The 71198-nt window shown below is 44.7% G+C and overlaps 4 protein-coding genes across 5 annotated transcripts; 1 reads left to right on the plus strand and 3 right to left on the minus strand.

Moving 5' to 3' along the window:
* Window positions 1–9269: 9269 nt before the first annotated feature.
* On the minus strand, window positions 9270–10838 carry LOC4345042 (WUSCHEL-related homeobox 10-like). Its single transcript, NM_001422508.1, has 3 exons — window positions 10002–10838; window positions 9642–9820; window positions 9270–9501 (listed from the first exon to the last, which is right to left on the minus strand). The coding sequence occupies exons 1-3, from the start codon at window positions 10657–10659 to the stop codon at window positions 9484–9486; spliced, it is 855 nt and encodes a 284-aa protein (NP_001409437.1). The 5' UTR covers window positions 10660–10838; the 3' UTR covers window positions 9270–9483.
* A 28183-nt stretch (window positions 10839–39021) lies between these two features.
* On the minus strand, window positions 39022–42957 carry LOC9271427 (ACT domain-containing protein DS12, chloroplastic). 2 transcript variants are annotated; one of them, NM_001424555.1, is made up of 10 exons: window positions 42581–42957; window positions 41372–41426; window positions 41175–41300; window positions 40979–41073; window positions 40728–40812; window positions 40581–40640; window positions 40307–40362; window positions 39828–39933; window positions 39678–39746; window positions 39022–39486 (listed from the first exon to the last, which is right to left on the minus strand). In NM_001424555.1, the coding sequence occupies exons 1-10, from the start codon at window positions 42715–42717 to the stop codon at window positions 39424–39426; spliced, it is 852 nt and encodes a 283-aa protein (NP_001411484.1). In that variant the 5' UTR covers window positions 42718–42957; the 3' UTR covers window positions 39022–39423. The 2 variants fall into 2 exon arrangements, with proteins under 2 accessions (NP_001411484.1, XP_015651084.1); XM_015795598.3 differs by having other exon boundaries at window positions 39025–39486; window positions 41175–41303.
* Window positions 42958–47954: 4997 nt separating this feature from the next.
* On the plus strand, window positions 47955–51532 carry LOC4345044 (RNA polymerase sigma factor sigF, chloroplastic). Its single transcript, XM_015795245.3, has 9 exons — window positions 47955–48333; window positions 48430–48611; window positions 48761–48876; window positions 49022–49174; window positions 49286–49565; window positions 49668–49898; window positions 49985–50125; window positions 50223–50420; window positions 50885–51532. The coding sequence occupies exons 1-9, from the start codon at window positions 48204–48206 to the stop codon at window positions 51170–51172; spliced, it is 1719 nt and encodes a 572-aa protein (XP_015650731.1). The 5' UTR covers window positions 47955–48203; the 3' UTR covers window positions 51173–51532.
* A 121-nt stretch (window positions 51533–51653) lies between these two features.
* Window positions 51654–56488, minus strand: LOC4345045 (uncharacterized). The gene is made up of 15 exons (XM_015795246.3): window positions 56431–56488; window positions 56285–56343; window positions 56018–56147; window positions 55496–55593; window positions 54034–54130; window positions 53870–53959; window positions 53674–53736; window positions 53516–53593; window positions 53352–53417; window positions 53183–53260; window positions 52819–52929; window positions 52566–52643; window positions 52327–52446; window positions 52136–52179; window positions 51654–52063 (listed from the first exon to the last, which is right to left on the minus strand). The coding sequence occupies exons 1-15, from the start codon at window positions 56458–56460 to the stop codon at window positions 52009–52011; spliced, it is 1197 nt and encodes a 398-aa protein (XP_015650732.1). The 5' UTR covers window positions 56461–56488; the 3' UTR covers window positions 51654–52008.
* Between the last annotated feature and the right edge of the window lie 14710 nt (window positions 56489–71198).

The following is a 71198-nucleotide window of genomic DNA, read 5'->3' on the forward strand; positions in this document are numbered from 1 at the left end:
CATGTTGTTTTTTTTAAATTACACAGTACAATGCAGCCACTCACAACGCACGTACACTCATTCCTATGAAAGTACATACGCAAACCCTATCCTAGGAGCATCTTCGAAGACTGGGCCGACAAATTCTGGAGATTGCGCCTCGCTGTCAACAGGTACGTCGCCTACCTCTGAAAGCACAATGCCGTTAAATCCTAGAAAATTCGCTCCCTTGAGGAGTCAAACTCAGGACCTAAGATGCTACGGAGGCTCTTGTAACCACTACGGTACAAGTCCTTTCGCTTACATAGAGGAAATTTTAGAAAACTACAATTATATATCTTTTCAAAACTATCGGTTTGCTATAGCTTTAGTTGGTAATTTTAGAAAAACTACAACAATAGTTGACAATTTTGTAAAAATATTATATATCTGGTCCCATGTCATACAAATATAAAGTACTCAAATTGTTACTAGTTGCGCCCACGTATTAAACACTCATATCAGTTCAGTTTTGTGATAAATTGTCACGTTGTTGTAGTTTTGTGAAATGTCCCCCAAAATATTTTTGCAAACACACCTCTATTTTTTATAGACTGACTAAAAGAATACCCAAGTGTTAAAAATATAGAAAGGTATCCAGCATACACTCAGTATGCAACAAAACCATTTCCACGTGCGAACCTCTTAAGAGGCCCACTTGCGAATTTTCATACTCGACCGGCTCCATCTATTTTTCTTCCTCCAATTAAGTATTTTTGCTCTCCTCCCTTCTCCCCATCTCCCCAGTCTTCTCCTCCCCGTCTCCTCTCCTCCATCGGCTCTCCTTGACGATCGGTGATGGGAGCGGCTAGTGGGCTGTGATGGGAAGGGTGGTCCGCCACTCGGAGGCCTATGGAGGAGCACGTGGTTGGTAGGCGCTGACGGGAGCCATTGCCACGATGGACGGATCTAACACCGCCAGCCCCTCGAGGGGCTGATCCGGCATGGACAGCGAAGGGGAGGGGAGGCGACGGCGACTTGGGAAACCAAGACTAGGGTGGCTAGGGCGACGGTGATGATGACGGAGGCCTCAAGAGCGGCGGATCAAGCGCCAAGGAGGGGCAGTCTCAGAATCGACAAGGTGTGCGGTGAGGGATCGGACGGCACCGGCGTCGGGAGCGGCGGGCCTTTGGCTGCGATGACGGTTGCAGAAGTGAAGGACTTGTAGGAACGAAAACGACGGCAGCTAGAAGCTAGGGTTTCGATTTTTGGTTTTTTTAAAAATCTTTTTTCGTGATTTGTGTTTCAGGTGGACAGACTAACTTGATTGCCCGTGAAACTTGAATTTCACGCATGGTTGTGCCGCCCACTTGACAAAATACCGATTTTTATAGATATCTCGGGGCAGGTGAGCCATCTAGCCATTTGTGAAAATGTGTTTTAATTTTGACCATTTGCAAAAATCATTTATGCAGTGGTACGCGTTACACTTTCATACGAAGATATTAGGGATAGAGTCATTGAAAATTCCTAATAATATCCTAGAGATGATATGGCTGCTCATGGGTGTGTCTAGTAGTACAACACACATATATACGGTGCTATATGAGGCTTGGCCTTCAATCTCTTTAGATGTGTACGTGTTAGCGCATACTACTTATGTAGTTATGTGTGCATGCGTGCTTGACATATGTACATGAAAAAAATAAATCGTAATATTCTGCATCCACTTGTATCTTCTCGTTTGTACTAAGTATCAAGATCGATCTATCCGCAAACGTTCAAAGGTGCTTTAATTTCCTAATGTTAAGTTGTAGCAATGCAAGTTGGTATTGAATTTGACCGAGATTTGATTGCGTGCGAACTGATTCAGCCCACGTAATAAACAAAGTAGGAGTAGATATGTAATGCTTTTCGATCGCGCTGGTAATATGGATACGGACGAAAATCGCCCAAACCAAATAGCACCTCAGATCGAGGTCGAAAGTTGGTGTGCATAACACTTTAACACTTTTTGTTGTGACATCTTAATCTTAATCTTAACTAATTAAAAGATTAATATTTTTCCGGTCGTCACAACACGGACGAACGCGCCTTCGCCCGTCGGCAGGGCGGCTTCGCAGCCCCCAAATCCCAATAGCTCTCAGAATCGGATGTAGAAAACACTTCCCAGAATCGCCACAACAAAACTCAACCACAATCATCATAAAACTTGACAAAAATATACATCGAAAAGAACAAGCCGCCGCCGCCGCCGTCACAGGTAGAAACCTCACGCGCCGAAAGCTTTTCATCTGATTCCTATTTCCACTACTATTGTTAGGGATCACCACCACCGCTACCCATGCATCCAAATCAAAAATCCAAGATACAATCCACAAATCCCCAAATCAAAGTCTGTTCACCCAAATCAAAATCCCCAAATCGCCAAATCACCGCGCACGCCTGTAACTCATCAACTTCCCCCACCCTATGAGCTCCGCGCCGAGGAAGCCGCGCCCTCAGCCACAGGCTTACGGCAGCTCCCCCACCTCCTCCAGCCGTGGCTGCAGCCGCCTCTCTGCCCCACCGTGGAGCCGGCGGGTAAAGAAGCTGAGAAGGAAGCCCTCCCGGCTGTCACCGGCCCTGGCGACGGCGGCGAGGTGACCACGGAGGAGTGGCCACGGTGGGGCACCTCCTCGCCCCTCCCGGTCACGGTGGCCGCCGTCGTCCGCGAGCTTCTCGAGAGGAGGAGGAGGTGCGTATGGACGGAGAGGAGGAGGGGAGGGAGACCTGATCTGGATCGAGAAGGGGGAGGAATATGCGAGACAGAGAAAGAGCGGTGGGGACAGGACAAGGTTATGCGAGCGGATGGGGTGGGAAGCGCGATGGGGACGGTGCCATGGGCCGTTTTTTTTCCTTTACTTTCTCCGTTTGACACCCGCGCTCCTCGCCTCCTCCACTGCCCACTACTGCATTGCCTACTTATATGGCTACGTGATGTATACCCTCCTATCTAAAAAAACACATAACACATTGGGATGAAACACCGAAAACTAAAATAATACACACATACGTACATGTATATATGTATATATCCGGATCTGCATATCTACAATTAAAATAATAATTCTATACCTAATTAAAAAAAATACATATATATGGTTTCCGGGATTTTTTTTCTTCCGTAACAAAATTTTCGTTCATCCGTGCGTCAGCGAGATCGCATCTAACTCCCATCACGTACGGGCAGGGTTTCCCAAACCGCCAGGGCCGGGGATACCACGCCTCGGCGGTTAGCACGGTCACTATGCGGTAACCGTGGCAAACCGTACGAAACTGTGTAAAATTTATTAAAATTTTAAATTATTTTTTAAGTTTATTTGAATTTAAGGAGGTTATCACGGATCCTTTTACCGTACCCCCGCGGTAATCGCGCGGTTACCGGCGGTTTTGCAAACCCTGCATACAGGAGTAAAGATCGTTGAACTAGAGATCAAATCCGATCCTATCCATCTCAGCCTAGAAACGAGAAAAACTGAATCACAAAATTACAAATCCACTAAATCATAAAATCACACCAATCCAACAACAACGAATCAAAATCATCCCAGAAAATTAAATCACAAAAACTAAATCACCGATGCCATTGCTCATTGCAGGCCAAACACGCCGCCGTCCCGAGTCTGTAGCGGCTTGGTGGGCGCGTCATCCTGAGCCGCAAGGAGGGTGTTGCTGCCGAGGCGCTGCCGTGAAGAGGTTGCCACCACTGTGCCAGAGAAGAGGATGATGCCGCTGAGAGGGCATCGCCCGCCAGGAAAGGGCGACGCTGACCAGGGGAGGGCGTTGTGTGAGGGCGTTGCTCGCCAGGAGAAGGGTGCCGTTGCCTAGGGGGAAGGCACCGTAGGAGGGTACCGTGGGTTGTGGCTGAGGGAGGTGAGGGCGACGCGCTCCGGCGGCGGCGGCGGCGAGCGTGGGTTATGGTGGCGGTAGGCGTAGGCTCCGATGGCAGCGAGGATCCGCTGGCGACAGCGACGGGAGGGGTGGATCCTGCTTCCACGCGCGTGGTCCGACGACGGCGGCGACGAGAGGGATGGATCCGAACTCGACGTGCCCCCTCCTCCTCCCGCACAGATCAGGGTTTGCAAAACCGCAGGGGTACAGTAAAAGGAAAACTGCAGTAACCTCCTTAAATTCAAATAAACTTAAAAAATAATTTGAAATTTTAATAAATTTTACACGGTTTCGTACGGTTTGCCACGGTTACTACGTGGTAACCGTGCTTACCGCCGGTGGTTTGGGAAACCCTGGCACAAATCCCGCCGCCTCTCCGCCTCCCATGCATGCAGCGGCGACGGGAGGGGCGGAGGATGGCGGCGGCAGCTGGCTAGGGTTAGGGTTCCATTTATTCTTTTTGGAATTCTTTTTGTGATTTTTCATTTTCTGTGCGGACGACTTAGGCGCCCGCAGGCGAAAATCGAAATTTTGCATGTGGATGCGCCACCGGCATGGAAAAATCGCTATTTTCGCAGACCTTTTCAGGCAGACGGTTGGTCAGACCGCACAGAAAAATCAGTTTTGACCATATGTAAAAATGTTTTTTTATTAGTGTGCTGGATTCTTTTCGCTCCAAGCATCCAACAATCGTCCTCCGCTCATAGCATCGGATCGGGACAGTGAGACAGAAGAAAGTGTGCATATTTTTGGTCATGTGCCCTGAACTAAGCTAAATCGTCGCATTGCGAGTGTCGATCACATGCGGACATGGTTGCCATGCCGCCATTGCCTGGAGGCTACAATAGTATAGACGAGGAGCCCGAAGTCACTAAAGAGAAGCGCAACACCACCCAGGAACCATGACCCGATGACAATGGCTAGGGGCCAGTAGTGGATTTGGCTGGCGACAACGGATAGGAGCAAGTGGTGAGAAGAAGCGAGGGAGAGAGAAAAAGAGAGAGCTAGAGGATAAGTGACATCATACTATTCTTTTAATTTGCTGAGATAAAAATCTTATGCTCTTCAATTTAAATATTTATCGAGATAAAAAACATCGAATGCGAAAAGAATATAAAGTTTCATAAAATAAAAATATGATACAAGATAATTAATGACCCTAACCTATAAAGAGAGAGAGTGTGTGTAGCACCCCTTACAAAGTTGTGTTGTTGTTCCAATTTACACCCATTAGGCTCTGTCGCGCAAATTCCCGTCTGTCGCCTTATGTGCAAAGGCAACCGCATCTTTTGTGCATCCATTACTCCCATGCTACAATCATCGGGCCCACATGTCAGAAGCATCATTCCCATGCCGCACATGCAGAGCAGACTAATTGTCTAAGAACAAATATGCCTTTGTGATCACATAACACATCATTGATGCTTATGATCAGGCTTAGTTGCTTCGATAAATTGTTGAGATGTGTGCATAACACTTTAACACTTTTGTTGTGACATTAAATACATATTTGTTGATAATAAGGTAGTATGTAATTAGCAAAATGATTTATCTCTGCTCTATTATATATTGGATTTCTTAGGAGGAGATAAATATTTATCTCTATTTCGGTATAGATTGACCCACAAAAAAAATATTTATCTTCTCAGGAGATAAACCTCCATAACACAAAATCCAGTTGGAACATTACTATGCTTCACCGAATCTGATCTAAAAAAAGGGGATACATTCACATCTATCCAGCTGGCAATGGGCAATCTGCCATCCCTCAACTTTACACAGAGTTTGTTTGATATCCCTTATCCTCAATACCAGAAATCTTCACCCCTAAACTATATAAAACCGTGCAATTTAGGTCCCAAAGCAGTATAGATCTCTGGTTTCGCTGACGTAGCATCCTAGTCAGCAAAATATAAATAAAAATAATATGTGAGTCCCACATGTAAGTAAAGCGAGAGGAAAATTTCAGAGGCCCACATTCTTTTCCTCTGTTTTTGGGTGCTCATTCGATTTCGCTAGTTCTCATTTGTGGATGCTGATGGTGTTTGTTGTTTGTGGATGCAGGAGCAGCGGTGTCGGCGGCAGGTCGGGGTGGTTCCGGAGATCCGTACGTCGGCGTCGGACCTAGCCCAGTTCCTCCGCGCGCATCGCATCAGCCACGTGTGCCTCCGTGCCATCATTGGCGTCCCCAACTACAAGCTCCTCGCCCTGGGCTCCTCCCTGGCAACCGCCTCCGCCTGGGTCGCCCGCCACGTCTTACCCTATGCCGGCGCCAACTCCAGCACCCCGGCCCATCACCGCCATCGCCGTCGGCGACGAGGTCCCCACCGCTCTCCCCTCCGCGCTCCCCATGCTCCTCCTGGGCTCCTGGCCATGCAGTCCTACTCCATGATGCAGAGCAATGGCGTGATCCCACTTGACAATGCGCTGTTCAAGACGCTCCCTCCGTCGTTGGAGATGGTTGACTTGCACACGCTGGCGCTACTCCACTACACCAACATGTTTGACGTGGTGCACGTCGCCGTGAAGAACCTCTACGTGAGCGGTGACCGCATCCCGATGCCGGTGCTGGTGATGGAAGTGAGGTGAGCCTCTCGGTGGAGCCTTCGCCTCCGCCTCCGCCCACCGCCGCCGCCGCCTTGCAAAAATAGGAGGGAAAGGGGGAGAGCAGAGGCAGCCGGTGGGAGATGGGGGAGGAGAGAGGCGCGGCGACGAAGAAGGTGAGGCGATGAGGGACGGATACTGCCTCGTCGACAAGGACCTGCTGGTGTCGGTCACCTCCAACGAGGAGCTCCCCCACATGCGCGATGAGTATGACCACCTCAGGGCGGCACGGCTGTCCACAAGCTTCTGGCTGCTCGTCTCCACCGTCATTGCCATCACCGGCGTCTAGTAGAGGTACCGCATGCAGGAGCTCGCCGCCCACCCCGCGGCCCCATCCCCCTTCGCCTCGCTGTCCCCATCCTCGTCGCCACGCCTCTCCCCTCCCCCATCTCTCGTCGGCTGCCTCCCCTCTCCCTCTTTCCCTCCTCCCGTCACGAGACGACGGTGGTGGCGGTGGAGGAGCCTCTTGAGGCGACGGAGTTTGCCGGCCGTGTCTCCCCTCTCTGCCATTGCTGAGGAGGAGAAGAGAAGAAGAAAAGAGAAGAGAGGAAATAAGAAAAGAGAAGTAAGATGAGACTTACATGTGGGTCCCACAATTTTTTTATTTTTTATTTTCTGACTAGGATGCCACATCAGCTAAATAGAGATCCATACTGCTATGAGACCAAAATTGTATGGTTTTGTATAGTTTAGACGTGAAGATTTTGATTTTAGGATTTAGGGATGTTATACAAACTCGACGTAAAGTTGAGGGAGGGCTGGTGAACTTATTCCATATGTAAAACGGGCAGGAATACTGATGTTGTCATGTTAGGCAACAAGTGGGCCCAACGCTGAATTGATTTAGTGAAAACAATGGGTGAATAGGATGCAAATGGATGAAAACAATGGGCCGTAAGGGCCCGAACGAACAGTGAGGCTGTGAGCCCAGTACCATAGGATGCAAATGGGTTAATGGGCTGAATTTTACTCGTGGGAGACTCGTCAGCCAATGAAAGTACACTTTGCCCCAGCCTAACGTTATTGTACAGATTTCAACCTCTGAAAAGGCCGGATTTTTGGAGTGCAAAATTTGATTGAAATTCCTATCCAATTTAAACCGCACTGAAAATTCCTATTAAAAGCAGAAATAGTGTAGCACAATTATGGGCACTAGAATTTAAGCCGTGGCACCACCACACCATTGTGATTTGCCGCTTTGTCAATTAGATTTGCTCGATACATGGACTTATAGAATTTTGGGATGCGTTGCGTTTACATTCCTCTGAAATATATAGGCAAATAATATCTAGGACAGAACTACACTCATAAGTATAAAGATTTTAGTCTATCCAATCCAAACTATACTTTGTTGCTTTAGCTTTGTCCTAAGTCCATATAATCTCTACTTTCAACATCGATTTTTAGAAATTCGTGTAGTTCAATAACTTGTACTCCATCCATTTCAAAATGTTTGACACCGTTGACTTTTTAAGTACATGTTTGACCATTCGTCTTATTCAAAAAATTTAAGTAATTATTTATTCTTTTCATATCATTTGATTCATTGTTAAATATACTTTCATGTACACATATAGTTTTACATATTTCACAATTTTTTTTAATAAGACGAACGGTCAAATATGTACTAAAAAGTTAACGGTGTCAAACATTTTAAAACGGAGGGAGTATATGAGAGTACTTCTCATGGTGAATCAAAAATATAAATCTTATAGTGTTAAACTATATGAATTTCTATAAATTGATAGTCAAAGATAAAAAATATTTGATTTAAGATAAACAAATAATTTGAAATGGAGGCAGGGATTACTGTCTATATTAGGGATGAAAGATGATTTTTTTTTCTAGAGTAATGCACGGGTATTAATAAAGTGAGTGAAATTAAATGAGGAATGATTGTGTTTGTTTATGAAGAGAAGGTATATAGAGAAATTAATGGGACCGATGGTTGGTTGAAGTGATGGAATAGGTGGAGAAATTGTGATATTTTGAACAAATTTTGAATGGTAGAAATTTCTTTATCCTGAGACTGAGGGAGTAAATTATAGAAATAACTTGTTCACTGATAATATGCAATACTGATATATTTTTTTAATTGGCCATGCATGCATACCAACAGATGAGAAGAGGAAGGCCACACAAATTAAGTACATATATACATCATTATATTATATTAAAGAGTAAATAAAGCTAAGTTAATACATATATTATGTTTGCAGAAATATAAAGAACTTTTGTTGGAAATAAACCTAGTTTTTTTTTGTAGATTCCAATTAGATAGTTTGATGTGTATATATTTTTCCATTTAATTTGTCGAACACATGTCTTGATTGTCTAATCAAACTAGGAATATAGACCACCAATATTGCCAAACAAGTGGCATAATATTAGTAGAGCAAAGAAGATTTTCTCCCAAAACACAAATTTAATTTCTAGAGAACAATATTATATTTGTCTAGGAACATGTACATAACATTTTTCTTTCGTTACTAAAGGAGGCTAAATTGATCGTCTGCATAAAATCTACTTTGTACTTAATGTTAACATAAATTTAGCAAGTAAATTAACAATCCATCCACAACTCCAGGAAATCAATAATAGAATATATATAAAGAGCACTTTGCGATTTGTAGTGTAAGGGTCGAAAATCAAATTAATGCACGCAGGTGTGAGATAAATGCATGGAAATTAACTCGATCATATCAATTTCTCCCTCTTTTTCTCTAAGTAATATATCAAGCTAATTAACATCTCTCCAACATTGAAATCAACTCTCAAGGGGACGATGCATCGAGATAATAATATACATCGATGGAGAGAAATCAACCACATTAGTACACACTGATATGATCCCTGGACAACCTAATTAACAACAATTCATGGAGCTGGGAATCAATCTCCCAATTAATCAATGAAGCAAATCCCGCATGCTTACAAGAGCATACATAAATCTTGCATCTTCTTCTCCACCTTCATCCATCCGATTAATCAGATCGATTTTGAAACCTACCGACAAAAATCAAGCAAGAAGAATACAAATTAAATCAACTCTGAAGTCTGAACTCAACAAAAGGAGATCATGAACATGTCACTACAACTTTAATTGAAATGAAGAGATTAATTAATTAATCAATTCACCAACTAACCAGGTAGTAGCACTCCCCCATCTGCAAGCTGTTGATGAGCACGCCGTGCTCGTCCACCGGAAGGACCTCGCCGGAGGAGTGCACCAGCATGGCGTCGCGGCCAAACGTGCCGGCCATGTCCAGCGCTCCGCCGCTCGGCACATCGTATGCGACGCCATTGATGAACACTTGGATCGTCCCTGCGAAACATATATATGTTTTACATATATCTTCATTAGTAATTAATCCATGAGTAAATTAAAATGCACATATATATAGCACATATGATCATCATCTTCAATGGCTAGCTTGCTTGAAATCCATGGTGAGCTGTGATGTTTTTTAGTACATGCAATGCACATTTGGTAGCTGCTCACTGACCGGTTGGTTGGTAGCTGAGCTGGGTGGCGTCGCTGTCCGCGTAGCTGCTGTAATGGTGGTCGCCGCCGCCGTGGCGAGCCATGAGGCCCATCTGCCGGGAGATGGCGAAGAGGTCGTCGTCGCCGCCGCCGTCGACCTCGTCCGCCAAGAAGTGGCCGGACGCCGCCACCGCTGGCGCCGCGGTCGTCGAAGTGACCACGCCGCCGCCGCCACCGCCGTGCATGAGGAAAGGAGAAGACGAAGGTTGGTGGTGGTGGTGATAGTAATCTCCTCCTCCTCCGGCTCCGGCGGCGGCGGCGGCGGAGGGGAGCTGATGGAGGGCGGCGCCGCAGGCTTGCTGGAGCTGGCGGGCGCGGCGGCGGGAGCGGGAGCGGCGGTTCTGGAACCAGTAGAAGACGTTGGCGTCGCGGACGGCGCCGAAGCGCTCGAGGAGGCGGCGGATGCGCGCCGTCTCGTCCTTGGCCGGGTTCACCATGCCGCTGTTGAAGATGGACTCCAGTATCAGGATCTGCTCCGGCTTCGGCGCCCACCGCGACCTCGCCGGCTCGCCGCCGCCGCTGCCACCATTATGGCTGGCCGGAGCTTGCATCATCAGCTGCTGCTGCTGCTCACCTCGCCGGCTCATGACCTCCCAGCTTGCAGTCGCAGTGCGGTCCATGGATGGATCGGCTAATTGGGTAGTAGCTAATTAATTAGGTTGGAAAGGTCAAAGGTGAAGGGGAGGATGAACAGTTTGATTTGTTGTGGAAGAAAGAGAGAAATTAAAGGATGTGAAAGGATCAATGGAAGGAGAGGGTGACACACATGCGCCCAAGGGAGCAGCAATTCAAGCTTAATGGAGGCTTACTGCAGCGGGTACCATCTACTTATAGGGCTCCGTGTGTTGTGCTTTCTAGAGAGAGAAGGGCTCTGTCTTTTAGTGTTGGGTAGATCAGGTGTGATTAATTGGGTGATTAAGCAGCAAGGAGTGATTAATTATAAAAAAAGCAGTTAGTAAGGACAGTCTGAGTGCAAACATCAAAGGTAGAAACTCTTTTCTTACCACTGTTAAACACAACAAAAGACTCTAACAACTAATTAATGCATCGAAATAAACATTTTTATTATCTTTATGTAGCTAAGTTTACTTTTATAAATGCTAAGAGTTGATGTTAAGCTATTGTCATTCATAGCAACGATGCTTTTCTTCCTTTTCCCATCTCTCTTCCATATCATAACGACGTTAGGTCATCATAGAAAAGTGTAGTTAGTGTGAGATGTGTGTTTTAGAGAGTAGCCATACATACCGTTATAGGGAAAATAAGAAGAGAAGCAATAAATTGGTGTGCATGCCTTATATTTTGAAACAAGACAAGAAAAAATGTGTGATTTATAAAAGAAGTGGGGGAGGGGGGGGGGGAGAGAGAGAGTATATATTTCTATTAACTGTAAAATAGTGCATTCACGTGTATGTTGCTATATATATTGTCGAACCTTAACAATTCAAAGTATTGGTATATGCCAAAGAGATGATGGAGCACTATCAGACTTGACAATTTTCCTATGGGTGATCCGATAATATATTTCCAAGGCCTTCCTCGGAGATCACGGGCTGACTTGGTTTAGTACTACTCTACTAAAATATTGGTAATACCAAAACCTTGATACTAAATTTTTAATGTGTTACCTCTAATTACCAATTTATTGGCAGGGCCGGCTCAAGGGCCTAGGCTGGTTGTGTGATCACCTAGGGCTCAGGTCTACCGGGGGCCATCAATAACCAATCCAGCCAGCAGGATGTCATCGTCCGTCCTCATGTGCGACTCCCACGCATCTCATCGTAATTAGGGTTTAGGATAAGGCTGGTCTTGTTATCTTCTAATTTTCCATTTGTTTAGTCCAAAAAATAAGCTAGGATTTTGTTTTATTCTTATTGTTTAATCCACTTCACAAGTTTTGGTGTATATCATGTTATAGTAATGTTTACTTGTGTCACTTTAGATGATATGTAGTTTATAAAGTATATGTTTGAAAATATATAGTTTATAATAAGGACCTATAACACCGAATTCGCGTAGGGCCCTCAAAAATATAGAACCGACCTTGTTTATTGACTTCAAATTAACCTACACATTTACTATTCAAACTAAAAAAAATTGTCACAACACGTTTTGACATCAATCCAAAACTTCCCTACAGGTGCCAGAGACATGTTTATGCCAATCCAGAATACCATGGTCGTCAGTCTATCATTGCTACACACACACACACACCACTTTTCGTCCGTCCTGGATACATGTACAGCAACATTCTGAGTAGTTTATTTGGTCAAATAAATACGCCTTACCGTGAACATGGGAGCACTTTAGCACCCTTTCTGCTGCAGGGATCAATCAAAAGGATTTCCATCTGCTCCTAGCAAAGGAAGCACAGATGTGTGCTAGCCACCCTACCTGGTGTGCAAGCCGGGAGCATGTATGCAGCTGAGCTGGGAGAGGAAGGAACACAATAACAGCTGGGGGCCATGAAAATTTGCAGCTAGCAGCAAGCTAGCTAGATCATCAGCTTGGCCACACTTTGGGGATCAGATTGTTGGGGGTGCATGCACTTTGGGTCTCTCTTTTGTTGGGACATGTGGGGCTCTTCATGTGAAAGACAAGGACAAATTTAATGGTTCTTAGTCTCTGGTCTTAATTCCTTGGATTGAATTGATTATTAAATATTGTTGCATGTGCGGGTTTGGAGGTATGTGGATTTTTTTTATGCCTGTGTAGAAGATGATGCTTCCTTTGATATAGTTTGATTTATATGCTTTTCAAACAACTTTAGGATTTAAAATATATGTAGCTAGCTAGATAGGTTCTCATAAGTTTAAAATAATTTTGGTACGTAGGTGGTAGGTTCTATACTGACCACTGATGACTCAGAGGGTTATGTTAGCGTGCACATTTTAATTAATTAGCGACTAACTATGTATTTTAGTCCACAAGTCGGTGTGTCGTCTTGTACTATACATGCATGCATGCTTCCGCTCTAACTTATCCCACTTTATTTTTTTTCCCTTTATACTTTGCATACGTGCATGTTCCCTGGTTCATGAAGTTGCCTCCACTAGAATGTGGTTTTTTGGGGAGGTTTTATGGTCGTCTGTATATATATGTACTTGCTCCGTCTTAAAAGACCTTATTTTTAAGTCAGTTATATATATATTGGTATAAATATGAAAAGATTAATATGATTTTCATAAATACTGTGGTTTCTCCTAGGCTTACTACATGCATGCTCATTAGACTTTTGACATATTCAAGTTATAATTAATAATGTTTACACTTGAATGATTGGAGGTCAGAAGCAGTCTAACTAAAGGAGAGAAACAATGATAATAAGGGCATGTATAACCGTGTGTAATAGCGGTCTCTATTTGTTGCCATGCAAGTAAATTTGATGATGTGGAAGAGAGAGAAAGAGGAGAGGAAAGAAAAGCATGGTTGCTATGCATGACAATAGCTCAGAGTCGACTCTTAACATTTATTAAAGGAAATTTTGTTGCATGAGGGTGGAGAAAAGAAAAGAAAGGTAGTAAAAAAATATTTTGGTGCATTAATGATTATTAAGAGTTCTTGTTGTCTCAACTATTGTAGCAGTATAATCTCTAAATAATATGTATTATAACTAAGAGACCATATCGAACTCTATTTTTGTACATGCCCTAAAAATGGGGCCAGTGAAAACCATGCCTAAAAATGTGGTCTTTGTGGAACAAATTCTTCAGTCTAAAAATAAGATCTTAGGTATGAAGGGAAAGCATGTGTTAGTGGTAGTCCAGGGTCATCGACTGTCTTTAATAAAAAAGATAACAATGTATAAAACCGCTTCTGATTATTTTTAATTAACATTAATTCGATGTTTGGCCCTGTGCCTAATGGTGCATATATCAAAAATATGCATGACATGAGCAATATTACTGGGAAAATATATAAATATATTCTCTATGGTATTTAAATAGATGTGTGGTTGTTGATTTTTTAACACACATTTAGCTATTCATCTTATTTTAAAACAATACATAATTATTATGTATGTTGTTGTGATTTAGTATATCATTAACAACATCACTTATACTTTTGATACTTAAAGAAACATAATAAGACAAATAATGATAAGATGAATAGTTAAATATATATTTAAAAGTTAACAGATGAATTATTAAAAATTAGGAGTATTATTTAAGCAATGAACAAAGCAATGGAGAGTATATATATACTCCAACCATATGCCGTGGGCATCAATATATGCTTACTCCAACCCTGGTGCCCAATATAATCTGTGTACTATAGCTGTATCTATCAATCTATCTATATCTATATGTAATGTACGTATATGCAACACTCATGATCCTCCTTTGCAGAGTACTCCCTCCATACTCGTAATATAAAGAAAGTCGTTTAGAATAATGTTTAAGTTAAACCTTGAGAATATATATCATGAATAACTCTCAAGTTGTTGAGTTTGAAAATATAAAAAAATATATTAATAGATTTGGATTGAAAAATACTTTCATAAAAGTATACATATAGTACTTTTCAATAAATATTTTTTATAGAAACCAGAAGTCAAATTTATGTTTTGGAGACCATACGTGTCGCTGTCCAAAACGACTTCCTTTACGAGTACGGAGGGAGTAATATTCTTCATCTCTTTCGTCGCTTTACCAACAGAGAGCCAGCCAGTACTAATTAATTTGGTACAGTTACATAGCAGGCATTCCAAGCATGTACATTATCAAACATCTGCAGGTGCATGCATGCATATATATGTATCATTATCATCATTATATATCTACCATTTTTGGAATCATGCGATGCATTGCTAGCTGCTTGATTCGGCGTGCAACTGGACAACCGCTTGTAAACACTGTTTCACTGTAAACACAAGCATGCATGCCTGCAAGCACTATGTATATAGTACACCTATAGAGTCAGACATTCAGGCTAGCTTACATCACGCACACGTATATTTTGTAGCCTGCAGGGGTTTCTTCATCATACAAGTACTATACATACTATTGCCTGATCCGTCCCATTCTATAACCTTCATTTCTTTTTTGTCACAAATAACACTTCATTTCGAAAAATACCCCTCATCTCCACAACCCATCCACCTTCCATCTACCCGGATAATTAGCGAAGCACAATCTTTTTTTTTCTTTTTACCTATCTCCTTTGCTACTAAACTTTAGCGCCGGTTGGGAATGGGAAATATATGCCGGTTCCTAACCGGCACTAAACTATGGGCACCGATGAGGGTGACAGATGAGTGTCAATCGCTGAACCGACACAAATGAGGTTGCATGGTTTAAAATAAAAATAGTTAGCTCAACTTGATTCGAGCCTATGCTTTGAAACAAAAAGATATATATTCTTTTGACAAATTGTACATCATCGATCAGAAAGCAATCACATGCCATCTTCATTTCGAAACAAACATTCATCGAGCAATCCAATAGATTTTCAACACGTTGAACGGAGAAATCGAGGCCACCCTACAGACAATCGCATGGTAGAGAGAGAGAGAGTGGCGGAGACAGTGTGGGGGCGGGGGGTCTTGAGATCCCACTACCCCCTAATGAACCATTAGAGCCCCCATAATACCCCCTAAAATTCTAATCCTCAGGGGGCTAAGATAGACTTTATCTGAGATTTTTAGAAGGCCCAAAAGGCTGAGAATGCCGAAAAAATCTCCACAACCCCACCCAACCCTAATCTCCTGCCTCCAGCCGCAGAGAGAGGATGCTCTTCCTTCTGCGTTCGCGTGTGGCAGTGGCAGATGAGCGTGACGCCGAAGGCTTCCGGTTCCAGGCGGGTCGACCGGAGACGTGACGCGCCGCGGCGGCGCGCCGGCACTGCAACAGCTAGGGCCGCGGCGCGCCGGCTGCTGGCTGCTGGCGGGCGGCAGCAAGGCACAAGGCAGGGCGCAGCCATGCGGCGCAGGCGGACTGGCGGGGGGATGCGGCAGCGTGGCGCGGCAGGCCGGCAGCAAGGCACAAGGTATTGGCCACTTTTGGTTTTAGCCCCCACAATAATTTTATCCTGGCACCGCCACTGAAGAGAGAGATGAGGGCAGAAGGTGGAGGACGACGGGGAGAGAGGTGGGGAGAAGGGCAATGAGCCGATGATGTGGGAGGACATTGTCCTTGGACAATAGGCGAGGATGGCTTTCTAGATCCGACGGTGCGATGATAGGGAACAAGTGATGACAGAACAGATCTTGGGGCTCTTGAGCTCGCGGTCACCTCTGTTGTCACCATTGCTGCTCCTGCCTCCTTCCCATTGTCATATGGCATTTGTCTGCGACGGCCACATCTACGAGCACTGTAGGCATCTGAGCTACAACATTCTTACATCTTCACTTGGGCCAGGTAGATCCACTGACATGGAAGACGAGGTCGGCACTAGATCCGGTGTCCCTGGCCTCCTCGTTGTCAGATGCAACGGCGGCGGCATATTGGCTAGAGTAGGAGAAGGGAGAGGAGGAGAATCACGTGCTCGCAGCTTGGTGGAGGAGAGGGGAAGGGCCAGGGAATCGCGTGACCAAGTGCCACCGATCAGTTTAGGAGCATTTGGCACTTAGATTTGTACTGCATTCGATCTAACTGGTTCGCTTTCTGCTGATTTACCTCAAAAACCGCCACTAATATTTATTTTCCATGCCATTTCATTTAAAAAAAAGTGTATATGACCCCACATCAGTATGTGTTGGGTTTTTCTCTCCCAAGATGCACACAGGTTCAGAGGGTGAGGAATCACATGTCAATGCCGGCCGGTTTTTAGCCAATCGGCCGGCACTGATGAGTAGGGCTGTCAAAAAAGCTCGAGGCTCGCGAGCAGCTCGAGCTTGGCTCGTCCTAGGCTCGATTCGAGCTCGGCTCGAGCTCCAAACGAGCCGAACTCGAGCCCGAGTAAAAGCTCGCGAGCTTTACCGAGCCGAGCTTGAGCTTCTACCGAGCCTGACCGAGCTTGGCTGTGTATAGTCTATATTGCATGTTCACCTTATTAATATAATAAACTAATAGATAAATATATATATTTGTATCTATTTACACAATAAATTAGCATGTGTTAGCACAATATATTTATTTTAATCATTTTCTACTCTTTTATTAGTGTGATTAACTAGAAAATAATTATACTTATTAAGAGATTATTATTAAAATATATATTATATTACTTATGGCCGAGCTCGGCACCGAGCTCGAGCTCGAACGAGCTCGAACCGAGCTTGCCTAAAAGCTCGAAGGTGCAATAGGCTCGGCTCGAGCTCGGCTCGAGCTTGTGTCGAGCTCGAGCTTAGGCAGACGAGCTCGCTCGAGCTCGGCTCGTTGACAGCCCTACTGATGGGTAGTGCTAGACTGGGTGAAAAGTTTTTTTTTTTTGGGGAGTCTTGGTGAAAAGCTTTATAAGTAGTTATTTATGATAGGGGGAGTACCATATATTATTAACCAATTGGACATACGTGTAATTGTTTGTTGCAGTACACTGACACAACTGAAAAGCTACTACAGCTTCTTCATACTATGAACAATATATGCAGCTAGCTAGCGCAGCAGTCATCACACAGCAGTATATAGCACTACTGTGCCCTGCTAGCTAGCTGCCGACATGTTAAACGAGAGCAAGGAAGCATACGGGGTTGGCCCAAGGATCGGCTAAGTTTGTGCCCTTCCTACTACCCATGCATATGCATGCGATCACGATGCAGAAATATACTCTCTCTGCACGAAATGTTCTCTCTGACGACGACGCAGATCACGCATGATTATCATATACTCCATATCTGATCGATGAAAGGGGATCGATGTGACACATGCATGAATGTTCAGTACTATACTGCAGGTATGGCATTACATGCGCATGCACGCATAAATGCATTGCAAAGCGACACACACTGATCGACGTGTAGTGCATATATATGTAGCCCCTTTAATTTGTTTGTGTCCATATCTCATCGCTTGCATGCATGCATTTTAGCTAGATTCCCTCTCTATCTCGATCCCCAATTATGCATGCATGCGCACAGCATGTGAAATCGATCAGAATTCAGAAACGTGGCTAGCTTGCCAACGAACTGTACATGGCCCGATCTAATTGATTATGTATAAGATGTGTTTAATTTGAAGCAGGAAATAGATAATTGAATTGAGTGGTTTTCTCACTTGCTATAAGTTTCAATGAGAGCTTATACAGACCAAGAATTATTACAGTTACAATGACGTGTTGCTATTATAACTTTCAATACATTTTTTTTGCAAATCCATGATATATATAGTATATATTCCGTACATTGTATGGATTATATGTCCAACTTTGTCGATTTTCCTGCTCAACTTGCATATATGGAGCTAGATTTTTAAAAGAATTGGATTTGATAAAGAACTCCTATTTAGCCTTTTTCTCCCCATAAATAGATATTGTATTTGTGTGTACAATTAAAAAGGTCAAATTGGACTTGACATATAACATTTAGTACATTATATGTGTATTTTGTATACATCTATATATATATCGATCAAATACAATATTACTCTATTCGTTTCATATTATAAGACTTTTTGGACTTACCTAGATTCATCCATTGATCACTATATATGTTTTGTATATGTGTCTAAATTCATTAGCATCTATATGAATTCGGGTAATGCTAGAAAGTCTTACATTGTGGAACAGATAAAGTATATATTATCTAAGCCACCAATGGTCCATCACAATGGTGTGGTCCACCACAATATAAACCTTATTTTATCGATGATTTCTACACCAACGAAACAGAGGTGGTGGCTATTTTACAACCTCTCTAAATAATAGACTCAAACAAGCCATGACATGCTACCTCAGGGGTGTGAGTATGTCATAGTACATGTATGCCAGTGTAATTTGGTGAGGCAATTGTGTCAGGATACCTTAATTATTTGGATGTGTCCTTTTTTTAGAAGAGGGGGACAGCTGACTATTGCCTTGAATTTTGCTAGCTGACTGCAAAATAGTTCAGAACCCATCAGCTCTACTGTTGATCAATCCATTTTACAAAATCCATAATACATATAGTCCATGCGCAAGATGCAAACTTGCATGGTTGGTTGGTACCAACATATCTATATATGCTACCTATAATTAGCTAGGCTACTCCTACCGGATGGCTAGAAAAACATAAATAATGATTCACTGTTTTTTCTCAACCAAAAACGTCTGAGCTAGCTATGGCAATCTTCTTATCTGACAGTTAGATATATGCATGGTTTGTTAGACAAAATTGTTTGTATATATAATCTTTTCAGATGAGGCATTCAGATGCAGAAAACTCATATAACACATGCCGTCCATTTAGTTAGTTGCAACAGATTTGTATAATTACCTTTTTTGTGAGATAGGTTGATTATATATTTCTTCTCTACTACTTAAAAAATAAGAGATGTTTCCTTCATCTGTCAAAACAAAATAAATAACGAAAAAAATAATAAAAAAAAAGTCGACTCCCGTCAAAACAAAATAAATGGCGAAAAAATAAAAAAAAAAGTTCGACTCCCTCTCAGAAACGAAAAAAAAAGTCCGACTCTAAATCCGATTCCCCCTTAAAAATAGAAAATAAAACACACCACTCCTCTCGGTCTCGGTTTGAGTCCGAGATCCCAGGCACACTCCTTTCAGTTTCAATCTATACCGTGATATCCTATATATCTTGGTGAGAAAAATTGATGTGCCGAATTGAAGATCTGTTTACAAAAACGGAACCTACCGGTCGAGAGCATTCCATTTTTATATGATTTTAATTTTTGGGTTTGTACTTTTCTATTTGAGTCCCTATAATTTTATATTTACATTTGAGTCCCTATAATCTTGCAATGAGATACTTGAGGTCGTTTTTTTAGGAAAAAATAATTAAAGGGAGAGAACAAGGGTATAAAGGTGCATAAAAAGAAAAAGAAAAACTGCAAAAAAAAGAAAAAAAGGGAAAAAAAGAAAAACAACAACAATAAAATTTTGTTTCCCCTAAGTGGGAAAAAAACTGTAGATCCAATTCCTATAAATGGCAAAAAAAGTGGTGAAAAATAAAGGCTAGATCCGATTCCTTTAAAAACGGAAAAATAAAGTCTAATTCCTATAAAGGCGAAAAAATCTGAAAAAACATCTAAAAAAGTCGTCTGATTCACTAAGAAAGTGGCGAAAAAAATAGTTTGTAAAAAATAAAAAGCTGGTTCGTACAAAATAAAAAATGCACGCGACAAAAAAATGGAAAGGGCGAAACAAATTCCGATTTCTAATCAGTATATATCTCTTCTCTATCTCTAATCTAATCTAACTATTTAAAAAGGGAAAATGCACGAGAAAAATAAAAACGGTTCAAAAAAATACGTGAGAAAAAAGCGCAAAAAAATGCTAAAAAGGTTTTCCATCTTCTATAAAAAAACTTACGAGAAATATTATTTCCATCGTCGGTAATTTTTTTAAAAAAACATGCAAGGAAAAAACTATAAGAAAAAAATACGCCATTACTAAAAAATGATTTGAAAAAACAGTGCATGAAAAATACACCGTCTATTAAAAAACAAATCGCTCTGAAAAAACTGTCAGAAAAAAACGCTAAATTGATGGATGCTTGAGTCAGATAGGATCCATCCATTTTTTGCCATCTATTACACGACTTTTATTTCGTCATATATTCTCCTGTATTGGAAAAAAAGCAAAAAAAGAACATTAAAAAAACAAGAAAAAAACGCGTGAGAAAAGAAAAGCAAAAAAGGGAGAAAAATATGGTTTTCGCCGTCAGTAAAAAAATAAAAAAAACAATGTAGGAAGAAACTGTTAGAAAGAAATGCGTCATTTCTGAAAAATGGTTTGAGAAAATCACACAAGAAAAAATACACCGTTTATAAAAAAACAAGCCGCTCATTAAAATACAAACATTATTTGACATGATTATGCATGAAAAACGTATATTATTATTAGAATTTATTCACCCGTTATAACACACGGGTATTTTTACTAGTGTTAAAAAAGATAATAAATGATAACCCTGTTGTTACAGTCAAGAGAAACAAAAGATCAATAAGAATCGAGAGGTCCCACATCTTATAGAATATCGTAAGATACGTGACCAGACAATCGCGGCCACCACTACCCTAACAAACTTTGGCACGGGCAAGAATAAAACAAGCATCGGTCATCATTTTCATTATATTATTCCTCTAACAAATCATCAAACCGATCGACCCATTGAATAAATCAATGACCCGATACCTAGAGGCGCCGATACCACCAGGCAGCAAGACCCTCTTGAAGATGCAGGCAAACTTCGCCTTCCGAGTCTTATTACTCCATCCATTTTATAATGTAAGACTTTCTAGGATTGATGTTAATGAATCTAGACACACATATATATTTAGATTTATTAACATCGATATAAATGTAGGCAATGCTAGAATGACTTACATTATGAAATGTAAACGGAGGAAGTAGTAGCCTACAATTTTCCTTAGATCTATATATATAATTAGTGGTTTAATTCTATGGATAACATATGTGTAATGTTTTTTTAGAAATGTCATTGACGGTGTTTTCTTTTTCATATCTCTGGTCTTCCTGTTAATAACCTCTACAATAGAGTAAATTTTAATTTGACAGTTGGCACCAAATTAGTTTTTTTTGTTTTTAATGATAAGCGACGTACCCGTTAACAACGAGGTGCCGTGACTTCGTCAATCTCAACATATGCCGGTCCGGCCAGTATTCCGAAGATGTTCATAGGGGTAGAGTGTGCATGTGTGCATTTATAGAGATGAGTGTGCGTGTGTTGTGAACGCATGTAATTGTATGTTTCTAAAAAGAATAGTTTTTTTTAATTAAAAAAATCGACCAGGTGTGCGACAGGGCACACGAGTTTCCCTCCGTGTGTGTCCCCCGGTATGGCCTACAAGTCGCACGGAAGCAAACACTCCCTTTTTTAGAAAGTACGAGTATATATAGGACGAGTTTAATTACTGTGTGAGAGTGAGTGAGAAGTGTGCATGAGGATTAAACTAATGCTACTTGCCCATGTACTCGTGATTTAATTACCTACACTAATCTTTCTCACCAACACACTGTGTGTGTGTATATATATATATATATGTATATATATATATATGTATGTACATACATACATATGTATGTACATACATATATATACATACATACATATATATATATACATACATATATATAGGACACTCATATGGGGCACCATGGTGCCCAGGCACCATGGTATCTAATGCACAAAATCACTCAAATTTTTCAAAATTTTCAAATTGTGAGTATATACCTAGTTATAATAATTTGATTCATACCTATACTTATCAACAAAACAACTCAAATTTAACTTTATTTCACAATCCAAACATAACTAATTATATGTATGGATGCTGTATACCTAGAATCAAAATCTAACAAAAACAAGTTCAAATTCAGTTCAAACTTGCTTTAAACTAGTTAGTAAAGTAATTAATGTTAATACCTAAGTAATTGAAAAAGTTTCATACTCATTTGAATTGAGTATATACTCAATTTCAACAATGGTGCCCGGGCACCATGGAGCACCAAACAAATTTACTATATATATATATATATATATATATATATATATATATATATATATATATATATATATATATATATATATATATATATGGTTCTGTTTGGCACAGCTCTAGCTCCCAACTCTAACTTACCTGAAGCTGGAGTTATGCGAAACGGTACAGATTCTTCATTTTTAGAGCGGAGTTAGCAGAGCTGCTCCACAAATTTATACTACGGGGGTGGAGCTAGGTTTTCGCTGCTCCACAGCTCCACTCCACCTCAAAGACCCAGTACCCTTTACTTTTTAGTGTATTCATGTAAAAATGCCACTGAACTACCCTCTCTTCCCATTCTCTCTCCGCTCCATCTTCCTCCCCATCCTCCTCTGACGGCCAAATGTGGCGGCGTCTGCGGTGGCGGTAGGCGCGGGCGGCAGCGACAGGGCGGTCGAAGCAGGCGATACGCGGTGGTGTCAGCGGCGGTGTGTGGCATCGGCAAGCGGTGTGCAGGTGGCGGCATCGACCGGCGACAGTCTAGGCGGCGTCGATAAGCGGCGGCGGAGATGCACGGGCTACCTAGAGGCAACAAAGGCAGGGTGGCACCTACAAGGTGTTCGACGAAATAACGACGAGGGATGTGGTGGCGTGGAGCTGAGTAATCTAGCTAAACACTTTCTATACCCACCCAGCTTCTATAGGAGTCATTTCTCTTTGGAGTTAGAGTTTAGAGTTGAGAATTGAAATTTGAAGCTCTACCAAACGGGGTCCATGTATGTATACTTCCACAGACAATCACTGGTGGAGAAAGCCTTTTTACTTCCAGTTGGTAACCCCTCTATAGTCCTGGTTTTTCAACCGGGAGTACGAATCCGGGACTAAAGATCGCTATCTTTAGTCCCGGTTCAAATACCCGGGACTAAATATTGATCTTTAGTCCCGGTTGGTGTTACCAACCGGGAAAAAAGAGAGGAATCTTTAGTCCCGGTTGATAACACCAACCAGGACTAAAGAGATAGTAGCGCTTTTTTTTTCTTTTGCCCAGATTTACTCTCTATATTTTCTCCCGAATCTAGTGCCATGTATATCCCTAAATCAATCCCCAAATCCCCAATTCAAAGTAACATCCCAAATTTTAAGTTACTTATAAACATAAATCAAATACATCACAAATCCTAAAAAAAATACACTCAAATCAAATACATCACAAATCCTAAAAAATACACACAAATCAAATATATCACAGATTATACATCTCATATCCATGAAATTTGCATGAATCACAAAATTACACATCTCAATCAATCACAAATTATAAAAAAAAAAAGAAAAAAGGCCGACCGGCAGTCGTGAGGGCACAGCCGCCACCGGGCACGCCCCCGCCGGCCGCCGCCGCACACGGCAACTCCGGCCGCCCGCGGCGGCGGCCACCGGGAGCGCCGCCGCTGGCCGCCGCCGGGCGCAGCACCGCCGCCCACCATGGCCGCCGCCCCGCGCGGCACCGCCGCCGCCCGCCACGGCCGCCGGGCCGCCACCGCTGGCCACCGGATGGGATGGGAAGTGAGGAGGGGAGGAGAGGGGAGGAGGAAGGAGAGAAGGGGCGGATGGGAAGTGAGGAGGGGAGGAGGAATTAGATCTGTGAAGAGGGAGGGGAACGGATTTGTGAAGTGTAGGAGAGGATAAGGGATAAGGATTATATACTGCGTATTAAATTTTAGTCTCGGTTGGTAATACTAACTGGGACTAAAGATCAATATAATTTTTAGTTCCGGTTAGTATTATCAACCGGGACTATAAAGATGATCAGATCCTCGCCCCCCTGACAAACTACTGACACGGGATAAACCGGGAGTAAAGATGATTTTTAATCCCGGTGTGTAACACCAACCGGGACTAAAGATCATAAAATAGCTGTGGTGTTTTTAACCGGGACTAAAGATCATTTTTAGTACTGGTTTTTATTGTAACCGGGACTATTGTGGATTTTGGCCGACTGACCAAAGATGGTTTCTCCACCAGCGAATGTACTATATATATGCCGGGGTATATATACTAGCAAAGTGGTTTTGCTTTGTAATTAATGGCCAAAACTTAGTCATATATACACCGTCATCACATTTGAAGCATCGTAGATTGGCTCACTTTAACCCTTAAACAATATAAATTTAGGAGACAACGACCATGCCAGTGTTAAGCCTCCATTGTCTCAACCGTTGGTACCATGATCGAACGGATTATATGTGATAGTGATAAAACAGATACCATCACTATGATCTTTTAAATAAGTATATATAGATATATATTTGCGCTTCTGTATGGCTAGCTGCCTAGCTCCACTAAAAAAAATATACTTCCTCCATTCTATAATATAAGGCACAATAACTTTTCTTAGGACATGTACAAAGGTAGAGACTAGTAGGGGCTCTCATATATTCCGCGTCAACAAAAAAACATCACCCCTACAAAGATTCATCTCTTGAGTTGACTCTACATTAATACATGCTAATTGATATATTTAATCTGAAGTTGCGTATCTTCATGAAGATGGATTGTACAACGCCGTCTCTCTTCTTGTCTCCTCGTTCTTTTCGCTGGATGAGCCGTTGTTGCGCCGTTGTCACATGAAGCATCGATGTTACCCTGCTCTCATTTCTCTATCATCCACGTAAGCAAAATTGCTTAATTGAAATCAAAGAGAGACGGTTAACAATGGCCTTTGTACATGCTCTCATGATATAAGACATGCATGTAAGCATGCAATTAATTACGACATTTTCTCCATTAAATTATTACTTTTTAAAATCCTTCACTCTCATGTTATCTAATCCTATTGGATGCATACATTATATTTATTAGGATGATTTAAACTACAAGATAATAATTGTTATTTTTTGGTTTTTGTGTTAAGAGTGGTTGTGCATTATATTTTAGAATGGGGGAGTATATAACTATTGGTCAAAATTAGATGTGGTCAAAACAGACCATCGTGATTGTAGAATATAACTTGTGGTCAAAATTAGATGTGGTAATTTAGTTAATTAAAGAATGTCTCAAAAGGATGCCAGCTTGTATAAAAAGAAATCAATTAACTATTACAGGAGTGAGCTTTTGTTTAAAGCAATGTATAGTACGGAAGAATCTGAATTCGATAGCGGTCATCGTACGAAAAGTGGATAAAGTGAGACCGTTTGGAGTTTGGATGACACCTGTAGTACATGGTTTGTACTTTAAAATTTCAACTTAGCACGGTCTCCCATATATATACTGTATGCTTGGACAATCACCAGGCTCAGGTGCATTCCAGTCGATGCATGGCCATGCATTACCATCGGGAGAAGAACTTTGATTACTGTCATATTTGGATTGTCTAAGCATGTACACCAGGCGTCCAAAACTAGGGAAATTTTAGCTGTTTGCCACTTTTAGATTTAACAATTATCCAAATGCCCTTCTTATATTTGCTCTGATTTTTTTGCCCCTCTAAGATGATGGCGTTTTAACTATTTGTCACTTTTGCCCACATTGCAATACATAGGAAAAACATTGTGGGACCCACTAGTCAGCCTCTTCGCTGCCCTTATCTCTCTCACCGTCCCCGTCAGCGTTGAAGGCGACAGTGGCGCCCTAGCCACAACCATCCCGGTGGCCTCGCACAGGAATAGCAACGACGTTGACGCATCACCTTTCTCCCTCTTCCCGACATGCGCATCGTCTGCACGTGCAAAGGTGAGCGCGTGGTCCCGACCTTGATGGCACCCGCTGAACCAAGCGGATGTCAGCAACCTCCTCCTCCCGTCGCATGGCCAATTAACATGGCGGCGGCATCAGGCATGCATGGCGGGAAAGCCGCTGCGAACTCCGGCAAGACCATCCTAGTGACGATACTGACGCGCCGCCTGTCGAAATTAGCAACCGGTAATATTGAAAGGGGTAGTGCACAAGAACTAGAGTAGATGGGTTGAAAGACAAAGAGTTTAGACATGTTCAGTTCCTCTCGATGAGAGGTAATACCTTACTATTGTTTGGGGATTTGAATCGTGTTGTAATGATCTTGATCTTGGATGTGGTTATACCCTCGAGGGGGCTTCCTGCCCACCTTATATAGATCATGGGGTAGGATTATAGGTAAAAACCTGACCGAATATAATATCTATTTTACAATATTTCCGAACTAAGACTTTAAGCCGTTTACTTAATACTTAAGGAAACGTAATACCCAAGTCAGAATCTATTACATATTCTAGAGATATAAACTATCCCCTATAACTAGTCAGATAAGCCGATCGTGTGGGTATATGGTACTCATAATCTCCACACCACCCATCTTCCCTTCCCTGGTGGCTTGGTCGTGACAGCAAGGTGCTAGAGGAGGAGATTGAACTCCAGAAGATGGCGAACGAAGCGTGAATTGGAGATCTGAGCGGGCCGAGCCCGATGTGGACGGAAAAGGTGAAGGGATGGAGCAAGTCATTGGGGCAGTACAAGAGACGGAGGGTCGGGCCGGAGGAAAATGAGGTGGAGTGGTCGAAGTGGAGATCCCTGGCATCACCGCTGGTCGAGAAATCGGAGAGGAATGGTAGCCCGAGCACACCGACCAACACCTATGCCTTCATGGCAGAGGACTCCATCATCGTCGCTACCTAGCTAGCTACATGGCTCCTGCGACAACGATAGCGCGCACTGCCAATGCCCACCACGCCCTCCTGACAGGCGTCGCCACTGCGCCTCCTCACCAACGCGAGATGATTGGAGAGGAGGGCCATGACACAACAGGGACACATCGGACCGGAGAGAGATAAGGGAAGCGGAGATGCTGACTAGTGGGTTCCACACCGTTTTTTACCCTAGGTTGCCATGTTGGCATGCCACGTAGGCAAAAGTGGCAAATAGTTAAGAAGCCATCATCTTAGAGGGGCAAAAAAAATAAGAGCAAATATATAAAGGGTATTTGGATAATTGCCAAACTAAAAAATGAGAAATAGTTAAATTCCCTCCAAAACTATGGCATTGAATTTGAACAGCCATAGTTTGATTTTTTTTTATGGAGGGTGTACTCCCTCCTATGGTCCTACCCAAAATAAACTTACGGAGTATGAACAACTCCTTCCACCCCAAAAAAAATAAACCTGTATCGGATGTGACATATGCTAGTACTAGCACTATTATGGAAAGTTGATTATACCAGTTAGGAATCGACAATAGTTGCCGGATTTCTCAGCTGACACCCGTAGGTGATACCTTTGAGGAGAACTCATAGGTGCTGGTTTAGAAACCGAAACCTTTGAGATATATAAAAAAAATCGACTTGATGCATCAAGCAACTCCCCTCAACAAACATAACAAGCACACTAGAACACAAGAACGGACGCCGCCGCTCACCGTTATCAGTGTTGAGGGACCGAGAAGCTGGAGACTACTCGGGGACAAGCGACAGGGCCTAGATCTGGTGGCCCCCCGAGCTCGGGCCTAGCAAATCTGGTGTCAGTGTAGTCGCCACCATTGTTGCTGTTCACGGATGGGGAAAGCGTCACCGGATCTCATGGGTAGGGAGGGCGTCACCGCTTGTGGGTGGGAGGGCGCGGCTCGTGGGGTGGAGAGGCACTGTTCGCGAGAGAGAGGAGGACGAGAGCCCCTCGCGGGAGAGAGGGAGAGAGGATGATGAGAGAGAATGCCGCTCGCTCACCTTATCAGCTCGTGAGTGGATAAGGACGAAGGCCCAGCTCGGCTCGGTTTTTACGGTACCATTTTTTAGAAAAAAAAACACCTATAATATATTATAGGTGTTTGTTTTCTAATTAACTGGCACCTATAATAAATTAAAGGTGTCAGTTTTTTAAAAAAATCTGATGCCTATAGTATTGGTGTCAGTTTTTCTCTAGAACCAGTACCTATACTTTTACTCAAAGGTGTTGGTTATATATTTTTTTCAACCCACGGAGGGGGTAAAGTCTATAGGTACCGGTTTTAGCATTTCCGGTACCTATCGTGTCAACTTTTTTGTGATGTTTGATAGTACTGTACGAATATGGATAACTTCCTATCTAGATTCGTAATAGGATATATCATATTCCATACTAGTTTATTTTTTATGAAACGAAGAGGGTAAGCCGTAACTAAGAACGTGAGAATCAGGTGTGAAACTTAACACCTTATATTTAGGAAATATTATTAAAAAAGTAGATTGCCTAAATGGTGGTGGTTTCCTCGGCATGAATACAGTGATTCAATTTTCCTAATAAAGCGAAAAAATAGAATCTTTATTGACTAAGATAGGTGTGTTCGTAGTATCGTATAAACTCTATAATTATCATCAAACGCTTTAGCAAAGCCAAATGAAACAAAATCATTCTTTCTCTTTAAGAAACATACGATATGCGCTCACAACATGCGCATTCACCCCTAAGAATATACATGTACACCTTACCTTTATAAGTATCTCCAAAATACTGGACGATGCATCTAAGATCGACAGTCACCACGGGCATCTCGGTGTCAACGAGTACATCACCTACCACTAGAAGAATAATTAGCCATAAATACAAGCACATGTGTCAAGTCTAGGATTTAAAAGGGGATGAATATGTTTTACCGCAAGAAATCCAACCCAGTTAAGCTACACTCACAAGAAACAAACTCATTCTAGCTAAATTAGTAGAGTATAAGAAGAATAGTTTTTGAAAAATAAAATGAGAGATCTAAAGGCATGTTAGAGCGCATTGGTTTGAATTGAAACATGAAAATTGTGAGGATCATATATAATTTTTAGAAACCCTTGGGGTCCCTCACTTCCTACCCTGACAATAGACGGTCGGGGCCTGATCGATGGTACTACTATTACATCAATACTAGGTGATTCTCCGTGCTTTGCTGCGGAAATTACTAAGTAATTTTTAATATTTTTTAATAAACGAGTTAAAAGTAAAAATTATATTAGTTACTAACAACAAATAAAACCGGTTTGTCTAATTATGTTAAGAGAGAAATATATTTAGTAGACTCTATATGAGATTGTAGATGAAATATGATATCCCACACTTTGATTATCTGGATGAATATATGTTAAGTATTATAAAAATAATGGATATATATGTTAAAAATATTGTGAAAAATAATGTGAAGGAAGATGATTGGATGTTGATTTGTAGAATTCAATGAATTATAGATGATGTTGCATGCTTACGTAAGTTCTGTATGTAATTATTGCTAGTGGATGATGAGATGACATGTTTGTATGTTGAGCTTTATAGTAAGAGATAGGATAACTAGTAGCTCACAGAAAAAAAATTGATGCAATAACGATAAGTAAATTTGAAACAGATGAAGTTTCTAATTTCTATAAACGGAGTTCATGAACATACTACAATCTTTGTGCATTAATTAATTCCCAACAGCCAGCTCTCTCCCCGTGTGCAGAGATATATTATAATCATCGTGAACGATCGAGAAATTAGTCAAAATATATCGTACACATGCAGCTATCATGGACACACAGATTCATATTTATACATGGAGACCAAACCTAATTTGAAGGAGAACTCGTAGCTAATCAGCAATGATTAGCTAGTCAATTAGCCAGTCTGGACTTCAACCAGACAGGCCGAGGAAAGATGTGTGATCGAATCCATCCAAGCTTCTCCTTGAATAAACAGGATTTGCACGGCTCGATTTTATTTAATTAAGTAATTAGTCTCTGGCTAATCACAATGTTTAGGCTTAGATTGTGTCTTAAATTTTTTGGAGATCTGGCCGGCCGGACTGCGCGGCGATGAGTGGCGCTGTCGAGGGACAAACCGTCCAAAGAGAAGAACAGCACGATCATCCTGTACCTACTGATCTACCTGTCGTCGTGTCTATTGTATCCCAAAAAAAATAATGTAAAAATTAAACGACATATATTAATAGATATAACACACACCTAAAAATATTATAAAATTATTCTACAAATAAAAAACTCCCCAAGTAGTTAGTGATAATTTATATATCCTGATGGCAGTTGAATTTAGTCAGACGCAGAGACGACAATCATGGAAATTATGCACACTAACTGGGTGCAAAAAAAATGAGTAAATTTCTCTAAAAGAAGAGAGAACAAGTCTCAATTAATTAAGCTGAAATTAAGTAGATTGCACAAGCAAAAACTAAATTTTATTTTTTTATTACATCGAAGACGTGAAAGAGACCACAAAGTCAAGTTGCAGTTTTCCGACAAAATTACATGATATTTTAATAATAATTTTGTTAAAATTGTTTAGCTAAAGTTAATATTCACCAATAATTTTAATAGATATGATTTTAAGCATAGTGCCCTATTGCATCAAAAATTCAAAATGACGAAAATCGAATCATAACTACATTAAACATCAAGGACGACATTAATTATTTTCTCCCTCTTTTAACCCACATACGGCTGTGGAAAAATTAATTATAAATGACATTATATTTTCCATGATTAAACAGGAAATATGCCTATCAATTTAATCAATGACCTTAGCTAGGTTTTTTTTTTAAATCAACACCACTCCAACTGTACAAATTAGTAATTAAATTTGTAATGTTGTGCCTAATTACACCTGTGATGCTAGCATACATAATTAATAATAGCCAGTTTTATTATGTTTGGTAGTTGTCGTGTGCAGTAGCAGCATGTGTGATCGCTTTTGGAGTGACACGGAGCCGTCGTTATCATCTCTCTTTAATCCCTGTTTGATGCATGTCAATTAGCCACGATAGCTAGCTTAATTAGCTGCTTCCAAAAGCTACTGTTGTCGGTAAGTAGAACATGCACGAGGGGGTATAGCTAAGCTACATATAGAGAGAGATAAAAACTATATTAATTATGTGTAGACAAATTGATTACTACTATATATTAATTCAATCGAGCCAAGTGAAAACTTTATAGCTGAAAGTGTAACTAATTTGATTTTCTTTTTCCTATACATAAAATAATCCAACTTTCAGTGTTTAGTTGGTGGAGATGTACGTGGAAAGGATCGATTAAGCTCATCATGAATGCTGTCCATGCATGCAGCAAAGAGTTGCTTCTGTGTCTGTTTCCCACAATAATCTTTTGATTGTGTTTAGGACACCTGTTTATTCGATCTTGTCCCTTCCTTTGAAGATTAGCTAGGGACATGTTCTTGCAGCAGATCACACGAGGGCACGCATGCAAGAGAGCTGCTAAGTACAATTAACCTAATTAAAATAACAAGATAAATTAAGGCTAAATGGCAGCCTAGATCGATTTATATTTATTTATTTATTTTTATTACCATCGATCAGTTTGTAGCTTTTTATTTCAAGAAATGCAAAAGGTGGATCCATGCATTATGATCACTTAATCCTTTAAAAAGAAAAGAAAAGACGATTAATTATCTCATGGTAGGAATATTGTCGAGTCAAACTAAACAGGAAAATGTTTTGATATGATCTTTTTTTAAAAAAGAAACATAGTTGATCAATCATTAACGCTAACAACGGGCGCACACTTATTCCTACAAACTCACATATGCAGATCCTGTGTCAAATCTACAATTTAAATCTAGGTGGATAGATTCCACTAAGAAAACCTAACATAAGTTTAGTTACGCTCACTTCACAATATTTTGGTATTATTTACCACGCAGGTTTCCCAACCTCCATAATTTGTTTTACACCAAATGGTGGAGACCCTATCAAGTGTACCTGAAATTTCGGAAATATTGTACAACTGAGTATGCTAATTAAGCTTTGAAATGAGCCTGAAATCTGGCGGAGTATATACTCGATCAGTGGTCGCAATTCGGCCTGTCAGCAGGCGTGATTTTGGGCCACTTAACGTGCACTATTTCGGCCCTTCAGTCGGTGCAATTTGTGTCCATAAATTTGCACAATTTCACTTCATAACCTGGCGCAGTTTGGCCTAGAGATGGCAACAAGTGTACACCCGTCGGGTTTCCTCACCCTTTACCCACACCCATCAAAATTAAATATGCCCATTACAACACCCACACCTGCGGTCGGGTACAAAATTTTCCCATACCCATACCCATATATAGTGCACACGGGTGGTGGGTTTCCAACGGGTACCTGTACTCGTAACTTGCGAGACAACTTCCAGCCTCTACGCCTACAGCGGCCACCGTGGCGAGCAACGACCTCAGGAGTGGCGGTGTCGTCGAGCAGAGGCCAATGGGGGCTAGACGATAGTGGTGGCGGCCTTGGTGAGCGGAGGCTGGAGGTGGCTAGACGACGGTGATGGCCACGACAAGCAGAGGTCAGAGGGGGCTAGACAACGACGGCCTTGGCAAGCGGAGACCGGTGAGGGCAATGAGGGCCTAGACGAGTGGCGGTCTCAACGAGCAACGGCCTCAGCAACTGCGTGTGCGTGCGGCAATGCAGGCCACGGCCGCAAGCTTGAGTGCATGATGCGGGGCCCTTCTAATGGGCGATCGATCGCCAGCGATCGCGCTGGGCGATCAGTTCGCCCCCCCCCCCCCTCTCCCCTCTTCTCCCTCCTTTCTCCTCCCCTTCTTCTCTTCCTATTACAGTACACCACACAAAATTTTTTTAAAAAACAAAAAGTTAGAAAAATTTATGTATAGAAATACTATATATAAAAAATTTGAATTCAAATTTGAATCGGGTATGTAAACGTTTGACTTATAAACTTTGGGTCTATAAACTTTAGGTGTATAAACTTTTAGTTGTATAGAAATACTATATATAGAAAATATTTGAATTTAAATTTGAATTTGAATTCAAATTCAAATTTGAATCGGGTATATAAACTTTTGACTTATAAACTTTAGGTCTATAAACTTTAGGTCTATAAACTTTAGATGTATAGAAATAATATATATAAAAAAAATATTTGAATTCAAATTCAAATTTGAATCGGATATATAAACTTTTAACTTATAAACTTTTGGTCTCTAAACTTTAGATGTGTAAACTTGAAGTGTATAAATTTACTAAAATAGGAAAGTAATGCGGTGCCAAAAAAGGAAACCATGTGGGGGGTGGAGGGAGGGAGGGGGAGGGGATCGATCGCTACCCCATCCCCATAGCGATCGATCGCCCATCAGCATTCCCGCATGATGCGTGCGGCGGCAATACGGAGGGGAGAAGTTAGTCTTGGCACTGAGGGGGCTTTGATGGTTGTGATCCTTGGGCCATCAATTTATTAACCCATGGGTTAACGTGTTCGGGTGCCAAGGAAACGTAACCGCACCCGATATACCCGATGGGTGAAGGTTTCGGCTGTTAAAGATCCACGGGTATGATATTTGGACAGTATCTACCTCCTAATATAGTAAAAATCGAATGGGTTTCAGGTCACAGGTCCCCATTGGCATCTCTATTTTGGCCATAGTTGATCGTGATTTTAGCCCATAGATGCGTAAATGCGTGTGAATTCAGCCCGTGAGTGAAAATGAATTCGGCCCATAGATGTGCGCTAATTCAGCCCGTCAGTGCTCGTGAACTCTGCCCATTGGTGCACGTGAATTAAGCCCACAGCTGAGCGCGATTTCGGCCCATTAATGAGCATGATTTCAGCCCATCTCGTCTTTCATTTGAAATCATGCTCATTAGGAAAAAGTATACTATGACTCCTTCAACTATTGCCCGAGTATGATTCATGTCCTCCAACCACAAAACCGGGTATATCGACTCCAACTATCAAAACCGGTGCAAACAATGCCCCTGGTGGTTTTGGAGGTGGTTTTGGATGACGTGGTGGTCTTGACTGAGTCTTTGTGGCATTAGAATAAAAACAAAAAACGAAAAGAAATATGTGGAGCCCATATGTCATTCACACAAATAAAGTATTGTAGGACCCACATGTCATCCTCCATCTCCTTCCCTTTATCCTCCTCCCTCCATCTCTCTCCCTTATCTCTCTCTCCCCCGGCCTTTCTCTTCACCTTGGCCGGAGCGGAGGTGGGGAGCGGCGGCCATCCTGCCGTCGTCGCCGCCGCAGGCGCTCCCCGTTGTCATCCGGCGCCGTGTTGCTGTCAGGCCGAGAAGAAAAAGAGGAGAGAGAGAGAGAGGAGGATGGGGGAGAGAGGTAGAGGAAGAAGATGACAGGTGGACCTCTACTTTATTTTTTTAATCTATTTGATGACTAGGATGCCACGTCAGTGAAACCGTTCCCCAAAACCGCCAAAGGAGTAAAATTATCCTGATTTTAATAGTTGGAGAGTCAAAATATCCGGTATTATGGTTTAGGGATACGAATAAGATTCGGGCACTAGTTAAAAGAGTCAAAGTGGACTTATTCCATGTATATTCGGCCGATGAGTACACAAATTTCGGCCTAAATTCTACTCCCCCAGACGTCAATAGCCAATCTGAACACATTTGTCCCTTGCAGAGATGCAATATACACTGTACTATAATTTGCACATTTTGAAAGATTGTACAGCTTTGACGAATTCTAGTGTCGAAACACTTAGTATTAATGTACCGTGGACAGAAAGTTGGATTTTTACATATAACTAGGAAGGTAGCCCGCGCATTCGCGCAGGCATGTATCATACATAGGATAAATTTGAGAAACTTATAAGGGCGATATACGAGCGAAATAATATTTTCAACGTTTCAAAATTGTGCTTTTTTCATGAATTTTCTTTGTTAGTATTGCATGACGAATTTATTTTTTATATATATAATTACCTACTGGAGGGTTGGTAACTTATGGTACCTCAAACATATGACTCTTAAAGTTCTATAGGGAAAGAGAGAAAACTTAAGGTATAAAACATAACATATACAACGATATATAATTAATGGCTCTACCGTTTTATGTAGAAAAAATGATAATTAATTTATTATTTGATTGCAGACATCAATTGATCATAGCTACGGATAATTCCTCATAGTAAATTATGAATATGTTTCCAATAAAGGGATAAAAATTAGAGAAAATAGTTGAAATTATGACGAAAAAATAAAATAGTTGATTTAGATTTTGTGTGATGAACACATTGGTGGTTTGCTGTTGATATTTTGGAGATTTATAGACAATTGGTTTTGTGAAGAGATTAAGTTCGGTTGACCCTTGGCGGTTAGACCATTGGGTTGGCTAGTCTGACCGCCGCAATACCTGCAGTCTGACCGGCGGCACCCAGCCGGTCTGACCACCAAGGGTCAACCGAACACCCTTGATTTTTACTTGATTTGGTAGACCAATATTTCTAACCATTGGATATTCATATGATCTAACATATTATGCACAGTCCAACTAACCAAATTATTCGTCTTCCCTACCACGGACGGTGAACATGTTAATTTGTGCCTCAGGTGGCATGCTCACATCATCATACCATGAAGAAAAAAAGTGCCCTACATCTACATGTATATGTATAATACATGTAACTATCTCATGCCTCTCTTTTTATCTGAGAAAAAGAAATCTATACCCAGCATGCATGCACAACGGGATACACCGGCTAGCCCTCCAATTTGTTCACTCAATGCACAATATGTTCTTTTGTTCTAGTGATTAGATAATTTAATAAGTACAAATAAGCCCTCTTTTTATATGAGAAAAAGAAATCTATACCCAACATGCATGCACAGTGGGATACACCGGCTAGCCCTCCAATTTGTTCACTCCATGGACAGTATGTTCCTTTTTTCTAGTGTTAGATAATTTAATAAGTACAAATAAGTAATATCCGTAAGGACAGCTGTTGATGCAAAAAAAAACACACACACACTGGCCTGAGAGATTTGCTTTACTCTAATGCAGGTCCTAATCCAAATCTGCTTCGTCTTTGACTCCAAATCCAATCTATAATTTACCAAATTTGGTCGTTAACAACAGCTCTACAGAACCCCTCTCTCCTTCTTTTCGTGGTGTATTAGTTTGATTTGAGCAACGTGAGATATCATTCCCAATGATAATTCTGTGATATAGGTATTTTGGATGGATATAATTAAGTTGGTTGAGAGTCAATAGGTCCATTGATACTATAATGAAGGTTACCGGTTTATAGGTATGGTCCATTGATCTTATTAAAAAAAATAAGGTGGATATTTTGATTTTTTTTTTTAATGAGAACTTTTAGGATTTTTTCTATAGATGTGGGTCCAAAATATAATAATTTTATTAGCTATTAAATATAGTTGGTATAGATCTTAAACTATTGATTTTATTAAAAAAATACAATGATTCAAACCCATCATAAATTGGAATATAATTTAAAATTTACAACAATTGAAGATTCTTTATATATTTATAGAACATACCAAGATCAATATGTATGAGGGATATTATCTATGTCTATATTTGTAAGTGCATGCAGTCTTTGGAGTACGATGAAATTAAGTTACTAATATATAAGATATTAGATACCCTTAAGCCTTAACTTAATTACCTTAGAGAAAAAAAATTACCTTAGAGAAAAAAGGGAGGCGAGCAAGGAAAAAGCACGCAGACTCTTCTCATGTGTGTGGATGGAAGCACGTACGTGTGTTGGGCAGACTCGTACCGCCAGATTGATCTTAAGTTTTTTTCTAAACATAAATCTCACGGTATATGGTGGTAAAAAATATTAGATCCACCAGATTAAATAAAACCAATGGCTAGATGTTCTCATTTTTATATAGATTTTCTAGGAATTAATTAGAGCGTCCTGTGTCATCTTAGTGTGTCGTCTTAGTAGTGTTTCTAGGAATCTCACGTGGCAATTTAGGAGTGCTTTTGGGATGTTTAATGAGATTTTAGTATATAATAGATAGATATATCTATGTAGGTGTGTGAAATTTACTCTATAATATATATTGTCATTTTTAATGTTTTGTTCTTATTTGGATGTCATGCGAAGATGGTATATGTTCAAAGTTAGGAAAATGTTTTTCTTATATATAGATTTGATGGGCACAACGGTTTAAACCATCTATACACTTAAATTTGATGGATTTTAATGTTTGTTCATAATTGGTTTTCATGCAAAGCACAATGGTCTATGGTAAAATTTAGGGAAGTGTTTTTCTTACATATGGGTTAACCGGTTCAAATAATCGTTAAAATATCTTTTCAGGGACAATGGTTAAAATAATTGATTCACCGATTTAAGTGAAAAGCTAAGGTTAGATGTTTTATTTTTCATAATATTTTTTCACATTAAAATTTTCAGCTAGAACATATGAAGATGGAGGATTGGAGGAGGGCAGAAAGCGTGGCATTGTACGTACATAACGTAAGTAGTGAAGAGATGAAAGGGTGGGCCGTTGGGAGAAGGGGTGAGTTGTGGGATATATTTTTTATAATGATAAATATAATAGTTGAAAATAGTGGATTTAGCGATTTATTAAACAAACAGTAGGTCCACCGGTTTATTAGAATGCCACGTTGCAGTTTAGGAGCGTTTGTATAATGACGCATGGTAATTTAGTAGTGTTTATAGGAAATTTAGTATAAAATAGAAGATTTTGCTTTCTAACTAACAAAGCAGAAAAATATGAGAAGGAAGAGTTAATCTAGGAAGAGGGGGTGTAATATGAATCAAATATGATAAGTATGTAAGTACCTATGAGATTAGGACAGAGGGATTAGTTACTTTAATAAATCTATAATGATTAAAAATAATAGGTTCAACGATTTAAGGGTAAATTGTTGGTGTGATTTTTTTGAATTTTTTTTATCTCAAATTACGGTAGAGATTAGCAGTGAAGGATTAGTTAGTTTAATAAATCTAACCTAATCGTCGAAAATAATAGATTCAACGTTTTAAGTGTAAATCAATGATATGATATTTGGCATTTCACTTGAAACTATTTGGATTTTATTGATCTTACATTATTTGTTTAATTATAAATTAAATCATGACAATTTAGCTCATAATGTTTACCTTGAATTGCTAGCTAAAAGTAGAAAGTAGAGAGGAGAGACACTTGATATATATGTGTGTGTTACGGGTAGCATATCACAACAACAATAATAATAATATATGAGATATATTATTTTTTTCATATATTATAGTTAGTTGTACGTGACATATACCTACGTACGTACATATGTTTGTACATGCTGGGTGGGGCCAACATTGGGTAGTTAATTTTTTTCTTAAAGATAAATCTAATGGTTGTGAGTAATGGGTCCACCAAATTTAATGAAAATCAGCAGATATTTAGTAGAGTGCCATGTGACGGTTTAAGAGTGTTTCTAGGATGCCACATAGTGACTTAGAAGCGTTTGTAGGAAGTTTAATAGACTTTTAGTATATAATAGATAGATTTCAAAAGACAATATTCATTCAAAATACGTCTCCACTACAGTTATTTCAAAAATAAAAAAATCGGTGCACTATCACATAATTGCACACAAATAAATTCGAAAAATACACAACTTGGCCACTTCAAATATTTCAAAAATCTCACAATTTGATCTCAGAAACAGAATGGTTTTGTTTAAAGTTCAGTTAGGAACCGAGCAAAATTTTGCACCATGCTTTCAGATAAATTGTCAAATCTTTCACCACATTTATTTATTGGTAATCTTTATTAATCAGATAATGGAGAGAACAATACAGCTACATTTCACCAGAACAGTTGATGCATGGCCCCCCAACTTGCTTTCTTATTTACCATCAAACATGCATCCTAAATACCAAAATTATCAAGTGTCACATGCTTGAGAATCGCACTAGCATGTAATCTTGGAAGGCTTCTGCAGTTAATACAGCAGATGTCCTACCTTCAAATGGGAACAGCTTAAATTTGTATAAGCCATAAGATCAAGTATACCTCCAAGCTTTTGATAAATTGTTTGCATATTTCAAGAATAATTTTGATGATGGTATCAAATCCATGTATCACAAAGTATCTGAAGGTGGGGGGCTTCCTGTATTTATCTGCCTAGTAACTGCCCTCCTCTGTCGTCGGCCTCCTCAAGAAATAGCGCAAGCTATTAGCAAGAACCTGAAGAAACAAGATATATCAGATAGAAATTATACCAAATTACATACTGCTAAGTGCTAACCTTGTAAGAAATTTCATCGATATTTAGATTTTTTTTTCTTGGGAAGAATAAAGGCTATGCTCCATCAATATACATGGTTTCACGAGAATTAGATAGCACAGCGAAAATACAGCGGTATGATAAGCTTTACCTGCTGCAAGGCTTTGATCAATGGTTTACCCCTATAACTGACATGGAATTTTGCTTTAGCCAGTAGGCCCTATAAGAGATGCAATGTTTAGCACTCTGGGGAGAAACAGGTTCCCTTTTATGAAAGGCGGCCTCAAATGATTAGTGTTACCTCAGTGTCAAATTCTCCAGATTGGACGGTGATGTTGATGTCATCAATGATCTTAACAAGGTCAACCAACAAACCTGGTCGGTCAGCTGTTTCCACTACAAGTAAGCTGAAATGGAACAAATATATGAAACAAATGAATGAAATTTTACTGGCATCACAAATACAGTAATCCAGCATCCCATTGACCATCTTAATTAAGTAGATCTAAGAAAAAAAAAACATCATTGGCATTTAGGCACTGTATTTTGTTACTCAAAAATCTTCAAAGAAAAAATTGGCATAGTTCCCCAGTAATAAACACATTAATCGACAGCTAAATCCTGCCCCCTGGGTCAGCTACCCTTTTTATGACATAAGCCTTAACCAGAGAGGAGCAGTCTATCTTCCAATCTAATAGCATGTTGTTCTGATGGTAAAAAAAAATGTGAATTTTCCTAACAATTTGAGGAATAAAGCATAAGGCAAGACACAAGTCATACCTTCTGTCAGGGCCATCATCATATATGTCTATGTGGGTTGCTATGTCCACATCAACCTGACAATTCACATGCAGAAAATATTTATGTATAGGAAAGGATTACAAGCCTAAAGTTCGCCAATAAGAATACATACGCACGAATAAGATGGTTTCGTAATGCATATGCACAATAAGATGGTTTCAGGACCTCCATAGATATATTAAGTGATTTTTTGGTCCTTCTAGATCATAAAAGATGTGTAATTTGTTATATATGAATGAGTTTAAGCTAGTACCAGTTCTGTAGGGGGCTCTGGACCAAAAGTTGCACCCAGAGCCAATTGGCTGCTAGCTTCCTGATGTCAAACAAATTTCCAGCAGGTTGCATTTAGTAAACATTTTCATAATGATGCAGGTTGATAAGAAATAAATAAGGAACTTACTGGGTGGTACTGAATCATGTTGTTTATAATTGTCAGCCGTACTGCTTCTAACAACTCTGGTTCACCAATTTTGCGACCAGTCGACCTGTACAGTATTCCTGTCACTCTAGGCAAGAACTGATATGTGCAGAAAAGTACAATGAAGAAAGATGTCACATTCTGTTGTAAGTAGAAGATCAAACTTTTATGGTATATATTCCTCATGTCAAGATTTACGTATCTGAAATATTTAGAAAAGAACATTCACTTACAATTTTGTTATAGCTAACTTAATATGCTTGCCAGTAGAATCGAGGCAGACGCTAGCTTTCACAACATTTAGCCCTAAATTCTTCAGGGCATTCATCTTCACGACAGAAAAATAAATAATCAGCACAATGAAAATGATAATTAGATTTATTGCTATTGAATTGTGAAATTATTTGTGAGGCCAGCGCAAATGCATACGGTATCAAGAAGATCACCGAGACGGTCACCCAAAGTTATCTCTACAATGGTCGCATCCGGATCTGAGTCTTGATCTATTATAACTTTCGGGGTAGGAACTGTGTCAGTGTTGCTAGAGCTCCCATCCTGCTAACCAAAGTATATGCAGTTGAACATGGAAGTTCATCCAATGTTTTTCTGTAAGCTATGCTATCTACCTCGACAGCCGCAGAGGAAGCAGCTCTAGGAACCCTGACAGCAGGAGAGGACAGCCTACACAAAGACAGACAAATTGTTAACACTACACAATTAAAGATAGATATATATCAGAGAAGCTATAAATATAACATTATTAATTTATTGTTACGCAGGATAAATAATAAATGCAATCTGCAGCAACAAAATCCAAAAAAAATAATCATAGCAGTTTTAACTTGTCTTCTTGCACAAGAAGAAAACAAATCAGCTTGCCGAAAAGCAAGTATAGAGCATCCATTTGGGCTTGTCCGCTGGTGACAGCATGTGTCCCGTACTCAAGACACAATTAGGAAACTAATCCTAGTACTTATCATGTTTAAAAGGCCTACAATCACTCCAATCTGATTTCATGGTTAAAACAAGAATTTCTCCTAAAGCTTCACAAGAGCTCACAGATCTAGGAAGACTAAGAGCGAAACATTTTCCCAACTAAGATATATCTACCAAATCTAGTGCAACCCATCCCCACAATAATTCCTCTGGTTTTATTACCCATGTTTTCAGCTAAGCTTGTTGCAACAAAAACATATCACTGGCTTCAAAAAGAAAAGGAACACAAGCACATGATATTTATATTTCAACTAGGGAGCGCTGAATCAGCCGATATCATTTTTCACACCATCTCACGGGAGAAACTGTGAAATATTCTGAGTAGACATTCCATTATGGATACGCCATAGAACTTATTATCCCGTTCAGTTAATCTATCTAATAATATAAATGCATATGTGGGTTCACAAATTAGAACCAGAAATCATCAATATCATACCAGGCACCAGCAACAAGAACTTCGGTAATAAAAAAAAAAAATCTCACCCTCTCTGATCCTTTCTGAGCATACTAATAACTTGTATATCATGCCACTCAAACAGAATATACGAATCTAAGAATCAGAGGATTAATATCTTCGATAATGTCAATTACTAGCACTTTAAAGTACATACTTCCAGCTGATAAAAACGAAATTTTTGTAAGCTGCACGGGATACTAAAACGCGCTCATGTCTAAACCCAATCACGGCATACACTACCATTTCATAGAAAAAAAAACGTGACAATAATAATAACATAATGAAACAGAAAAAGGTGTTATCAGAGTGGGAAAAAAAAGACAAGAATTATTTGGACAAAAAAAAAGAAGAAATCTTGGATCTTGGCCAATCTCCTCACCTCAGCCCAGCGTGCGGCGGCGGCGGCGCGAGAGCCCGCCACGCGGCGGGGCGGCGGCGGCGGTGGCTGGTCCCGGACACCGCCGGCGAGACGCCGGAGCAGGGCCGGAGGGCGGCGGTGACTGCCATTTCGGCCATGGCAAGAAACGGAGCCGAGGAAGGGAGGGGGGGGGGATCCCAATCCCAAGAAGAAGAAAAGGAAGCAGCTTTTGGTTGGGTCTCAGCTGCACGGAGGAGGTGGAGATGGAGGTGGTGCTACAAAGGCGAAGGCGAAGGCGAGGACGGGATCATGACGACGATATCTATGGCTGTCGCGGCGGCTCTATCCATAGGATAGCGAGATGCGAATGGGAGGTGGGCAGCTTGTGCTTCACCCTCAGCTCTCCCCTTTTCTCCTCTCCTCTCATATATACCTCCACTCCACTCTCTCTCTCTCTCTCTCTCTACTCTTCTCTCTGGTGAGGAGAGATCAGATCAGAGATTTATTTGACCCTTCTTCTGGTGGAGAGGAGGAGGATTAGCTTGTCTGAAAATTGACAGGATTCTGGTGTAGGAACAAGGGACAGATGCAGGTAAGATTGGTTGGTGAGCTGGCTGGCCACCTGGGGGGGCTTTCTTGGTGATGATAATGTCAGTGGTAAACAGGTTTGAAGCTGGTCACTGGTCACTGGTACTCCTGCAGGCTGCATGGATAAAAAGATTGGAATGCTCTGGATTTGAATTTATGATTTGAAATTGTATTCAGAAATTTGTTGAGTTAGGGTGTGTTTAGTTGGGGAAAAGGAAATTTTTAAGTGTCACGTCGAACGTTTGATCGGATGTCGGAAGGGGTTTTCGGACACGAATGAAAAACTAATTTCAGAACTCGCCTGGAAACCGCGAGACGAATTTTTGAGACTAATTAAGCCGTCATTAGCACATGTGGGTTACTGTAGCACTTATGGCTAATCACGGACTAATTAGGCTTAAAAAATTCGTCTCGCGATTTCCTCCATAACTATGCAATTAATTTTTCTTTTTATCTATATTTAATGCTTCATGCATGTATCTAAAGATTCGGTGTGATGTTTTTGGAAAAAAAAATTGGAGGAACTAAACGGGCCCTTAGTAGCTGCAGGACAGTGGAGGAACTATGGCTACGGATTGTTGAGTACTTCTTTTATACACTGCATGAGATAAAAAAATATTCCCTCCGTATTTGAATGTATGACGCTGTTAATTTTTTGAGATACATTTAACCATTCGTCTTATTTAAAAAAGTTATGTAATTATTATTTATTTTATTGTAACTTGATTATAATCAAATGTTCCTTAAGCACGATTTAAATATTTTTATATTTACACAAAAATTTTGAATAAGACGAATGGTCAAACGTTAATAAAAAAGAGAACGGTGTCCTATATTAAAAAACGAAGGTAGGCATGTTTGTCTAGGAAGTCGTAGGCCCGCAACTAGTTTTGAAACTTAATTTTAGAATTGATTTAGGGGTTGTTTTTTAAGCTTTGCCTTTTATACTAGAGTGGATATATAAAATCTTATGCTAAAATTATATTCCATTGCTTTGGTCGTATGTCTTCAATTTGTAAGTTACAGCCAACAAAACACCTTCTATGCACGACTAATGACCGTACAAAAATATATGGAATTCTCGAAGATGTATTGTCAATATTCCCAGCATTGTAAGGTTTTGTCTATTCAACTTTTCTTGTGATCATATAGAAAGCTACTTATGGCGTTTATAGTGTCACATGGCTACAGTCTTCTCGTAATATATTAGTTTTATAATTCTTTATGACAGGTACATGTCAGTTTCCAAATTAAACGTACAATTTGGAGTATTATTTTGAGAAGGATTGCTCAATAACCAATAGTGTTTTGTCCATAGCTTGCCTATGTAGTTTCTGATTTTTTTTTAGTCATGTGGGTAAGTTTTGGTTTAGTTAAGCCTTACATGAAGAATCCATAGCGTGTAGATAGAGTCATATGTACATGATTCTGATTCTGTGTGTAGAGCTCAATTTAATTCTTAGTGCCCACAAATATTTCGTACTACATTCCTTTTAAAAAATAAATATTTCGTACATGCTGATGCGGTTTTTAAGAGGAATTTAGTGATATATGTCAGCCGATAACTACTACTGTGCAATTGTTCATTGTTAATTATTTATCCGATATTAACAAAGAAATAATATAAATGGAATATATGGATATTCGGATGGTAGCGTGGCCATATGTGTATCATTGACTCAAAATGGCTCCCTTAAAATGAAGCAAAACGATTTTTCGGATTGTGCGTGTAACTGACAAATGCAATGATCAACTTTTCAGGAGAACTTTTGAATTTGCCCCCAACTAAAACAAAATTAGAACTAATTAAGTGCATCCACCTTCCTAGCACGCAGGCCAAAGAAGAAAAGAGAACGATTATAAAGGTCTTGAAACAATTGACAAGCTTTTTAAACTGATTTTCATACTCACCTGGTTCATCAAATGTTCATAATATGCTACTCATATCTCACTTATATGAGGGTATTATTGGCTCAGATAAGATCCCCATGAGTGGCATTGGCTGAAAATCATTTTCAGATTTATCCACCATGTACACTGATTTTGACACGAGAATATTCTTGCAGAAAACAGCCATAATGATTGGACTTCTTTTCTGCTATTTAGTTGAAGTTGTTGAAAGATATGCATAATCTTTTTAGAATATGTTAGGGCCCTACCATCTGGTCTTAATGGATAAGATTTTTTTTTTCGTCATTTACCAATGCAAATTTCATAAATTACTTATTATATATGAACGCAAACTAAAAAAAAAAATAGGTCTGTAATTTACACCCGGTTTCATGTTTTATCCAATCAAATAGGGGTGTATTGCTAACATGAATTTGAAAAGGTACAGACTTTCTAATCTAATTTCTGAGGCTTAGAGTACAAGTATTCTTGTAATATTTGGGTGGTGTGTATGTCTACCTAGATCAGATTTTTATCCATTAATTATCTAAAAAAATTCACACACATCACAAATTAATCAGGGAAATGTTAATATGAAGTTTTTATTCCAGTTTTAGCCGATTACTTTGGGGTAGGTTGATTGATAATACAGGTACTGACCAAGACTACTCAAGGTTCATCGGTCACTCTTTTTTTTCTTCCTTGCTCGCTTTTTGCATTTTGGTGGCTTTGGTTGAACCAACGTTTAAGAAAGAAATTGATGTAGATTCGTTGATGGACGGCCGAGATCCAGACTTATTTAATATCCCCGACCTGTATTTCGTATACTGATTAAGACACAAGAAAAATGGATGGTCAGAAATGTGTAATGCAGTTAGCTGTCAATTTAGCTAATAATCAAATGATGCGTGTGATGTGTTAGTACAAATGGCTCTGTTCATGTCCGAAAAGCCATCGTGTGATTAACCGTGTCTCCAGCTATGTTGACAACTGACAAGATACGCATGCTAGTTTATGTTAATAATAAAATAATAGCACAAACTAAAATTTGCAAGAAAAATAAGACATGAATACCTTCTACCATTAAAAGTAGATTGTAGAATCATTCATCCTAGCAACGATCAGAACAATACTTCATTTCGAGAAAAAAAAATGATAAGAACAATACTATGAAAGAAATGCACTTTTTCTTTCTTCTTGCCGATGTCCACAAATCTGTTTGCTGGCCCAGGCCAGGGCCCAATATCTTATATCACGGAGGGATAGGTTCACTTTAAGTCCCTCATTTTGATGCAAGTTTGGATTACATTCTCAAACCACAATAGCAGAGATAATGTGTCATCCAACTTATAAAACCGTAACCAGGGTCCTAGGGAATCAGAGATATAGTGATCGGTTTTGGCTGATGTGGCGAGTGGGATAAACGTGGGCCATATATCAGAGCAATTTCTTCTTCTTCTAACCTCTCATCTCAAACTCCTGAGCCCAATGTGCCCAACCCTAATGACTATCTCAAACTCCTCAATTTCTCGCCAACGCTAACTCGTGAGCGGACACACCTCTTTCTTATTATTAGATCGGGCTGGCAGATCAAGTGAAGCTCATTTGTTTATAGCTTATTATTAGTTTAATGACAATTGAATAACGACATGAATATTAGACAATGGTTTTACACTATAGATATCTTTTTTTTCTTTCGAACACATTATAGATTTTCATATAAACACGCATATACTCATTCTAAGAAACACACACGCTCTCCGTACCACTAGGAATGCCTCTGAAGGGACGTCATATTTTTAAGTTGACGAAGTCACCAAGGACTAGTGACAGAGCTATAACTTGCTTAATAGTAGGGCTCAACCAATATAATCTTTCTTCTAAAAACTTTCAATTCAAATAAATTATAGAACTTTTAATTATCTAAATATCACAATCACTCTTTTTTTCAACATCAATTGTTGGCGCCTTCCCGTCTACCACCATAGAAGTTTCTTGCTGCGGAGAGGCTAGCACAAGCATCATACGACACATTGTGACGGGCTGACGGCAAAGTCTTCGTAGCTGGAGTAGCGTCTGAAAGCCGACTCTGCCGCCAGCCGGTGCTAGGGTTTGAGGACCTTAGGCGTCATCACATGGCTAGAGTAAAGGAAATAGGAAGGGATCGAGGGTGGCTGGAGATGATAGAGATGGGCACGTTTACTTCCTCGGCCAAATAGGAATGGTGTGAGATGGGAAGTCGAGAGAAGATAAAGTGGTGGACAGCCTTATATGCCGACAATGATTTTTTTTATTTTGGTGTTGCTATAATTATGTCGACACATTTTCTGGGTAATCACAGTCGATTTTCTGTTCAAATTGATATCCCTTAAGATTCGTGCTATGATTAAAATACCAGTGTAATATTGAATGTCTTTGTGTGTTGCAGCGTGAAGCCAAACAATTAAATTTAAATTTCTCATCTCGTCAGCATGTGTTTTCATAAAAAAAATTACATATATAATTTAAGGACTTACAAATATAATTTAGGACTTATATTGTAAGTACACAAAAATTACATATGTAATTTAGAGACTTATACATATATATAATTTTAGAACTTACATTATAAATACACTAAAATTACATATGTAATTTAGAGACTTACAATGTAAATACATGCTAACTATTTTTTGGTGAAAAATATAGCACCATAAATATAGTTACTCCCTTTTATTTTTAAGGCAGACGTCAAGGATTTAAACACACATATCCAAGCCGTTAGTGGTGACCACAAGTGGTAACAAATATCTGGTAAAAGCCGATCTTTTTTTGTTTCAATTTTCATCGACCAAAATGTTAAGAAAAGAAACAGACGAAACCAGAAGGAACTAGTCTAGAAGCAGCAGCCTAGCAGGTGATAAAAAAGGGCGGGCAAGCTGCATGTGGGCCCCACCCGTCAGGAGATTTCATGGTGCAGGTTCCCCGCCTTATCCTCCCCGGATCCCCCCTCACACTTCACACGCCCCACTCAGCTCAGCTGCATGCTGCTGAGTGGCTGGGTGGGGTAGTGAAAAAAATCATCGCGCGCGCGACGAAGCAGCAGCGACGTCTCGGTGAGTGACGGTGAGCTCGATCCATCCATTCAAGAACGTACGTAGGTGCGGCGGCGGAGGCGGCGGAGCTGATGAATTCCGGCGGCCGGAGCCTCCTCTCGTCCCCGCTCTTCGCCAGCTCTTCCCCGGCCTTCCGCGGCGGCGCCGCCGCCGCCTCCTGCTCCTCGTCTTCCTCCCCGTCCTCCTCCTCCCGCGCCACTGGTATCTATACTATACTAAATCTCTCTTCTTCTTGATTTGTGATGATATGATGTGAATGATCGGCTTAGCTCTGAAACGAGTTTTCGTTCTCGACAGTGGTGCCCATGGTGCACGACACCGGCGGCGGGCGAGCGTCGTCGACGGCGTGCCACTACTCGCCGTCGCTGGTGGCGGCGGAGCCGGAGGAGCACGTCCACGGCCGCTCCAAGGACGACGACGACGACGCCGCCGTGTCGCTCATGGGCGAGAAGGCCTTGCTGGAGCTGCTCCTCGACATGGTTCGTCCCAAATCATACAGCTGCTTCCAATCTTGCTGACGAGCCATCTAGTTACTTTGCATGCATTTCGATCAATGGCTCCCCCTGTTGTTAATCGGTGCTTAATTAGTTTCGTGTTTGATTGTTTTTTTTTCTTCTTTCAAATTAAGGCTTTGGAACAACACGCACCAGGGAAGAAGCTACCAGCTGAAGAGAGGGAAGAGAGTGAGTTCGACATCTATCTGAGAGATGATAAAAGCCATGTCCTTTACCATCCAGAATTCAGGTACAGGTTCCTATTTCCTCTAGCTTCCGTGTAATTTTGAAGTTCTTGAACTTCGATGTATCTGTTTTGTTTTTTCATAAATGTTCAGGTGCAAATTCCTTTTCTCTGCTTATTCTGATATCAACTGATGAGTCATTCTTGGCAGCTCTACATCTGTGAGTTCTTCACCATTGTCCGTAAAATCTAGCGAAAGATCGGATCTTGGTACAGCTTCAGCGGTTCTGACGAAGGACGTGGCATTATTAGCAGAAGAAACAGACATTTTAGCAACCCAACTGAAAGCATCGCAACTTTACAGGTTTGCCTCCTTCATTATAGGAACTCTATTTGCAACATTGACAGTTTATGTTGGCTTGCAGAATTACCATGTTCTTTGTTCTAATGCGTGGCCCGTGTGTTTTATGATCAGTGTGGATTCGAGCAAGTCAAATGAAGAACTGCAGAGCAAGGGTCAGGTGTTCGTTAGATCGACGAGGTTACTCGAGAGGAGATCCAAGCGGCGTTATGCTCCTCGAGCATCGATCGCTGATGTTTCCTGCAGCGCTGACAATTCGAAGAAGAAAGAGAAATCAAAGAAGTATGGCAGAGTTCTTGAACCAGATGAGCCTTTCAAGCTGTTCCTAAGAGATCGGGAGACGACGGAATTCCTGACAGCAAAAGAGGAGAGACATTTGTTCAGTAAAATACAGGCAAAGCCTTACTTTTACCCTGTCATCTTTATTTTCAGAACTGCTCAGGTGAACATTAATTAATTCAGCATCTCTGATTCAAAGATGTGATGATCCCATCAGATTCTTATGAAAATAGAGGAGGCTCACCGGAAACTAGAAGTTCAATGCGGCCGTGAGCCGACATTGGCAGAGTGGGCTGAGGCTGTAGGGATGAGCAGCAAGGAGCTGCAGTCCTCTATTCGCACCGGAAGACGGTGCCGGGAGAAGATGGCTCGATCGAACTTCAGGCTTGTGATTCATGTAGCTAGGAAGTATGAAGGATATGGTCTTGACATCCAGGACCTTGTTCAGGTTTCATCCATTCTCTTGGACCTACATGTTTCTAAAACCTATGCCATGATGTTTTTTCATGCTGAAAATGTCTCTTTAACTTGTAGGATGGATGCAGTGGGTTGATGAAGACCTTTGAGAAGTTCAATCCCAGCAAGGGGTGTCGATTCCCGACCTACGCATATTGGTGGATACGCCAATCAATTAAGAAGTCAATCTTCAAGAACTCAAGACTAATCCGGTTACCGGTAAGCACGGAAACTTACCATGACATCTCCATCCCAACATTCAGAACTGTTTTTTTTTTTTTCTGAATGTGCTTTCTGATGTACACTTTGCTTGCAGGAGAGTGTGTATGCGCTTCTGAGAAAGGTGGGCAAGGCAAGGATGGAATGCATCATGGAAGGGGAGCAACCCACCAACGCGAACGTAGCGAGGCGCGCCGGCATCACCATCGAGAAGCTTGCGAAGCTCCGAGCGAAAACCCGGAAACCCCGGTCGATGCAGGATCATGTCTGGTCAGATGAGGGTGTCACCTTCCAGGTACTAACTACCATTTTACTTCGTGCCATTGCCATCTTAATTCTGCCAAAGAACTGCATTTGCAATGCAACAACTGAGGCCTGGTTTAGTTCCCAAAATTTTTTTCCCAAAAACATCACATGGAATCTTTGGACATATGCATGGAGCATTAAATATAAATAAAAACAAAAACTAATTGCACAGTTTGTATAGAAATCACGAGACGAATCTTTTGAGCCTAATTAGTCTATGATAGGGTAGATAAGTGCTACAGTAATCCACATGTGCTAATGACGGCTTAATTAGGCTCAAAAGATTCGTCTCGCGGTTTCCAGGTGAGTTACGAAATTAGTTTTTTCATTCGTATCCAAAAACCCCTTCAGACATCCGGTCAAACATCCGATGTGACACCCAAAAATTTTCTTTTCGTGAACTAAACACACCCTAAACCATCTGAAAAACTGTGAGCTGAAATGGAACTGCAGGAGATCACAGAAGACCCAAATGTGGAGCCACCTGACCTGAGTGTGGACAGGATGATGATGAGGCAGCAGGTGAGGGACTTCCTGGGGATCCTGAGCCCCAGGGAGAAGGAGATCATCGAGCACCGGTTCGGGATCCACGATGGCGAGCCGAAGACGCTACATGTCATCGGGGACATGTTTGGGCTGTCCAAGGAGAGGATCAGGCAGCTGCAGAACCGGGCGCTGGAGAAGCTCAAGAGGAGTGCATCCTTGCAGGGGTTTGATGTCTACTTTGATTTGCTAACCTGAAGAAGAAAGGCCAAGCAGCTCATTTGGTTTCAGAAACTTTCAGTCAAGTTGTCCATACAAAACAGCAGAAACACATACACACTGTAGCTTTCTAGACCTATTATACATATATACTACACACCCAGTGACACGTACTGTACAAGTATAGTGCTAGATCTGCAGAAAGAAATGTGGTACACGGATTCAGAGTTTCAGATGGCATCCTTTTTTGCTTATGTAAGTAAATTTCCCAGCAAGCTGCTGTTGGTGCTTATACTGATACTGCAAGTCTGCAATGCAAAGCAACCCTCATTGTAATTAAGGATAATCATGTACATTTTTTTACCCTTAATTTGAGCTGATCAGGCGCTGTAATTATAACGGAACAGGTCCTGGATACATACTTGTAGCATTAATACCTTTCACTTGGCACTATGACAAATTGCGCCCAATGAAGCTTGCCACAGGTGAAAATTACAGCATTTCATCACAAAAATTCGAATGCCAGAGGTCAACAGCCACAACTAGCTCCACATTTGAAAGAAGGGAATAACAATTCTGTAAGTAAGGTATTGATGCCTATTTCGTAGGCCATAATAGCTACATTGATCTGTTCTCCCTAACAGTAGAAGTGCGATACATGTAACAGTCAGAGGCAGGCAGTTAGCAACAGCGGAGGAGATGCTCCTGCACATAATACTACACAGAGAACGCCTAGAAGTCATGCTACCATGGCAACAACAGGTTTACCAAGGAGGAAGCTTGGTGGTTACTAAACACATGAGACCTCGATGAAAGGTTGGCATCGTGACGTGCCTTGGATAGCTGAAGCCTGTGAAGGTCGACACAAACATAATTTACACCTCCTGAGCTGCAACCGCCTCACGCTCAGCATCCAATCCACTCAACCTCCTGTTATTGTAAGAATCCGGAAATTATTGGAGTTTTGGTCTGTACATCAAAGAAAGTAAATACCAAGATTACCTTGGTTTATCAGACTTCGTAAAGTGCTTGGACATGAGGGATGCCTGCATATTCATTTCCCAAGTGTAGGTTAGTCAAGGCAGCTACCATTTATGCATGTCAACTATAAACTGGAACTGTGATAAACTGATTACCATGTTCAGCATCATTGCCGTTCAGAAAATGCAAGGAAAGATTAATAGACAACATACCTGCTCCTGGATAATGCTTCTAGCTTCAACTAGTTGAGCTTCAAGTTCAAGTTCCCGCTCGGTAGCTTCTGATGTCACTTCTGCACCCTTTTGGGCATCTTGAAGTTGTGTCATTCGGGCCTGCATAGTAATTTGTTTTTTCAAAGTTGAAAGGAGCACAGTGAATCAATGATGAAAGTTTGCATGCTGGAGCATCAACCATGAGGGGTCAGGTGAGTTGTCTTATTCAGTCATTCTACCTTTATGGAAGCCATTTTAGTGCGCAAACTCTCTTCAATCTGGTCTCTAGCCATGTGAAAGGGCAAATCAAAGACATCCTGGCAGGAGGGAACCGCAAAGAAATCAAATGGTGATCATGTGACCAACTGAGGGGAAGTCATGCGACACCAAAATTTTTTATTATTATTTGATAAATGAAGAAAAATCATCAAGACTTTTAGAAGAAGACAGATACCAAGAGCAAACTATGTAATGAAGAATGAGAATGCATACCGTCTTGCCACCAAGTGGAGACTGAGGAGATCCTGCCTCCTGTCGTCCATTGCCCACAACAGCTGGCTGTGGAACTCCATTTGGAGCATTGAGGAACTCGCGCATATCCATCTAAGATAAAACATTATTACTCAAAAATGTACGCTTTTCAATACTCCTTATGTGCTGCTTGCCACAAATATCACTACATTTTCTTCACCTATCAAATAATGGCATTTCAAAGGATGTGCAAAAGAGAATTGTTGTAGTAAAATAAAATTGTCTTTCCCCATTGTCCACTGAGATCTAAGGAATGGCTAGCGTATATTTGTCTAGCATGAAAGGAATAATATGATGTGGAAGTGGCATCCTTTTATGGTTTTACCTGCATCGAACGCAATAGTGCTCGCAAATCAGCATTTTCTTGCATCAACTCTTGCTTCTTTACCTCATAGGCATCAACCTGAATGTTCACTCAAGGTAAATTACAATATATTCAATCAGGTACACGGTATGCATCAGAGAGATGTATAACATAACGCGTAGTCACTTACAATCATTTTGTAATAATCATTGTCATTCTTTTTTCCACTCCAAGTTCCACGCTGCCGTCCTTCTTTCTGTTTAATTAAACTGAAGGGTCAATGAGAAGGCCTCCATAGAAGAGTTACTTCAGAGTTAAGACTATTAATATGGAGCTCATTCAAAAGTATAGCACCTGCAACAAGTTCATTATTTCCATTCCTGAACGTGATGATTCCTTCTTTTTCTCCATTAATACCTGGTTTAACTTCTCCTGCAAAAGAGCTGAAGGTCAATCTATGAAAATAACTCGTATTTAATCACCACGTAGATTTGTAAAGACAACAATTATACCTGCAATTTGATGTATTCTTTCTCTTTTTTCTTCATTTCATGAATTTGCTGGGTACGTACTTGCTTAAAAAGAAAATTAGAAAGCAAGATATTGGTCCCATCAGTATACACATTAATAACTTCTCCGAAAACAAAGTAAGCAAGCAAGATGAACAGATTGATCTAAAAAAATAAGACTATGGCATGGCAATTCTACCTGATTGCCAATAACCATTTTTTGGAACTCATCGCGTTCCTGTTGCAGCTTGTCAATCTGAGCCTTCAAAGTTGCAGTGTTTTTGGCCTCCTGGTGGTCAGAAGAAATAAATAGAAGTTCAAGATTGGCAAAGAATACAAACAAGAATTGATAGAAGAACGAACCGTTCTAGTCAATGTGGCCAGCTCGCGATCTTTTGCAGCTAATTGAGCATCCATTCTTTCAATCTTGGCTTCTAATCTAGAAATATCAGACTGCATACTGAACATTGTAAACTATGAGTCATGTATCCATTAGACATATATCTCAGTGATTAAGTAAGCAACACTTGGTAGAACCTTAAAAATTATTAAATGCTACAATCCATTGCATTAATGATGTCACCCAACTAGATGGAGATCATACTTATGGAATCAGAGTGTAACGGATTGATGTTCATGTAGACAACAAACTGGGGAAAAAAAATTAGTTACGGCCTTAAAAATGTAGCTATCAACTTCATTAGTTTTTCCACCAACTGAACATGTAAATACATTGGAATGAACAAACCGATTGGGGACGTATGTTCACGTGAGCCTAACACTAACACAGATGGCAAGCAAATAATGCCTTATAAGGTATATCATATCAACACTGTGAAGGAATAGATCCGAACAAATTGTACTACATAGATGCAACTAATGATGACAAAAGGACAAAACATTTAGTTGTTAGGTGCACCTAATTACATGACAATATCTTAATGCATAATTCACATTGTCGGCAGGTTATATTAGACAAACTAGTAATTGCAATTACAATCCACACAGGTTGAGGCTGGAGAAGAAGAAATTACAGAGCCAAAAGGAACCATTATTGGAAGGAGAAAGAACCAAAAGGCTACATATTAGGTGCTGACAGGATTGGTTCATGCCAGAGAGTGGCACTGTCAGGGGAAAGAATTTTAGGGTGGGACGTTGCCAAGGACAGTCTTTTATTATTGTCAGACGTAGTTTCAATTTGAAGGCAAAAAACAAAATACTCAGTAGGCAAAACTTATCAGGCAAGCAATCAAGATTCAAAGACAGTACAAAGCTATAAAAGCTGAACAGTAGGTACTAAACTTGTGCTAACTTAAATCAAACTATTAGATGTGATAAAGCCTAATCTCACATACATTATTCTAAGAGTAGTAGATACAGGCAATTTTTTGGGGTTTAGTACAAGGAAACAAGTTACTAGAGCCAATGCTAACATGCACAAAACGAACAGGCACATGGGGAAAGCACTACAAAATCTCATAGAAAAAGGAAAAGAGATACTTTAGTTTTGCAGTACCTTGTACTCCACCAAAAATAACAGATGCGCACAAACAGTTTACCTCGATTAGGCATTTTTCAGGTTTAATAACACTGACTTAAAACTTTGGTGCTAATTAACCCAAAAAAGAACAACAACATCATCTTTCACCCCCATTAGCAATTACCAATCTATCTTTATCAGTCGGCATCATGCACTTTAATGCATTGGTAAACCGTGCAAACCTCCAGATCTGGTGTGCAGTTCTTAACTAATACTAACTGAGCACATTCGAGTAACTCCATTAAACATGGACGCAGTAAATGGTAAAGGGGGGAAACATCTCACCGCTGACGCAGATCATTGGTAGACTCCCGGAACTCAATATCACGCTGCCGCTGCTGAAGAAGAGCATAGATGCAGTTGCACGTTCTCGCAATCGATACCTAATGTGCAGAAATGAAAAAGGTTTGGGTAAACAAGCACATGGCTGATTTTACATTAAGACTGGCTCACTTAACACCCAAAAAACATGTTATATTTCCGAATAGAAACATTATCAAACAAAAATTTACAGGAAAATCGGAGAGAGCCCGCGGAGATTTCTAAACGAGAAGCAGAAAATGTTTGGGAATCGTAAAATTCGATACAGAAAACGGGTCTTGTGGAGTAAAAACTAGTCGGGCTCGAAATATCAGAAACAACCAACACATTGTCCATTACAACGAAGAGAAATGAGGCCACTCAAACCGCCGAGAAAAACGAAGCCATAAACCCCCCACAAATCTCACGGCACTAGGGAAATCAGAACCAAAATCCGCAAAGTAGATCAGGAGGGGGGAGAGAGAGGAGGAAGAAAAGGAACCCTACGGGGTCGGTGGCGAAGAGATCGAGCGAGGCCGGGAAGCCGAAGGTGACGAGCGTCTGGTTGAGGTACCTGGCGCAGTGCTCGAGGTTCCCCGCGTCCGCGAACGCCGCCGCCGCGCCACCGCCACCGTCACTGCGACACAAACATCACACACCACCAAACCAACCAACCAAATCAGCCACCGCCACCCCAACCCCAACCTCAAAAACCCCAAGGTGCAAAAGCACAAAACCGAAACCCCGGAGGAGACGAGATCGCCCGCGCCTCACCTCATGCCTCCGCCTCCGCCTCCGCCTCCGATGGCGTGCTGGTGCGGGTGCGACGAGGCCTGCATTGCCAAGGGGGAGGAAGTCACAGGCCGATCGTTAGCGGGTGCAGCGCGCGGATCTGCGAGGAGGCTAGGGTTAGGGTTTACCCGGAGATCGAAGCGCGAGGAGGCGGACATGGGAGGCGGAGGTGGGGTGGAGAGATCTGGAGGAGGAGGATTGGATTTGATTTGAAAAATTGAAATGGTTTCGAGGGGAGGAGGAGGAAGAAGGGGGAGAGGACGAGGAGGCCGGCAACGGTATGGTGGGGCCGGGATGTCAGTGGGACGGATGGGGGTGCGAGATCTGGAGGGACGTGTGTGGGTGTGTGTGGGCGGTGGGGTTGTGGGGCCCGCACGGCATTGACTTGGATGGACCACGGACTCACGGAGGCTATTCCTTGGCTGGGCTGGGCCGGGCCAGGCCCATTATACAGTGAGCATTTTTAGGGCCTTATAACCCAAGTTTTGTCCATGGAAAAAGTACACTTCGGTCCCTCAACTTGTCATCGAATTACAAAATGCTAGAATGACTTACATTGTGAAACGGAGGATGTACTAATAAGTCACTTCGTTTTGAGTGCATGATAGATTAATTCCAACTCTATGAGCCGAAAGCCCGAAACATAGTCTAAGTTTTTCATACTATATTGTATATATAGAGAGAGATAAGACAATGCTAAAGTACTTCCAAGTCATCACGGCGTTGTATAATTTTTCATGGTTTTTTTTTTCAGGACAGTACAGTTTTTCATGGTTAACGATGTCAAGTTTTTTTTAAGAGGAGGTTAACAATGTCAGTCAAGTTACACAACTACAATGGACAAAAGGAAAGAGTACACCTAAGGTCCCTCAACTTGTCATCGAATTACAAAATCGTCCTCCAATCGTAAAACCAGATATATGACGTCCCTCAACTTACAAAACCATTCAATTTAGGTCCTTTAGTGGTTTTGACACGGTTTTATCCGACGTGGCGGCTGAGTCAGCGAGGGACCCACGTGGGTCCCACATGTCAATATGCCACATCATCACCATATCTCTTCCCCCTCCTCTCCCTTCCTCCTCTCTCTCTCCCTGTCACTTTGCTCCGACGATGGACGATGCTGCGTCGGGCGATGAGGCGGCGATGGCTGCGAGGTGGGTGAGGAGATCCGGCGCACGACGGCGGGCGACGAGGCGGCGGTGGCGGCTACGAGGCGGGAAAGGGCATCTGGCGCCCGGCAACGCGGCAGCGAGCGACGAGGCGGCGGCGGGCACACCCTCGCCTTCCTCGAGCTCTGCCACCCAGCGCTCGCCCACGACGCACGTGCACGACCGTTGCATGCCCGTGCCGTTCCCGCCTCGCTACCGCCTTCCCAGGCCCATCTTCGGCCGTCGCAGAGCTCCGTCGGGCCGCCACGGCCCCACCCTCCTCCGATCCTCTCCCGCCTTGCCCTATCGGCCGGCCTATAGTCAGGGGCAGAGAAGAGTGAGAAAGAGGAGGAACCGAGGAGGGGAAAGAGAGATGGTGATGATGTGGCATATTGACATGTGGGACCCACGTTGGTCCCACTTAGCCACCACGTCGGACAAAATCAGGGTCAAAACCACCTAATGACATAAATTGAACGGTTTTATAAGTTGAGAGATGTCATATACCTGGTATTACGTTTGGGGACGATTTTGTAATTCGATGACAAGTTGAGAGACCTTCGGTGTACTTTTTCCATGGACAAAACATGGGTAATAAGGCCCTTAAAATGCTCACTGTATAATGGGCCTGGCCCGGCCCAGCCCAGCCAAGGAATAGCCTCCGTGAGTCCGTGGTTCATCAAAGTATTATTTTTTAAAAAAATAAATTAATATAATTTTTAAATTTTCTATAGAAGATATTTTGGAAAAAAAATGCATTGTTTAGCAGTTTGGGAAGTGTGTCTGTGGAAAATGAGGGAGTACTTAGTAGAGGTCAAAAAACTAGAAAACGAACACATCCTAAGCAGTTGGCCTCTTGGATTATACACATACAATATGTATGTCATACGTTTTTACAAAGTGACAAACACTATCCATAAGAAAATGGATGTTGTGAGAGGAAGATTTTATTGGTAAGGATTAAGGAATAAGGAAAAAAACATATGATGAGTTGGAGAGCTTAAAAAGATGTGTGTGGAACACAGGATCATCATGTTTCATTGCTACTTAGCTAGATTTGTCCAGTGTACAATTAGAGAGGTTTTAGCCTATGCCTAGGTGTCGGTGATATGGGACCGGGAGTATCATGACCAGAGGCTTGAGGCAGACGCAATCGCCCACGTGGCCTGGCACCTTCGGGGACGTCGGGCCCGAGGGACGACGTCCCGAGGGTGAGGTGTCCGCCCTCCTCCTGATTTCCCCCGAGGGGGGGTCGGGTTGCGTTTGCTCCGGCCCCGAGGGCCGAGGCACCCCGACCCCTTGAAGAAGTCTGCGCCACGTATATGGGATAAGTGAGCACAGCTGTGCTCACCTAACGGCATTTATTGCAGTCTGGTCAAGCGTGTCACGCTGCATGCAACGCAGTACAGCACGCTCTTTTATCCGGTCTGTGACCGGTCACAGACCGGTCAGATCAAGGGTCAGGTGGCGACTGGCGGTCTGACGCACGCCTTGCCCCATCCCGTCAAGACGAAAGCCTCTAGGCACTCGTCTCAAGCCGGAGCTAGCGTGTTATTTCTTAGAGATGGCACGTTAGCCCTGGTTAAATGAATACCAGGCTTCATCCTAACCATTACAGGCAAGGCGTTACACGAAGAAGGGCAAACATGCACGTTGTTAAACCGACGCGTGGTGGACAAGAATGACCGGTCTGACACTGGTCGCATCAGCAACGGGCAGCCACGATCCCACGTTGCACCTGTCTCCGTCGGGAGTGGAGGCAGGTATGGGCTGTCCCATCAAAGTGTCATTTGGACGGCAACCATACCGATCTCCGTCCATAAAGAGAAGAAAAGTCCAGTTTGGAAAGGGAAGGGTGCATGTGGTATCCCCTTGAAGTATAAAAGGAGGACCTTGCCCATTTAGAAAGGGGTTGGTTGATTTTTTCCCGGATTGAAAGCGGAGAACGGGGGAGAAGTCAGCGGACACTTTGTAGCTCGTTCATACACAGATCCACCAAAACACAGGAGTAGGGTATTACGCTTCGCGGCGGCCCGAACCTGTATACATCGTCGTGTCTCGTGTGTCTTGCCGACGAGTAATCTGACCACATACAGAGAGAGCTTGAGACCTCACCCTAAGCCCCCGGCCGAACCGGCAAAGGGGGGCCTGCGCGGTCTCCCGGTGAGGAGCCACGAGCTCCGTCATCTGGCGCGCCAGGTAGGGGGCTCAGCGTGTGTTTTCTGAGCTCTCAGACTCTTCCGTGGGCGCCAAGTTTTTCTTGTTCAGCCTAATGGCCGAGCAAGGAGAAGCGCACGACCTCTCTCCGAGTGTGAGCGGCGACGACGGGGAGCCGAATCCACGCCGTCGAGCTCGTACTCCCCCACCTCCTCCGCGCCAAAGCCCTAAGCAGGGGGAGGCGCTTGAGAAGGTCGACAAGTCCATGGCATCACCAGTTGCGGGTGGTGCAGGAGGACGGCAAGATGGGGAGCGCCGCCTCCTCGTCTACGGCGACGGCAGCACGCCTCAGGGTGCGCTTCAGGCTGCTGGCGCGCTCTTACGACACCCGCCTGTCGTCCATGACCCGGAGTCTCCAGCCCAACGATGGTTGGAAGATGTGGCCAACTTGGTCATGACGGCTCAGCAGCGCCTGGGTGCTGGTGGACGGTCCGCCACCACCAAGACCTCCGGCGCCGCCACCACCGGTTCCGTGTCATCAAGGCGGAGGGCGCGGCGAGCGGCGGCGGCTGCACGTCATTCGGCTGCCACTCCCTCGTCTACACCGTCGACTCGGGAGGATCGGCATGGGGAGCCGGATGCCCGCCTCAACATCGGGCGCCGGCGTAATAGCCGGCGTACTCCCCGTGCAACGGAGGGCGCCTCCTCGTCCAGAGTGTCACCTCGACACGGACGTGAAGATCAGCCCTCCGTGCCTCCGGCTGGTGGTGTTGGCTGTAGAGCCTTTGTGGCGAGTCTTCGGAATGTCCGTTGGCCCCCAAGGTTCCGGCCCACCATCACCGAGAAGTACGATGGGAGTGTCAACCCCACCGAGTTTCTCCAGGTCTATACGACCGGGATCGAGGCCGCTGGGGGTGACGACAGGGTCATGGCGAACTTCTTTCCCATGGCCCTAAAAGGACAGGCGCGGGGTTGGCTAATGAACCTGCCACCCGCGTCGGTCCACTCCTGGGAAGATTTGTGCCAACAGTTCACCATGAACTTCCAAGGCACATATCCGCGCCCAGGCGAAGAAGCGGACTTGCATGCAGTACAGCGAGGCGATGATGAGTCGCTTCGCTCGTACATTCAGCGGTTTTGCCAAGTCCGCAATACTATACCATGCATCCCTGCACACGCGGTGATCTACGCGTTCAGGGGGGGCGTGCGGCACAACCGCATGCTCGAAAAGATCGCTTCCAAAGAGCCCCAGACTACCGCGGAGCTTTTTCAGCTCGCGGACCGAGTGGCTCGTAAAGAGGAAGCGTGGACATGGAACTCCTCCGGTTCCGGAGTGGCAGCTTCGGCCGCCCCTGGATCCGCCGCTCAGACAGGGCGGCGTGACAGGAGGAGGAAGAAGAGGTCGGACCGTTCCGGCGACGAGGGTCATGTCCTCGCCGTCGAGGGCGCTCCGCGGGCCACCCGAAAGGGGAGGCCTGCGAGCGACAAAAAGAAAGAGGCTGGTACTCCCAGCAGGGAGCGCCCCGCCGGCAGGTGGTGCTCCGTCCACAACACCTCCCTCCACGATCTCGCGGACTGTCGTGCAGTCAAAAACCTGGCTGAGCGAACGAGGAAGTGGGAGGAGGATAGGAGGCAGGAACGCCGTGAGGGCAAGTCCCCGGCGGTTCTTTCCGGCAAACGGCGAAGTGAGGCCAAGCAGAAGGCCCCCGCTGTTGACATCGATGATGGTGAAGATGACCTAGGTTTCCAAGAACCTGGGGCCACCATTGCCACCGTCGATGGGGGAGCGTGCGCTCACGTCTCTCGCCGGAGCTTCAAGGCTATGAAGCGAGAGCTTCTGGCCATGGCCCCTACTCATGAGGCGACGCGTCGGGCGCGGTGGTCGGAGGTGGCCCTCACCTTTGATCAGACCGACCACCCACCGTGCGTTGCCCGGGGAGGGCAGATTGCGATGGTGGTTTCCCCCACTATCTGCAATGTGAAGTTGGGGCGTGTCCTCATAGATGGAGGAGCGGCTCTCAACATCCTTTCCCCCGCGGCCTTTGATGCTATCAAGGCCCCGGGGATGGTGCTCCGACCGTCCCAACCAATTATCGGTGTGACGCCGGGGCACACGTGGCCATTAGGTCACATCGACCTACCGGTCACCTTCGGTGGACCCGCCAACTTCCGCACGGAGCGAGTGAGCTTCGATGTGGCGGACCTCAGTCTGCCCTACAACGCGGTCCTAGGGAGGCCCGCGTTGGTGAAGTTCATGGCGGCGGTCCACTACGCCTACCTCCAGATGAAGATGCCGGGCCCCGGTGGCCCCATCTCTGTCCATGGCGACCTTAAAGTCGCGCTCGCTTGCATGGAGCAGCGCGCCGACCGCCTCGCTGCTGCGTCCAAGCCCGAGGGTGGTGACGAGAGGCTTGGCCCCTCTGCCCCCACCGCCCCGAGGCAGCGGATGGCCACATGCGACGAGATCCCGGTCAAGGAGGTTGCCTTGGGCGACGGCCCATCCAAGACCACACGGATCGGTGGTCTTCTGGATGGCAAATAGGAAGACGCGCTCGTCTCCTTCCTGCGGGCAAACGCTGATGTCTTCGCATGGAGACCAGCGGACATGCCCGGGGTCCCCAGGGAGGTGATTCAGCACCGTCTCGCCGTGCGGCCGGGCGCAAGGCCGGTCCGGCAGAAAGTGCGGCGGCAGGCCCCGGAACGTCAAGCCTTCATCCGCGAGGAGGTGGCGAGACTTCTGGAGGCCGGATTCATCCGTGAAGTCATCCATCCGGAGTGGCTGGCGAACCCGGTGGTCGTTCCCAAGGCGAACGGCAAGCTTCGGATGTGCATCGACTACACCGACCTTAACAAGGCATGTCCTAAGGATCCTTACCCCCTGCCTCGCATAGATCAGATTGTCGACTCCACTGCGGGGTGCGACCTTTTGTGTTTTCTAGATGCATATTCTGGTTACCATCAGATTCGCATGGCTAGGGACGATGAGGAAAAAACTGCGTTCATTACCCCCGTAGGAACCTATTGTTATACATCAATGCCCTTCGGGTTAAAAAACGCAGGTCCTACTTTTCAGCGTACTACTCGAATTTCTTTGGGTAGCCAAATAGGACGTAATGTTGAGGCGTATGTCGATGACTTGGTTGTAAAAACGCGCAACCAAGAAACTTTACTTTCAGATATAGCGGAAACTTTTGAAAACCTCCGCTCCGCCCGCATAAAGCTGAACCCCGATAAGTGTGTGTTTGGTGTACCTGCGGGCAAGCTTCTCGGGTTCTTGGTCTCTGCCCGAGGCATTGAGGCCAACCCCGAGAAGATTCGAGCTATCGAGCGGATGCGCCCCCCCAGCAAATTTAGGGATGTGCAATGCGTCACCGGTTGCATGGCCGCCCTAAGTCGTTTCATATCAAGGCTGGGAGAGAAGGCGCTACCCTTGTTTAAGCTCCTCAAGCGCTCGGGGCCGTTCGCTTGGACGGAGGAAGCTGAACATGCCCTTACTCAATTAAAGGCATATCTCAGCTCTCCCCCGGTTCTAGTCGCCCCGGAGCCAAATGAGTCCCTGCTACTTTACTTAGCGGCGACCCCCCAAGTAGTTAGCGCAGCGTTGGTTGTGGAGCGCGATGAGGACAATCCTCATTCTGCGCACCCCCACTCTGTGCCGACTTGGCCCGGGAGCAGGCAGGGAGGAGAGGCCCCCGAGTCAAACGGTGGCCTAAGGCCCCTGACGACCGGAGACGGCCCTCTGCCCGCTTGTCAGACGGTGCTGGGTGCCCCCGACCCTCAGGAAGGCCCCGAGGCCACTGCGGGAAGGCCGCACTTAACGCCCTTTGACCCCGAGGCTAACCCTGTGCTGAGTCGACCCGGGAAAGAGCAGGGAGAAGAGGCCCCCGAGCCGAACGGAGGCCTGAGGCCCCTGACGACCGAAGCTGGCCCTTTGCCCGCTTGTCTGACAACGCCAGGAGCCCCCGACCCCCAGGACGGCCCCGAGGCCACTGTGGGAAGGCCGCTCCTGTCGTCCTCCGACCCCGAGGTCATCGGCACAGAAGACGAGTGCGCCCCGAGGGGCCACTTGGACGAAGAACGCCCCGGGGGTTCGGCCCCTAGCAAAGAGGATCGGCCCCACCGAAGGGTGCAGCGGCCTGTCTACTTTGTTAGTGAGGCCCTCCGGGACGCTAAGACCCGATACCCACAGGCCCAGAAGATGCTTTATGCTATTCTGATGGCCTCGAGGAAACTGCGCCATTATTTCCAGGCGCATCGGGTCACCGTGGTTACGTCTTACCCCCTCGGTCAAATCTTGCATAATCGAGAGGGTACAGGACGAGTGGTTAAATGGGCAATCGAGCTTTCTGAGTTCGATCTGCACTTTGAACCACGCCACGCTATCAAGAGCCAGGCCCTCGCCGATTTTGTGGCAGAGTGGACCCCGGCTCCAGAGACTGTCTCAATGCCCGAGGCCAGCACGAACCCCTCACAGCTGCCTCAAACCGCCCACTGGGTGATGCAGTTCGACGGTTCTCTGTCTCTCCAGGGCGCCGGTGCAGGGGTCACGTTGACCTCTCCGAACGGAGACGTCCTCAGATACTTGGTCCGTCTCGACTTTCGAGCGACTAACAATATGGCAGAGTACGAGGGACTCCTTGCCGGACTCAGAGTGGCAGCTGGACTGGGGATCCGCCGCCTCTTGGTATTAGGCGACTCCCAGCTAGTCGTTAACCAGGTCTGTAAGGAGTACCGGTGCTCTGACCCACAGATGGACGCTTACGTACGCCAAGTGCGGCGTATGGAGCGCCATTTCGATGGAATAGAACTTCGGCATGTACCCAGAAGGGATAACATGATAGCCGACGAACTCTCACGGCTCGCGTCCTCGCGAGCCCAGACCCCACCGGGCGCCTTTGAAGAAAGGCTTACCCAGCCGTCGGCGCGACCCGACCCCTTAGGGGAGACGGATGCGCCTGACCGGCCCCCGAGGCCCGTCGGAGTCCAGGCCTCGGGACCCGAAGGGAGCGCTCCAAGCTCCCTTAGATTGATTGCTTGGATCTCTGAGATCCAAACATACCTCACAGATAAGACTCTACCTGAGGACCGCGAAGGGAGTGAACGCGTACAACGCATTTCCAAACGCTATGTGCTGGTAGAAGGGACCCTCTATCGGCGCGCGGCTAACGGAATCCTCCTGAAGTGCATTCCTCAGGAACAAGGCGTTGAGCTTCTTGTTGACATCCATGAGGGCGAGTGCGGAGCCCATTCCGCCTCGCGTACTCTGGTTGGCAAGGCCTTTCGTCAAGGATTTTATTGGCCGACAGCTCTCAATGATGCAGTCGATCTGGTCCGGCGATGCAGAGCGTGTCAGTTCCACGCCAAGCAAATTCATCAGCCGGCCCAGGCCCTGCAGATCATACCACTGTCATGGCCATTTGCTGTCTGGGGGCTTGATATCCTGGGACCGTTCAAACGGGCCCCGGGCGGGTTTGAGTATCTGTATGTTGCGATCGACAAGTTCACTAAGTGGCCCGAGGCTTATCCGGTTATCAAGATCGATAAGCACTCTGCTCTTAAATTTATTAAGGGCATCACGGCCCGTTTTGGAGTGCCTAACCGTATTATTACGGATAATGGCACCCAATTCACTAGTGAACTCTTCGGCGACTACTGCGAAGACATGGGCATCAAGCTCTGCTTCGCCTCACCTGCCCACCCCAGAAGCAATGGCCAAGTGGAGCGTGCCAATGCAGAAATCCTCAAAGGCCTTAAAACCAAGACCTTCAATATTCTCAAGAAGCACGGCGATTCATGGATCGAGGAGTTGCCAGCGGTGCTCTGGGCGAACCGAACCACACCAAGCCGAGCGACCGGGGAAACGCCTTTCTTCCTCGTCTACGGCGCAGAAGCGGTTCTCCCATCTGAGCTCACCCTGAGGTCTCCTCGGGCCACCATGTACTGCGAGGCTGATCAAGATCAGCTTCGTAGAGATGACCTCGACTACTTGGAAGAGCGAAGGCGGCGCGCGGCCCTCCGAGCTGCGCGCTACCAGCAGAGCCTGCGGCGCTACCATCAGCGCCACGTCCGGGCCCGATCACTCTGCGTCGACGACCTCGTCCTACGCCGCGTCCAAACGCGTGCTGGATTGAGCAAACTCTCACCAATGTGGGAGGGTCCGTATCGAGTGATCGGTGTCCCCCGGCCGGGCTCGGTACGGCTGGCCACGGGCGACGGCACGGAGCTGCCAAACCCGTGGAACATCGAACACCTTCGCCGCTTCTACCCCTGAAGGGGGGGTCGGGTGTCAGGTTTTGGCTCGGGCCAACCCCGCACCCCCCTCGGGTGTGCAGGGTTGGCCGGGGGCTACCACACATGCACAGTCTTACTTTTCTTATTTCAGCATTTCAATAAAAGAAGTTTCAATTTCCTAAAGGTTGTATCTGTGCCGTTTTTCCTTCTGAAGAATCTTGACTTGAAATAAGGTTACTTGTGCTCAACCTTGCCCTCGGGGGCTCGGTTCGGTCAGCTAAAATCGCCAAACGGGGCCCAGAACCGAGCCGTGCCCCGGGGCGTGGTGAACTCCGAGGGGGAATCGGCAAAAACCCACAATCGGGTCACCCATACCCCTCGGTCACCACGTTCCCGGCCTGGCCAGTCTTGACATGTGGATCTCCCCAGGCACTAGCCCCGACCCGAGCCATTCGAGGACTGGGACTTGGGTACGGGCCCTTATTTCAAGCTAAGATGCAAAAGGACCATGGCACAGATCATCCTCAACTCATATATATAGCAAAATAAAGTTAACATAGAAATTGTTTCATCATTTTTTGATTGCAGAGTAAGTTGATCTATACAAAAGAGGCATGAAGGCCTTAGAAGAAAGAAAAAGAAAAAGAGGCATGACGGGGGCTCGGGGGCTCATTCTGACGCGCCCGGGTCGCCGGCCTCGTCGCCATCGTCGTCCTCACCGCTGGCATCGCCCTCCTCGTCGGAGCTGGGGGCGAACGCGAGCCGAGGGGCCGAGCCCTCGAAGCCGTTGACGATGTGGTCGGCGGCATCCCGGACGCGCGCGCGCGCGTCGTCCTCGGTCCCGGGAGGGAACTCCTCCAGCGCCATCCATGGAGAGAAGTTGGGGTCCCGGGCCTGGTAACTCGCCAGCACGAGTTCGACCGCTCCCCGCGCGAGGTCCCTCGAGGATGACTTGATGGTCTTCTCAAGCTCCTCGGGGAGTTGCTCGAGAACCCAAGCCATCCTGTTGAGGTGCGGAGCGAGGCCTTCCAGATTGGTGGGGGGCACCGACGACTGGCCTCCCCAGAGGCCCGCTTGCCGACCGGCGCGCTTCATACGGGAGACCGCATCCCAAAGCATGTCGGGCCCAATCTCGCCCGCCAAGCGAAGGGCCTCGGCCTCCCCGGTGGAGGAATCCAGCGCTCGCTGCATTTCCGCGACGGTGTGTTCGGCAGCCGTGAGGCGGGCGGCCAGGTCGCTTTCGCCCGCGGCTGCCCCGCCGATAGGCGCCCTCGCGGCCAGCTCTTTCTCCCGTGCCTCGAGGTTGGCAGCCCGCTGCTCCAGCGCGGCTCTCTCGGCACGGACGCATTCAAGGTTGCGGCGCGCCTGCTCCTCTTGCGCCGCCTCGCGGAGGGAGAGGCTGTTCGCCAGCCGTTACGTCGTGGCCTCGGCCTCCTCGAGAGCTCGCTCCCGCTCAGCGAGTGCATCCTCGCGAAGGCGGAGCGCGGACTCCTCCTCGGCGCAGGCGGCCTCATGCGCCACCAGCGTCGCCTCTCGGAGGCCAGCGGCGGCCTCGCGGCCCGTCAAGCCCCTCTCCACGGCGCCGGCGTGTTCTTCCAGCGCCATGGCACGGGCCTCAAGGGCCTCTTCGCGCCGCCGCAACGCCGCTTCAGCCTCTGTTGCTCGCTGCTCTCGGGCGGCGGCGGCGTCGAGGACCCCCTGGGCGGCGTCGAGCTTGTTCTTCAGCTCCGCCTCCCAGCTCCCGTGTTGAAGGCGGAGGGAGTCCTGCGCCTCGATCATCGCGGTGGTGGCGACGAGGGCGGCCTCTCGCTCCTCCTCCACCTCTCGGGCGATCTCCGCCAGCGCCGCCTTGCGGGCTTCGAGCTCCGAGATGTGGCGGCGGTGGGCCTTACGGCCCACCTCCACCATGGCGTCCACCGAGCGCCGCCCCTCCTCGACGCGCGCCCATGCGGCCTCGAGCTCCGCTCGTTCCGCTCGCAAGGCCTCCACCTGGGCGCTAAATCCATCTAGCACCGCGGTGTTTGCGGCGGCTAAGGCCTGCATAATGGGCTCGGCGCTCACCGGGGCAACGGAAGACGAGGAGAAAAGTCGCCTTGGAGAAAAGGCGACGCGGCTTGGCCCCCCGGAAGATGCGCTGGGCTCGGGGATGTCCCCCGGGCCCGTTTGATCCTGGGCGTCGCCCGGTGAGGTAGGCCCAGGCGATGCGCCCGCGGCCTCGTCGCGAGCCGCCTCGGAGGATGTCACCTGAGGACCGCCCGAGGGAGTGGGCCCAAGTGACGCGCCAGCAGCGGCTGTCGCCTCAGCCTGGCGAGCCCGGGCGGCCTCCTCCCGGGCAGCTTCTTCGGCTTGGCGAGCCCGGGCGGCCTCCTCCCGAGCAGCTTCCTCCGCTTGGCGAACCCGGGCGGCCTCCCGGGCGGCATCTTCAGCTTCCCGAAGGCGGGCTGCGGCTTCACGCCGGTCAGACTCTCGCCTCCGCTCCTCTGCGGCCGCCGGATCTTCGGCCTCGGACTGGCCGGATTTGGGGTGGCGGGAGGAATGCGACGGGACATCGCTGAAGCAGAAGAAAAAACCGAAAGACGAACAAAATGAGTAAGAAAAAACTTCTTTGGGAGGAAAATGGTTGCAATGAGAGTGAGACGAACCTGCGAGGGGGTCGGTTGAATGACCACCTTGGAGGGGAAATCAGGTTTCCCCGGCATGGTTCCGTCTCCCCCGTCTTGCGGAGCCGCTTCTTCTTGCGCATCCCCTCGGGCTGCGACGTCGGCGCGGCCCCCTCCGGGCGCCGACTGCTGGCACGCGCCGCCCCGCCCCCTCGGGGAGGAGATGTGGGAGGTGTTCCTCCCAGCTTCCTCTTCCCCTGGGCGTCGGCAGGGCGGCTGCTCCCCGAGCCCCCGACGCGGGGCCCAGAAGCACGACCCCCTCCTGGGGCAGGTTGTTCCCCCCGGCGGCGCTCGCCTGCGCCGTCGTGGCCCTTAGGGGCTCTCTCCTCTGAGGCCCCGACCCCCATCATAATGGTTAGAATGGACACGCGGTCGGGATCGCTGCAGAGGGGGAGGATCTCCTGAGGAAGGCGAGACGCCTCCGCGGAGCTAAGATTCAGCACCCTTTGGACTACGATCTTGAAGTCCTCAGGAGCCCAATCCCATCTGGCTCCCTGGTGGGTCCGCATGTAGTCTTCGGGCCCAGTATACTCCCAGGCGCTCCGGGCGCGCCGTTGGAGCGGCGCAATCCGGCGACGGAGGTAATCGCCGTACACCATGGCCCCGGTGAGCCCTTGGGATCGCAGGCCCGCCAGGCGGTCGAGGACGGCGTCGTACTCCTCCCCCAGATCTACCGGCGCCCGCCAGCAGGAGACCTGCGCCGGGGGCTGGCTTGGAAGTCGGAGGCGCGCTTCGTTGGCGAGGGGGGTGTAGAACCAGTCGCTCTTCCAGTCGTCCCACTTCTTGCGGAGGACGCAGGGGATGTAGCGGTTCAACACCGGCCCCCGCGGCTGGAAGTAGCAGCCGCCAACCACCGACGGCGGTGACACCGACTGCACGGTGAAGAACCACCGGAACAGCTGAAGAGAGGGGCGCACCCCAATGAACATCTCGCACAGGTGTGCGAAGATGGCCAATGTCATCACCGCGTTGGGGGTGAGGTGCGCCATCTGGAGATCGTAGAACTCCAGGACATCCATGAAGAAATGAGAAAATGGCGGGACCAGCCCAGCCATTGCGAAGGGGAGGAAGAAGATGGACCGCCCCGGGTAGTCTGGTGCCGGGCGCCCCTCGCCCAGCATCACTATCTCCCGACCGGTGGCGGACTCCGGCATGAAGCGGCGCGGCAGTCCGGCGTGCCTCTCGTTCACGATGCGGGAAGGCGGCAGTACACTGCCGTCGAGCAGAGCAGAGCCCCGTGCCATGGCGGTGGAGGAAGAGATGATTGGGAACGAGCGCGTGTGGCGAAAGTAGGGCGTAGCAGAGAAAGAGTTAGAGCTCAGGCGGCGAAGGCAAGAGGAACAATGGCGAAAGGAAGGGAGCAAATCCTTTCCTCGATGCTTTTATACCCTTGCCATCGCTGGTCCTGGCTCCTCGTTTCTCGCGCCCACTACCTCGCTCCCTCGTATCTCGCTATCTCGCTCCCTCGTTTCCCGTGCCCACGCCTCCACTAATCCCATTCGCCCGCTTACGGCGCATGAAGTGGATATGCGGTTGCGGCAATCGAAACGGATTGTATCGTGCGCGCGTTAATTACGCTCGCCAACCGAAGCAGCGTTACCGTATCTCCAAGCAAGACAAATCTGCTCACCTAGATTCGCGCGCTGCTCAAGTGATGTGGCAGTCTTGAATAGACCGCCCATTATGGACAACCAAAGTTACCAATACCAATATGCATGGATTAAGACCGTTGGGTATTTTGCCCAACTATGGAGACCGGTCCCACCTGTCACCAGGCTTTAGGGGTGGCGTCACACCTGACCGCTTCCCTTGGGAAGGGAAATTGCTCTGGCATAACGCCGGGGGCTACTGTCGGTGATATGGGACCGGGAGTATCATGACCAGAGGCTTGAGGCAGACGCAATCGCCCACGTGGCCTGGCACCTTCGGGGACGTCGGGCCCGAGGGTGAGGTGTCCGCCCTCCTCCTGATTTCCCCCGAGGGGGGGTCGGGTTGCGTTTGCTCCGGCCCCGAGGGCCGAGGCACCCCGACCCCTTGAAGAAGTCTGCGCCACGTATATGGGATAAGTGAGCACAGCTGTGCTCACCTAACGGCATTTATTGCAGTCTGGTCAAGCGTGTCACGCTGCATGCAACGCAGTACAGCACGCTCTTTTATCCGGTCTGTGACCGGTCACAGACCGGTCAGATCAAGGGTCAGGTGGCGACTGGCGGTCTGACGCACGCCTTGCCCCATCCCGTCAAGACGAAAGCCTCTAGGCACTCGTCTCAAGCCGGAGCTAGCGTGTTATTTCTTAGAGATGGCACGTTAGCCCTGGTTAAATGAATACCAGGCTTCATCCTAACCATTACAGGCAAGGCGTTACACGAAGAAGGGCAAACATGCACGTTGTTAAACCGACGCGTGGTGGACAAGAATGACCGGTCTGACACTGGTCGCATCAGCAACGGGCAGCCACGATCCCACGTTGCACCTGTCTCCGTCGGGAGTGGAGGCAGGTATGGGCTGTCCCATCAAAGTGTCATTTGGACGGCAACCATACCGATCTCCGTCCATAAAGAGAAGAAAAGTCCAGTTTGGAAAGGGAAGGGTGCATGTGGTATCCCCTTGAAGTATAAAAGGAGGACCTTGCCCATTTAGAAAGGGGTTGGTTGATTTTTTCCCGGATTGAAAGCGGAGAACGGGGGAGAAGTCAGC

This window comes from Oryza sativa, chromosome 8, assembly GCF_034140825.1.
Source record: "Oryza sativa Japonica Group chromosome 8, ASM3414082v1".
Lineage (NCBI taxonomy): Eukaryota > Viridiplantae > Streptophyta > Magnoliopsida > Poales > Poaceae > Oryza > Oryza sativa.

What these genes read in the sequence shown, in the direction of transcription:
- LOC4345044 (XM_015795245.3), top strand. Translation starts at nt 48,204, where the DNA reads ATGAATTCCGGCGGCCGGAGCCTCCTCTCGTCCCCGCTCTTCGCCAGC. An exon ending in AAAGCATCGCAACTTTACAG is followed by an intron (nt 49,175 to 49,285) that starts GTTTGCCTCCTT and finishes TTTTATGATCAG; the next exon opens with TGTGGATTCGAGCAAGTCAA. An exon ending in ATTTGTTCAGTAAAATACAG is followed by an intron (nt 49,566 to 49,667) that starts GCAAAGCCTTAC and finishes TGATCCCATCAG; the next exon opens with ATTCTTATGAAAATAGAGGA.
- LOC4345045 (XM_015795246.3), bottom strand. Translation starts at nt 56,460, where the DNA reads ATGTCCGCCTCCTCGCGCTTCGATCTCCGG. An exon ending in AAATAATGAACTTGTTGCAG is followed by an intron (nt 53,418 to 53,515) that starts GTGCTATACTTT and finishes TTAATTAAACAG; the next exon opens with AAAGAAGGACGGCAGCGTGG. An exon ending in CACTATTGCGTTCGATGCAG is followed by an intron (nt 52,930 to 53,182) that starts GTAAAACCATAA and finishes GTTTTATCTTAG; the next exon opens with ATGGATATGCGCGAGTTCCT.
- LOC9271427 (XM_015795598.3), bottom strand. Translation starts at nt 42,717, where the DNA reads ATGGCCGAAATGGCAGTCACCGCCGCCCTCCGGCCCTGCTCCGGCGTC. An exon ending in AAGTTAGCTATAACAAAATT is followed by an intron (nt 40,813 to 40,978) that starts GTAAGTGAATGT and finishes AATACTGTACAG; the next exon opens with GTCGACTGGTCGCAAAATTG. An exon ending in TGATCAAAGCCTTGCAGCAG is followed by an intron (nt 39,487 to 39,677) that starts GTAAAGCTTATC and finishes TTGTTTCTTCAG; the next exon opens with GTTCTTGCTAATAGCTTGCG.
- LOC4345042 (NM_001422508.1), bottom strand. Translation starts at nt 10,659, where the DNA reads ATGGACCGCACTGCGACTGCAAGCTGGGAGGTCATGAGCCGGCGAGGT. An exon ending in GCTCAGCTACCAACCAACCG is followed by an intron (nt 9,821 to 10,001) that starts GTCAGTGAGCAG and finishes TATGTTTCGCAG; the next exon opens with GGACGATCCAAGTGTTCATC.